Source organism: Bidens hawaiensis, unplaced genomic scaffold, assembly GCF_021521415.1.
Source record: "Bidens hawaiensis isolate Kalapana, Puna unplaced genomic scaffold, B.hawaiensis_p1.1 tig00043047_1, whole genome shotgun sequence".
In the NCBI taxonomy this organism is placed as follows: domain Eukaryota; kingdom Viridiplantae; phylum Streptophyta; class Magnoliopsida; order Asterales; family Asteraceae; genus Bidens; species Bidens hawaiensis.
Genome location: NW_027497650.1, coordinates 69,194 through 141,282, shown reverse-complemented (window position 1 = coordinate 141,282; position 72,089 = coordinate 69,194). Strand labels below are relative to the sequence as shown.

The window sequence follows — 72,089 nt, the reverse complement described above, 5'->3', positions numbered from 1 at the left end:
CTTAATGTGATCGGAATTCTATTCCGATACCCTTGGTGGACTTTAATCGACATTTGATTATCGTTTGCTGGGTTAATTATGTATTCATGCTCTCGGTGTTTATGTTTGGTTCGTTTAACTTCAGTATACCTAGGTTTTGAGTCTCAATCTCATCACCGTAGGCTTACGAGTGTGTTTGTGAATTTAACAAGCTCATTATCTTGATGATGCAACGATAGTTATGGCCTAATTGATGCTGGGTTTACACTGTTGACTATTGATGTTCATCCTAATTTTGACCTTGACTATGCGAGTCAAAGAACAAGTCTAATTTAATTGACCATTCGTTAGCCTTAGCGAATTGGGACTGTTTCGTGCCCAATTCGTTAAGGACTTATACGAACTAGCTAAGCGAATAATATAGTACACGAATCAGACGTGGATTCGTTTAAAATATAACGAACTAGATCTTTACTTCGTTTAAAATAATAATTCGCTATGTCTAATTCGTTAACTCATTTATTTGATAGCGAATCGCCTGATTCGTTACTGAATTTTAACGAATCAGAGTTATATTTAACGAATGACATTTAATATTAATTAAATTTAAAAGTCACGTAATTTAACTAAAGTATTTAAAATCGTCTAAACGCTTAAATAGATTAAATACACATATCTTTTATCATTGAATACATTCCATCTATAAAATAATCTGACATATTTTGATGTTTAATATATTTTACGTCTTCTCATATTCGTTTTTATGTATACAGTAATCATGGCTGATCAACAAGAGCAACCACCACAACAAGCACAACAAGACAATGTTATTCTACTCCCATTTGACAAGAAACACAATATCTGTGCTTATGTGAATCAAGATGTTACAGATGTGGCTGTGTTTGGGGATATGTTGGCCTTCTTACGATGTTCAAAGATACACTATGCCATAACCGCGAGACCTAAAGTGTATCTGAGTATTATCAGGCAATTTTGGAACACAGCTGAATATGTTGAAGAGGACAAAAACATTCGAGCAACAATCAATCAAACTCATATTACAATTGATGTTGAGGTCATTCGTCGTGTACTTCAATTTGACGATAATGATGATAACCCAAGTGAATTTGACAGGCCGTTGGTTAGAGGCTTATTCACACGCTTGAATTATGGTGGCGACATTCGTAAATCTATGTTGAATAAAAACGGGTTATGTCCACCATACAAGTATCTTATGCATGTTCTACTTCATTGTTTGAGTGGGCGTCATGGTGGGTTTGATGAATGTAGGCTTAGCTTGCTGTCAGCATTTGTTGCTTTGATTCCGAACAAGCCGTATAATTTTTCAGAATTAGTTTTCGACCATTTGAAGGAATAGGTTCAGCAAACACTTCAGTCAAAGAAGTTCTTGATGTATCCTCGCTTTCTGCAGTTGATTATTCAAGATTTAATTCCGAACTTGGCTATTGATCAGACATTGGTGAACGATGAACTTGATATGGAACACATGACAGCTGAAACTGTGCATCGTATGTTAACTTATAGAAAGGAGAGGCCACAAGATAAACGGATGATTGGTCATATAATCAGTCCTAATTATGTCTGTCCTCTTAATGAACGCTGGATCCATGATGATTCGGATTCCGAGCGTGATGGGGGAGAAGGTGGGAACGATGATGATGGGAATGAAGTTGGAAATGGTGGTGCTGGTGATGCCGCTCTTAAAGAACAACAAGATGCAGTTGATGCTGCATTAGCCACTACCATTAAGGCTCAATTAGAAAGAAAAAGAAAAGGGAAAGTTGTGGCAACTGGTGAGCCATCGAAGAAACGACGTGTGTCTGCTGGGGCTGGTGTCATTATTGCTGTGCCACCACCTCGTCAATTAACACCTCCACGCCCGGTAGTGCCAATTACGACTGATACTCCGGCAATGACCTTAACGATGATCATGGTATCACATGAGCAGTTGGACATGATACCTCAATCAGCATTAACTGAAATACCATTGCCAACTGCTACTGTGGCTACAACTCCTCCAACCATACCAATGAGGCCTCCTTTCCTCCTCCTCCTAGTGATCTCTCATTTACGAGAATTACAAGGCCTCAAGGTCCAATCCAACCAATTCATCCATCCTTGTATGCTTTGCCACCGCATCGTCAGACAGAAATGTTATTAAATCTTCTTCATTTGTATGAGAATCAGATGAATAATGATCGGTTAAATCAGGAACGTCTAATAGAGAATAAGAAGAAACTAGTCAGCTATGTTTCTTTCTGTCAAAAGGAAACAAAGACCCTACGTGAGATTGTTGAGTCTCAAGGGGTGAAGATTAAAGAGCAAGAGGATCTGATCCTTCAATTAACTTGCAAAGATGATGCTTTGAAAAAGATCAAGAATAATGAGGAAGATTCTGATGATGAGAATGGTGCTGGTGGTGAGACTAAACAAGCTCAAGACCCTGCGTCTGGTGCGGGTACGAGTTCTGTTGACGATTCAGAGAAACAGATTATTGTGTATTGTGATTATTCGGCTGCTAAACCAATAGAGATGATTGAAGCCGACACGGTAATATTTATGGATGGATCAGGGGTTATTAGAAGCATGGTGAATAAGGATGAGATAAAGGAAGGTGAGTTTGTGGAGAGATCTTTGACACGGGAGCAGATTTCTATACTGCTTGGGCTGAATGATGATCAATTAAATGCTTTGGAGACTGAGCCCGATGTTGAAGTGGTGAATGAAGAAGGTTTGGAAGATGATCCGTCTATTCAGATGAATATGGATTTTATTTATCAAGATGAGGATATCGAGGTGGAAGATGTTACTGCTCAGGAGTACCCTGACTTGTTTCAACACACTAATGTTGATCAAGGTGCTCCAGCATTAGATGAGCAAACATTTAAAGAAACCGAGGATGAACTGGAAAAGATCTTGAAGTGTAAGCGGACAGTTCACTCACTTGCAGAAATAACTGATGATGATATTGAGAGATGGTTCAATCGTCAGAAAGTGGGTAAAATTATTAGTGCGTATCGATATGTTGATCAAGAAAGGAAAGACACTGTTGCTGCATGGGTCAAAGCAAATCAAATGACCTCTTTCAATACGGTTTCCAAGTATTACGAAAAGATGATGGATGTTCTTACTTTTCCGCGGTGGAATGTCCGTACCCTCGCGAGACATCCGTTTATCAATCGTGGGGGTTACCGAATAGCTGAGTGGTTTCATCAACACTTACTATTCGAGGTTAATCATGGATTCAAGTTCTTCAAGCCCCAGGTCCCGAGACGTAAACGCATTGATGAGATTGATCCAAAGACCGGGTGGAAGAAACTTGTGCTTAAAGTTAAACCGTCGAACACGATAAAGAAAGTACCGGTGAAGACGATGCCCCAACAAATGCATCTCTCTTTCAACTGATGGTACTATGACAATCGTACAGGCGAGGCCGTCATTGTTCTTGGTCGAGGACTGGAGACTGAACTGATCAAGATAATCGACCCGATGTGGTTGGTTAATTTATCTGAAACAGACATTGACGTGCTATACAAGAAGCAGATTTTGATTGAGCGCCGTGAAGATTATGACCTGGCTATGCAATTCCAACGCGTTGTGCGTGTCTGTCATGAAAATGGAATTCATAGTTGCAGAGACTGGCGGTCCAAGCGCTTCAAATAACTTAAAGATAAAAAGCTCAAGACGAGGGGGTGTCTGTTAGTGCATGGTTTTGCGTCTTGAGTCTTTGTAATTATCGTTAACGTTTTGTTTATTATTTAATGTAATAATTAGTTAATTTATTATCTAGTTCGTTAAGATTAAGTCTAGTTCGCTAGGGGATGTTAACGAACTAAGACATTAATTTTATTCCCTCCTGATTCGTTAGGGGATGTTAACGAATCAGGGGGTGTTTCGTTAACTTAATGTATGTAACGAAGGAGAGTCTGGTTCGCTGGGGATGTTAGCGAACCAGATCCTCTTCTATATACAGTGAACCCCTGTTAACTATTTATTTAAGAATTGAGAGTTAAATATCGAACCTCTGTCCAATTGTTCTCTCTATCTTCAAGCTATTATTATACGAATTACACTAACACATATATTGATAATACATATACATATACAACACTTAATCTATAGTAATTATGAGCTAGATCTATAAACGTATTAATCGGTTATTCGCAGATCTGATATCTATTATAGTTATAGTTATTGGATTGATACGAATCGGGTTCCAACAATAAAAGATTAATATTTTCTTAAAAAACATTCCAGCAACTAAAACTTAAAAATATTTTATTATATAATTTAATTAATTAATTAAGTTAATTAATTAATTAATAACTAACGGAAAACCGAACTATGTGTACTCGTTTATGTGTTTATGTGCTTATGTGATTATGTGAATAAGACTTATAAATTGAAAAGGAGTTTTGTATAAAAACTAAAATCAAGTTTTTATTAACAAAACATGTTCTAATATAGGACACGGGATTTTCGGAAAGGCTACAAGACAGTGAGTTTCTCTATCGAACCCCCCCTCGATTTTTAACTGGAAATGTTTTCAAAACAATATTTAATTGTGTTTTGGGGAAAAGCATATTCTTTATTATATATTATTTTCGTTGATGTTTTATAAAGGCATTTTATTTTACAAATTGGTGGACAATGCGGGATAAGTCTAGTTGGGATAAGTAACAGTTAACCCTAGAAAGGGGCACAGAAATATTGGTAGATCTATTGGGATGACGCCCCACACTTCCATTCGTGTTAGGTTAAAAGTGGGAATATTTTGAGTATTGTATGTATCGGATTATCAACTATGATAGTCATACGTAATGTTGTATTCTTTGCTCGTCTACAACAACTCATTTTGTTTAAGAAATAAAATGCCTATTGTTTTGTGATGTAATGACGATAGATCATTACACACGGATTGGTGATATAATGGCGGTAGACCATTATACACTGGATATTATGGATATAATTCGGGGTGTATTGACGATTACACACGAATTGATATCGGATATAATGATGGAAGTTCATTATATGGATGTTGTTTTCGATTCATATATATATATATATATATATATATATGTATATATATATATGTATATATATATATATGTATATATATATATATGGACTATTTTGATATAAAGGGAAACTCACCAGCACATTGTGTTGACCGATATTTTAATATGCTATTCAGGTAATTTAATAAAAGTATGGAAGCTTCGCGAAGAGTGCGGGAAAATAGTGACGTGCGTTTGAATGGAAAATGTTGACCTTATGTTGAACTTGTAGTTTGAATAATAATCGTGTAATATGGCACGTGTAATAACTCTGATTGTCAAATAAAGTTCAACTTTCATTATAAACGTGTACTTAGTTATGATTGGCTGAAACGGCGTCTGTCACCACCCGAATGACTTGGTCAAAGTCTTCCGCTGTCTTAGTTAAGATTTTCGGGGTGTGTCAGAAGTTGGTATCAGAGCCAATGGTTATAGTGAATTTGAAATTTTCGGTAAAAATTTCTAAACTATAACCCGTATATTCAAACACACTATTTTCCCTTCTCGCGAAGCAAAGGTATAATCAATTAAATGATTATATATATATTTTTTAATAAAATTAAATAAATAAAGTTTTAAAGTTCAATGTTTAAAGTTTTATCTATATGAATATATAGATATATTTTGTTTACTAACGATTACTTATTACAAATTATGTAACATGTCACATTCACACACTATTATCAAGATTCGCAACATCAGTAGTAGGTCGAAGGACTGCCTCCAATAACCTCTGTTGTACCATTAATCGTGCGCTGCGCCAGTGCCTTTTCGGTGAATCTTAATATTCCTTTTAGAGAAATTATTCACACACACTCGTAGAGCTTAGTTCTCACTAACTTTAGGCTATGTTTCGTCTTTGTACACTAGATCGTTAGAAATCGTTGCTAATTAGAGGATGAGGATGCGAACCTATCTCTCATGATGCATAACTTCGTTATTGATATTGTTGTTGTTTTAATTCTTAGAACCTATTTAGGGAATACTTAGACTTCTAGTAACCCCCTCTTATTACTCTAGTTATATATCCTATAACTTAGATAATCTTGTATGGAAAATTTGAAAACTTGTGATTGGTGTTGATACGTAATCACACCTATTTAGTAGTTATTTTGGTAACTCTAAACAAGTACGATAATTTTTCATTATCATAATGATCTTTTGGTTGATTTATTGATTATTATGTGGTTTTGAATATTTCCTATATTTATTCATACGCCTTAAATAATTAATAAAGACCTTTGTCTATTTCTGCTATTCAAAAATAATAGAAATGACAATAAACCACCCAAATTAAGACAAACACCTGTCATTAGAAGATTTAAGTTATCGACCTTCTTTGAAAAATTAGTTCAATAAGTCACACAATACAAGCAACAAAAACATAGTGCAAATAAAGACACTAGCAATGGAGCTACTATTTGAAATCCACTAGGAAGAGTAAGATTGAAAATGTCTAAGATGATTCCAAGATTTATTATAACCCAATAGTATACATTAAGTTGAACATTAGGTAAACAAGAAATTCGATAGATAGCGATAAGCAAACCCAATGCTATACACGGAATTCAGTAGCTAGCACTAAGCAAACCCAATGTTGTTTTGATACATGAGCGACACACCCAAAAAGGATTGTTCCAAGTTCAAAAATTAGAATGCTAGAAGAAGATCAATGAAAACCCATAAGGATTCACTGAGTTATCACTGAATAACCATTGTCCCTATCAATACTAGAGCCAAGTTAAGTTTGACTTCTAAACGATTAGGTTATCTCTTTCTAGAAGACCAGTCGACTTAGATAAAAGGTAGTTATCAAGTTTACTTATGAAAATAAAAAACGCTATAGTCATTAGTGACTTTAATCTTTCGATAGAAACCCATAACCTTGGTAAAGATCTATATACCTATTAAACAAGACAACCTCGATATAGACATAGGCTAATTATCTGAAAATCATGGTGAGATCGTGGATTCAGAATGGCTAGTATGTTTACCACTCGCCAGTGGTGAAACTCTAGCAATCCATGGTGATCAATGTGATACCAAACTAATGATTGTTACCAAGACACACAAGCTATTGCATGAAGAATACCCTACACCCTGAGATATGCCTCTAATTCAAGTTTATGTAAAAGTTTTCCCCTTTGGATTTTCCTAGATAATTTCCATCAAGACACTTCAAGTTTAGACTAGATCTTGTACAAGATGACGCACCGATATTTAGATCTTCGTACAGATTGGCGTCATTAGAAAAAAATATATTCAAACAACTCCAGGAACTGGAACTGAACAAACTGACATTAGAATTCGGTGCCCATTATCGAGAATTGATGATCAGTTTAATTAGTTTCAAGGCGGACTTGATCTATACTCGAATACCGATCTACCAACTAGATATCAATAGAAGAAGACTTTCTAAAGGACATTTTAGAAACACAATTTGACCATTATAAGTTTGTAAGTCATACAGGTCAGATTGATAAATAAGTCGTAATGTTCTTGAATATCATGAATAAGATATGCAAATCCTACCTTGATGATATAAGCATCTTTACTCATGAACCAAGAAAATTCAGACAACACTTTAAACTGAATTGATGATAGTTGAATAATGAAAAATTGTATTCTCTAAGTATGATCCCTAGAATTAGGAAATTCATTGTGTCGGACACATAATCAGTAAGAAAGGTATACATGTAAAGATTGAAGCAATTGAGGATTTGGAGACACCAAGGTTTCCTACCGAAATGCGACAATTTTAGGCCCTACTGGGAATTATTGAGATGCATAGTCAAGATTAGGTTGACCTTTGACGATATTAACCCAAAAGGATAAGAAATATGTCTGAAACAATAAGATAAGAGGAACCTTCTCAATTACTGAGCCAAAATTTTGTAATGCACTATCTTTCCCCTCCCAGAAAGAGCACATAGATTTGTAGTGATTGTGATGTTCTACGCTTAGGTCTTGTATGTACGCTTAGGAAAAAAGACAAAAGATGATAGTCCATGCATCATGATAACTCAATGTTCATAAGAAGCATTATACAACTCAAATTTTGAGCTAGGAGTTGACGCTTTTACTCTTAAGACTTGAAGAAACCCCTCTTTTTATAGAACAAAGTATACACCAACTATGAGGGTTTTCTATGTGTTGTAGATCAAATGGAATTCAAAATGGGACAGCCCATTGAAGTAGAACTACTCAATAACTACAATTGCGATATTTGTTACCATGCAAGTAAAATGAATATTGTAGCCGAGGATTGAGTATAAAAGAAAATCCTTCACATATATGTACGTTTTGATTAACGTTACAAACAAGTCTTACAACTCGGATTGGAAAAGTACAAGGCAAAGCCTTGAAGAAATAGATATCTAAAACTGACTGAATAAAGTTTAGATGCCTAGATATGACAATTTATGTGAATTAGTATTAGACGAACGCATAAGTCTAAATGCTCAATTCATCATAGATTTCATAAATGAAGTCCCACAAACACCAAAGTAAGCACAACACTCTCTAGGTAATAGCAAAATGATTAGTTCATTCTCTAACCATTTGAAAAAAAAATATGATAGAGAAAATAATTGATTCCTAAAAGAAAGAATGTTAGAGTAATCTTGTAAGGTAAATTGACAATTATGGTCCGGAACATAATTGTGAATTTACAGGTGCATTTAAACTCTAATATGGCTTTCTATGTCAAGGATCGGATTAACTCTCCAAGAATCTATGAAATACTCGCCTACCATTAGCTTATTTTCTTTAAGTAATTATCTTCCAGTATTACAATTCCTCCATTGGGAGCCTTATACAAAAATAGAGTTTTTCAATTATCACATTACTAAGCTAAGCTAGAGGGAATTGAGTCTTCATTATATTGGACTCTTTCGAAATCTCTAATCAAGTTGGTCCAATTGTGTGTAGGCTAGAATTACCTCCGACAGCTAGTGTAATAAGTGACACATTCCATGTATTAAATTTAAGGAAATGTGTATCTGACAAATCGTAATCATTCCTATCAATAGGAGTCCATGTTGACATCATGATTCGATTCATAGAAGAACCTACATAAGTTATGAATAAGAATATTCATAAGCTTAGGCGAAATTTAATCAAGTTAGTCAAATACAAGTGAAATACAAGACTTGGTCCTGAGTTTACTTAAGAATGTATGCAGTAGATAAAAATAATATCTCTGGTAAAATCAGACTCGAGTACTACCTACTAAATTTTCGGGACGAAAATTCTTAAAGGAAGGGAGAATGTGACACCAAACTAAATATTAGCCTAAACCGCGACTAATATAATCTCGATTACCAATAAAATTTCGTCATTATGATAAAAGTATTCTTTATTAGTGATCTAGACGTTTCAAAGTCAACAAAAAGTGCAAAAATCGCCACGTAACGAGCCTGACGTGGAATAACCTCGGGTAACGAGTCAAAAAGTAAATAAATACTTAAAGAGGCTAAATGATCTCGAAAAATTAAAATACATATTAAAGTAGTCGAGACAATGTATATACTTAATTTTAGAAGGCTCGAATCATAAAAATTGCAAAATATGTAACCCGAGTATTAGTGGACGACCCGGTAAGGACCCAACGTCAACAATTTCCAAAAATTAATTTATGAGGCTTGTCAAGCATCCAATTTCGTTCAAAGTCTGACAAAAATTATCAGGATCGGGATTCGTTTGATTAGCTAAAATTCGTTAGACGTTAAAATGGAAACTTAAGATTATTGTATAAACACCTACTTACAAACCCAAAACCATGTGTCACCACCCATTGTTTTCTCAAAACAACACCCACACATGTCACTTGTAATGATTACCACAATCGTTACCATAACACTTGGAATGCTTCATTTGTTGACAACACACCCATCCAATGATTGCATCTTCTAGAAGCAATGTGTTGTAACATTTTCATCCACACACCTTTCACCCATGATGATTACCCTAATCATTACCCTTATGTGTTGGCATCCCCACCACCACTCATTTTTCAAACATACTTTTTCTTTCTTTCTCTCTATAAAACCCATGGCGCACACACACTTTTAAACACACCCAAATCAAATTAAAATCAAGATATAAACACACACATACACATAATCAAGAACATGGAGATTTAAGTTAAGATCAAGGAAAGGATTAAGCTATTAAGGAGCCATTAGGAAGGATTAAAGCTAGGAAACACACACTACTATCACTCACCATTTTCATCTTTTAACAATCTCAAGAAATCAAGTAAGTATTATATTATGGTTAATTGAGTAAAGATTATAGATATACAAGGATTATTGTTCTTGAGTTTGATTTGAAAGATTGTTAATATATTTGGTATATGTATATGTATGTGTGTCGTGAGTGTATTTATATATGTATGAGAGGATCAAAACTCATACATACATACATACATACATGCATACATACATACATACATACATACATACATACATACATACATCCTAAAGAATCTATATTGATTAATGGATTTGATATTAAGTATTATTGACATTTTGATTGTGTGAATGAACTTGATGTAGGAGTTGATATTAGAATTAATTTGGATTGGTTTTAATCATTAGCTTGATTAATATGAACTTGAATTATTGAGAAATTGTTGTTAGAGATAAACAAAACAAGAGTTTATTCATAATTGAAATTTGGGAATTTTTGGGTTTTGGATTAATTATGGATTTTGGATGGAATGATGAACCAAAAATGATATGGAATAACTTAATTGAAAGTAAGAGAGGTTGTATGCTAGAATTAATAGTTGGAACTTGAATATTAACAAAGATTGTTAAAATTATTAAATAAGGAAACTTTAATTTAAGAAAAGTTGAAATTTGGATTTTGATGTGAATACTTGTGATGAATGTGATCAATATGTGATTAATGGCAACTTGAAACTAAGATAGGATGCATGATTAAAGGATTGATTAGCTAACACAATAATTGAATATGCAAACGACATACCAAAATAGGAAACTTTGTTGCTTAGTTAATTAGAAGATCAAAATTGGATAGAACACTTAGGATGCATGGAACTCTATCAAACTAATTGAATGAATTAAACTTAGAATAGTACTTAATCAAAGTGGGAAGATTGAAGTAGATAGAATTATCAAAAATTAAAAGTTACTACAATAGGAAACTTTATTAGTTAAACACTTAGGTAATTCATGATTTGATTGGTTAATGAACTAATTGAACTTATACATAAATTATATGATGATTTTAACCTGGATATTTAAGTATTAATATGATATTTGTATATATATAATTAACAAGCTTAACTACTAACATTGTTAAGGTAATCTAAAATACGAACTAGGAACCGAAAAACTCGAATAAGGCATCTTATGAACATATATAGTCCAAACTGCAATTTATGATAACTTATATGTTATTATATGTGTGTTTAGTTCATAGGATTATTGATATAGACTTGTACAATTTATTTGACTCGTCGGTAACTTAAACGGTCGAAAAATCGGCTTTTTAAGCAAAACCGACACAACTATTAGGGATTGCTTTAGAACAGCCCCTAAAGTGGTCAAATACTCATATATAACATAATTTAATACATGAGAAAAGGACAAGATGATAAAACTTTGTCCTAAAACAGTTTATGTTGCGAAAACCGACACGAAAACGTTAAAAAGTTGCTATTTTAAGAAAATATTAACAAAAATGAAAATACTATATTTACACAAGTAAACTTATAAAACTTTATTAATATATATTCAACAAGTATTTTTCATAATTTATAAGTTACATTTTAAACGAAAAACTGAATTAACGCATTTTAATCACAAAACCGACAAAACAGACGAAACCGTCATATTTTGTGAAAAATAAAAGATTAATATTTTCTTAAACAAGATTCCATAAACTAAAACTTAAAAATATTTTATTATATTAATTAATTAATTAATTTAATTAATTAATTAATTAATAACTAACGAAAAACCGAACTATGTGTACTCGCTTATGTGTTTATGTGCTTATGTGATTATGTGAATAAGACTTATAAAATGAAAAGGAGTTTTGTATAAAAACTAAAATCAAGTTTTTATTAACAAAACATGTTCTAATATAGGACACGGGATTTTCGGAAAGGCTACATGACAGTGAGTTTCTCTATCGAACCCCCCCTCGATTTTTAACTGGAAATGTTTTTCAAAACAATATTTAATTGTGTTTTGGGGGAAAACATATTCTTTATTATATATTATTTCCGTTGATGTTTTATAAAGGCATTTTATTTTACAAATTGGTGGACAATGCGGGATGAGTCTAGTTGGGATAAGTAACAGTTAACCCTAGAAAAGGGCACATAAATATTGGTAGATCTATTGGGGTGACGCCCCCCACTTCCATTCGCGTTAGGTTAAAAGTGGGAATATTTTGAGTATTGTATGTATCGGGTTATCAACTATGATAGTCATACGTAATGTTGTATTCTTTGCTCGTCTACAACAACTCAATTTGTTTAAGAAATAAAATGCCTATTGTTTTGTGATGTAATGACGATAGATCATTACACACGGATTGGTGATATAATGGCGGTAGACCATTATACAATGGATATTATGGATATAATTCGGGGTGTAGTGACGATTACACACGAATTGATATCGGATATAATGACGGAAGTTCATTATATGGATGTTGTTTTCGATTCAAATATATATATATATATATATATATATATATATATATGGACTATTTTGATATAATGGGAAACTCACCAACACATTGTGTTGACCGATATTTTAATATGCTTTTCAGGTAATTTAATAGAAGTTTGGAAGCTTCGCGAAGAGTGCGGGAAAATAGTGACGTGTGTTTGAATGGAAAATTTTAACCTTATGTTGAACTTGTAGTATGAATAATAATCGTGTAATATGGCACGTGTAATAACTCTGATGGTCAAATAAAGTTCAACTTTCATTATAAATGTGTACTTAGTTATGATTGGCTGAAACGATGTCTGTCACCACCCGAACGACTTGGTCAAAGTCTTTCGCTGTCTTAATTAAGATTTTCGAGGTGTGACAGTATGGAAGACGTTATAGAACTCTGGTATGTTGGGGAGAGATTGGTCAAAAGGAGATGGGAAGTCTGGAAGTTGTTCAAGAAACTTCTTCAAAGTTTGATCAGATTAAGGCAAGGATGAAAGCTGCTCAAGACAGACAAAAGTCGTATGCTGATAAGCGGCGACGACCGATTGAGTTTTACATTGGTGACAATGTGATGCTCAAGGTCTCGCGTTGGAAAGGAATTATTCGTTTTAGGAAGAGAGGAAAACTGAGTCCGAGATACATTGGACCATTCAAGATTTTAGATCGAGTGGGTGAGGTGGCTTACAAGTTAGATTTTCCAGAGGAGTTAGAAGGAATTCACTCAACCTTCCATGTTTCTCATCTGAGAAAATGTCTTGCTGATGACACGTCGCACGTGCCATTAATAGACATTGAGGTTGATGAACAGCTGAACTACATTGAGCAACCAATCGAGATAGTTGACCACAAGGAGAAGCAGCTTCTTCGTAAAGTTATTGCATTAGTGAAGGTGATATGGAAGCATCGCAAAGGATCGGACACCACTTGGGAAACTAAGGATGAGATGCGCAAGTTTTACCCGAATTTGTTTATGTAATAGTTAGGTTTTTGGGACGAAACCTCTTTAAGGAGGGAAGACTTGTAACATCCTACTTTTGGTTATAATAATAAAATAAATTTCATCTATTTTATAGTGGGTCGTTATCGGTTTAAGTAAATAGAATATGAGTTGGGCTAGTGTTGGGTTAAATGGATATGGGTTATGGACTTGGGTTATGAGAGAAAGAAGGAAAGACCATGGGCTTAAGCCCATGATCCCATAAATATATAAACCATTATCACCACTTAATTCTTCATTTTCACATATTCCATACGCCTCCCAAAACACACACTTAAGCTCACTCTCTCTCTCTCTCTCTCTAGCCGAAAGATAGTAGAAGAACCGATTCCGACCTAAGGTAATGATAGTATGATATTATTTGAGCTTAAACCGTTTGATATAGTCACGAAACGACGAGCTGAAACCGTTAAACCGTTTAAGTCACGAGATCCGGGTGGATTTGTGTATAAATCGAACTTAAGATGAGCTTAGGGACCACCCTAGCTCAGATCTGGATCGAACGGGGCGAAAACGGTGAAAAACGAGTCAAAACTCGTTTTCCGGCGAAACCGCGTTTTTCCGGCGACGGCGCCGGAAAATATACGAGGTTAAGGGAATGTCAGAGAATGTTCTGACATTCTCTGACCTAACCCTAGTTCGTTAACAGAGGATTAACGAACTAGTGGCAATTCATCAGCTGATTCGTTAAGGAAGATTAACGAACTAGCTTTAGTTCGTATCCATTTCGTTAAGGGGAGAAAATAATGAATCACCTTGATTCGTTATAGCCAGTTCGTTAGAAGAGACAACGAATTAGAAAGACTAATTCGTTATATGGACTGGTTCGCTATGGACTGATTCGTTAAGAAGTCCAGTTCGTTAAAGGGGTCAATTAGCTATGAGAAGCAGTTCGTTATGATAACCAATTCGTTAAGAAAAAGTAACGAACTAGAAGTTTACCAAAATATCAGAATGGTCCCTGAACTTAGAAAAAGAATGATTAATTACAAGGAAGCCCTTGAACTTTTAAGTAAGCAATTTATTAATGATTCAAAATTCTAATGGAAAATGTGTTAAGACAGTTAATGGAAATAAAATTTTTCCAAGCTGACTTGACAGCTCGACCCCAGCCAGGAGCTCTGCCCCTTAAACCCTGCTAGGGGCTGCCACCCCTAGACCCCGCTGCCAGGGGCGTTGCCCCCTGGACCCCCGTTCGTTGAGGGTTATAATTAGACTAGAAACGTGAGATGAGTAGTGATAGTTAATTGATGCATGTAATTATTATACAGTTAGCCGTGCCCAACTGAAGAAAGGAATAACTATTATTGGTGAACGTAACCGACTTCAGGTGAGTCCTAGCCCCTTTCCGGTACAGAGGAAAGGGACTGAGCCCTAATAATACTCAAGGTAGACAGGGACCGGACCCTAATAATATCCAAGGCAGAAAAGGGACCGAGCCCTTTAAAAATCTCGAGGCCAAAAGGGATTGAGCCCTAATAATACTCAAGGCAGAAAGGGACCGGACCCTAATAATATCCGAGGCAGAATAGAACAATGTAAAGTAGAATTTAGAATAAAGTATGAAGGTATGTATGTATATTATCAACGAATTATGAAAGTATAAAGTACGTATGGAAGTACGTAGTTATAAATGTATTGAATGTTGTATGATTAACTAGAACTCACTCAGCGTAGCTGACTTTTAGTATGCACGCAGGCTAATCGACTGAGGCAGTTGGCTTGAGGAAGACACATGGCAGGATCCGAAGAGGCTGGCATCAGGAGATTTGTCGTGATGTTTGAAATACTATGTTTTTGAAAGACACGTTATGGATGTTTGTAATGAATGGTTGACTTTTATATTATTCCGCGAAAGTTTTTATTAACTCTGATATTTAGAACCGCGTTTATGAGTAAATCCAACGTCCAAATGTGAGGCACCGGTAACGGGGCCTTACACCCATTCGTTAAAGAACTGGCTAACAAATTAGAAGTTTAAAAGAATTACAGAACAGTCCCTGGACTTAGGGAAGAATGAATTAATTACAAAATAGCCCTTGAATTTTATTAATTTATAGAAGATACCTTAAAAGATTGAGAGGTTAACAATAAAATATTATCATGAAATCGTAATGGAAAATGTGTTAAGACAGTTAAAGAAAATAAAATTTTTCCAATGTAAGGCCCCGAACCCGGTAGCCCTACTTTAGCGTCGGATTTACTCATAAACACAGTTCTTACAAATCAGAGTTAATTAAAACTTTCGCAGAAACGTTAATCTTTAATCATTTGATACAATACATAAATCTTTTCTTTAAAACCATAACATAAAACATCATATTTAATACATCATTTCTTCCATCTTCAGATGCCAGCCTCCGTTCAATCCATGCCATGTGCCATCCTCATGCTAGCTTTTTAATCTGCTTACATGCGTGCATACTAAAAGTCAGCTACGCTGAGTGAGTTCTAGTTAATCAGGCAACTTACCATACAACCATTACATGCATTATATACGTATCCGAAGACACATAGTCCACTATCTAACCTGTTCACCTTACCACTTAACCACTTAACTGCCCCTAACCACTTAGCCACTTGTTTACGGAAGAACATAGAGACTTGCTCTCCCACGTACTCTTGTTATGCCACTTAATAGCGAAGGCACGCATAAGCTTATCCTACCACGCACTCACGTTATGCCACTTAATAACGAAGTCACGTATAGGCTTACCCTACCACGTACTATCGTCATGCCACTAACACCCTTACTAGACCCTTGCTACTTGTATCACACCCTACCTCTACTTATCTACTACACACTTTATATCATTACATCATTTACGTAATAACCAAGTTACATCACAACATTTACACACACTAATAACCACTTGGGGATAATTCTTGAATGATGGTACGCGCAATATCCGAAGATTGTTCGAACACCAACTAACGTTACCTTTCCTTGTCTACACGTGCAATATCCGAAGATCGTTCACGCACCAACATACATCCATTCGTAACATATATAAATATATCACATCAAACATTACATCATACACTTACCACTTAAGGTAAGTGTATTCACACTTCACATCGAGTATGCACACAGCCCCGAAAACATAACAAGGAAGTGGGGCTAGAAACTCACTTGAACTCGGTTACGTTCACTGCTAAAGGTTATTCCTTTCTTGAGCTGTGCACGGCTAACTGTATAATAATTATATGTATCAATTAACTATCACTACTCATCGTATTTCTAGTTGAATTATATACCTCAACGAACGGGGGTCCGGGGGCAGCGCCCCTGGCAGCGGGGTCTAGGGGCAGCGCCCCTGGCTGGGGTCGAGCTGCCATGTCTGCTTGGAACAATTTTATTTTCATTAACTGTCTTAACACATTTTCCATTAAGATTTTAAATTATTATTTTATTCACCATCACATTTTCTATAACGAATTAAGCCTAATTCGTTATCAGATCACATGCTAATTCGTTATCTAGCACATGATCTGATTCGTTATCTTTCCTTAGCTGATTCGTTATTCTAGTTCGTCATCATCATAACGAATTGGACCTTTATTACGAACAGTTCCTTTAACGAACTGAACCCTTAACGAACTGGGGGTTTATTCGTCAGTTCTTCCTTAACAAACTACTTAACGAATTGGAGTTAGTTCGTCATTTATTCCTTAACGAAAGGCTTAACGAATTGTGTCTGCTTCGTTATCTCCCCTTAACGGATGACATAACGATTTACCTTCTAATTCGCTAAGTCTCCGTTCACGAACTAGATTTAGGTCAGAGAATGTCAGAATATTCCCTGACATTCTCTTAACCTCGTACATCATTTCCGGTGCCGTCATCGCCGGAAAACGAGATCTCAGTTATTTTCCACCGCTTTTCACCGTTTTTCGTCCCGTTCGATCCAGATCTGAGCTAGGGTGACCCCTAAACTCATCTTATGATCAGTTTACACCCCATTTCACCCGGATCTCATGACTTTAACGGTTTAAGGGTGTCGGCTCGTCATTTCGTGACTAAGTCTAACGGGTTTGAGTTCATACAACATCATACTATCATCACCTCGGGTCAGAAATCGATTCTTCTTCTATGTTTGGGCTAGAGAGAGAGTAAGATGAGAGAGAGCTAAGTGTGTGTTTTGGGTGGTGTGTGGAATGGAATGGAAATGAATGGATTAAGGGTAAATTATAGTATTTATATTATGGGTCATGGGCTTGAGCCCATGGTCCATCTTCCTTCCTTTCTAATCCAAGTCTATTACCCATATTACTTAACCCAACACATGCCCGACTCATAATAACTTCTACTTTATTTTATTATATCTCCACTAACCCGAGTAAACTTTTTCACCAATATTGAATAATATAATTAATATTATTTTAGAAATTTCGTGATGTTACATCCAAGCTGACCTGGCAGCTTAACCACAGCCAGGGTCTCTGCCTCTTGGACCCCGCTAGGTGTTGCCGCTCCTAGAACCCCGCTGCCAGGGGCGCTGCCCCCGGACCCCCGTTCGTTAAAAGTTATAATTAGACTAGAAAAACGATATGGGTAGTGATAGTTAATTGATATGTGGAATTTTTATACAGTTAGTCGCGCACAGCTAAAGAAGGGAATAACTATTAACGGTGAACGTAACCGCATTCAGGTAAGTTTCTAGCCCCATTCCTTGTTATGTTTTCGGGGCTATGTGCATACCCGATGTGATTAGTTAATACACTTACCTTAAGTGGTAAGTATATGCCTTACATGATTATGTATAAATGAATGCTTGACGGTGCGTGAACGATCTTCGGATATTGCATGTACCGTTGGGTGATAGTTTGAAGATATGAATGATATGTATATAAAGTATGAATGATTGCTTGTTGGTACGTGAACGATCTTCAGATATTGCAAGTACTGTCAAGTTATAATGTTATGTATAATGTACGAATGATATGTACGTATGTTATGAATGAATGTAAGAGATAGTCAGGTAAAGAAGAAAGGAACTGAGCCCTAATAATACTCAAGGTAGACAGGGACCGGACCCTAATAATATACGAGGCAGAAAGGGACCGAGCCCTTATAAATCTCAAGGCAGAAAGAGACTGAGCCCTAATAATACTCAAGGCAGAAAAGGGACCAGGCCCTAAAAATATCCGAGACAGAAAAAGGGATCGGACCCTAATAATATCCGAGGCACAATAGAATAATGTAAAGTAGAGTTAAAAATAAAGTATGAAGGTTAGTATGTATATTATGAACGAATTATGAAAGTATGAAGTACATATGGAAGTACGTAGTTATGAATGTATTGTATGTTGTATGATTAACTAGAACTCACTCAGCGTAGCTGACTTTTAATATGCACGCAGGTTAATCGACTGAGACAGCTGGTTTGAGGAAGACACATGGCAGGATCCGAAGAGGCTGGCATCTGAAGATTTGTCGTGATGTTTGAAATACTATGTTTTATGTTATGTTTTTAAAAGACAAGTTATGAATGTTTGTAATGAATGTTTGACTTTTAAATTATTCCGCGAAAGTTTTAATTAACTCTGATATTTAGAACTGTGCTTATGAGTAAATACAACGTCTAATGTAGGGCACCGGTAATGGGGCCTTACACATACACCATGGTGTATAGGGTGGATAATACAAATAACACAAGGAGATAATCGATTACACGAAGGTCACACTTGAAACGTTCTTGCATCTTTATTTTTCTGTTTTGAATCATTATTTTTTTTGTTCAAAGGACCCCAAGGATTTTTGATGAAATAGTCTAATAAATATTTAATAATCATATCCAAAAAATTCAATTATTTTATTTCATCAAAATCCTTTTCGAAATCGTTAGAATATTGCTTTTAGCAATATTTCAGTTTTGACATTAGATATAGCCGTCAAAGAAAGAGGTATATCTTGTTTATAACAAACTGAAAAATTGCAACACCAAATTCTATGATATACTTCAATGAATACGGTTCTAAAAACTATTTTTACGTACTTTAATTCACTCCTATGAATTCTCAATAAATATTTTAAAAACAGTGCGCAGATTCGTACCCTCTGACTTACATGGATGTTTTGGCCTATTTAGGTTATGAATTCGCAAATCTTTTCTAAATGAAAGTTGTTCAAAGCATTCTAATTTAATAGACTGGAAAGTCTTGATTTATAATAAAATTGTTTGATATTTTAAATACCTTAATCATAACAGAACAGTTTGCTGTCCAAAAATTGATTTTGTATTCCATCTCCCTTTTTGATATTTTCCTTGTTTTTATCTTAATATTTAAACATTAGATTTAGTATTATTTAAACTTTCCAATCCCATTAGTTAGTCTTTAATTATTATATTTTGTTTATTTATAGTTCGTAAGGTTCGATCATTCATTTTCTTTAACGTGCTTTCGGTTGTCATTTCAAATTTGGCTTTAATCTCAAAGGTGAGTTTACATATCCCCCTTTTTCATATTTTAAATTTTGGGGTGGCATGTATACCCTATTTAAATTACTCATTTTTATTTACTTATCTATTCATAACACAATTCAATATATGTTTATGTGTGATTATTGTATGCTCTATCATAATGCTCTATGTGCTTAATTGTTTATTTTATGTTTGGTGGTGGGTATCTCATCCTCATCTATCCTCATCTAGTATGATCATACATTTACCCAAGTACTTTGATTTCGTATAAATAAGACGGGTCCACATCTATTTAATTGTTTACATTTTCATAGGAATTGTAATACTCATCATTTACATATGAATTGTGATTTATCTATATATATAAAACTAAAACTTATGCATTCTCACCAACATTCGTGTTGACATACTCTATTTTCATACATGTTATAGGTACAAGTAGTTATATTATTCAAGTTGGAAGACAATAGTTCGACCTTAGGATATTATTCAACATACAAGAATATGATGTAATTGTTATAATTATTGAATTTGTGTACGTGTTTAATGTTAATGAAATTAAATATTCATTGTCGCTTTAATTAGTGTCTTTTGGGATACTGTCCAATCAATACGTTATGCCCCGGCATGTTCCGCCGCCTTTGGTCGGGGTGTGACACATACTAACAAGTCCACTAAGCCCATTTTTAACATCAAGTTTGTATTTTTAAGGTATAACTACACCCGATTTGCCTTAGTACGAAGTCTTAGGGCAAACCGTTCCTAAAAACATAAACTTTATACGAAAGAAAGTACCTTTTTACGTTGTGAAGACACAATTAGCTTCGATGTGCAACAATAGGCTTGTGTCTTTCTTGTATAATCAACGATCTAGCACAAACTTTCCTTCTTTGGAATCGGGTATTAGCCGCCGAATCTAAGGAGGGTTTGTGTGTGTTCTTGAGTGTGTTATGGAGGCTAGTAGATAGGAAATAAGGGTTTTAGGGAGGTTTAAGGAGTATTTATACTCTCTTAAGCCCATGGATCTAAGGCCCATCATTATCCCTTATTCTGTCTTTCATTAACCAAGTCCATACTCTTATTTCATTTAACTTAATTAAATATTAACACACTTTTAAACAAACACGACTCTTTTTTATTTATTAATTGCAAAAGTAGGATGTTACAATAAAAAGCCTCCCCAAGTTTATTACTTGTAATCTGGTTCCGTTGCATAAACCGTTCTTCTGATAAATATTCCTTAGTATCATTATTGGCACACCAACTTTTAGAACCAATCTATGATTAGACATACCAGACATCTTTAAACCATTTAGAAAATCCGGTGAGTGTAATGCTGGATCGAAACCAGGTTCAACACTATCATACTTGTCTATACTATCAGAACTGAGATATTCAACTTCTACACCGGGAAACAAAGACAAAAATTTGTCATTAATATCTTGGAAAACCTCATTTAAAGGTGCAAGTATGGCCCTTTTTTGAAAATATGAAATATCATTAAAATTTTCCAATAATGTTGGATATACAAAATCAATCAGATCAGAAATAGAATCGGATGAATCACCAATTAAAAGATCATCTGGTATATCTATAATAGCGTTCATGTATTTATAAATAATAAAATGCAAATGTTGTATTTATAAATAAATGATAGTTTTACATTATAAGACATCATAACTTATTTGAAGCAAATACAAAAACATACAAAGGCTGACAAAGATAAATGAAAAAATAAAATATTTTATAACTTATATCATGGGTACAATAATAAGCAAACAAATAAATTATTCTCAAAATAAACAAAACAATTTTACAATTTTGATTCAACAAAACTTCTATATCAATGTTGATTCAAAAGTTGAACTTTATCTAAGACATTTATTACACATCACTAACCGTAATGCTTATTGTCACACCCCAACCTACGGCGGAAATGCCGGGGCGAACCGATTGCTTACAACTTTTCAAAGGTTACTATATGCAATATTAAAAGTGTCAATATCTATTAAATAATTTCAAATAAAGCAATTACTGTTAACTACATCAAGTATAACGAAATTACAACAATGATTAATTAAGTTTGTATCCTAAAATGCATCTCTACGTGATCTTCATCTTGCTAAACAACCAAGTTGATAACCTGCAAATGCGTATAAAATATATATTTTTATCAACAACACATGTTGAGTGAGTAAAACACCAGTTTAAGACACAATAGTAATAGTATATATAATATATAAAAAAAATATGCAAACTGTTCCTGTGAGATAAACAGTTAAACCATAGCACATACACAAACAATCAAACATAAAGAAAGGGCTAAACCGTTTCCATGCAAATGGGCATTGGTTACCAAAAATGAGGTGTCGTTGAAACCATTGTCAATGCGTCGGACGCCGGCCACTACGACGGTCGTATGATCATACTAGACTGAGAATATGTTGGACCTCTCCGAATGCGGTTCAAATAAAGCAAGTAAGCAAATAGCAAGTTAGGCATAAACTGATATACACACAAGGATTAAACAGTTTCGATTTTGAATACTAGATAATAGATAAATATGATACGATACGCATATGTCCCCAAAAAGGTTTAAAATAAGTAAAAAAGGGGACTGATTACTCACCTTAACGGATGAACGGAGGATCAAGTGATGATGAGAAAAATAGATGAACCCTTCGGGATATACCGTCTAGGATTCCTAATTAAATAATATAATATTATGAGTTAATTATAAACGATATAACAGGAATAATGAATTTATTATTTCAATGATGATTTGAGTTATGGTTTTGATTCGAACGTTATTGATTGAACGGTTAATTCCTTACGGTCATATTGCGATTTCAATATTTATTGTTATCATTTGCTTAAATGAATTATTACAAAATACCATCAATGTTATACTTGATAAGATAAACAATTAAACAAATTAACTAAGCAAATTATATAAATCAATAAATATGGTTTATAATATAATAAATATAAGTAAGTAAATCAATTATAATAATAATGTATAAAAAAATATATTTTGAATCGTTAACGAAACCTTAACGATAAAGTCATATTTAACGTGTTTAATATGTTTGTTATATTATCGTAAATCAAAATATAAGATATATATATATGACGAGTTTGTAAAGATATTTAACGACGAGAAAACGTGATTTAAAAGTGTCGGGTTTAAATAAGTTAAAGCTTATTACTAATATATATTCATAATACTTACTTATATATATAGATACACACACACATATATATATATATATACACACATGAAAACTTAGCGAGATTAATTGATAAACAACGTTACCTACTAGTTTCGGTTTATTAAAATAATGTTTATATAGTATTAATTATTAATTACAATAAAAAGCCATCAAAACCATTTAATAGATAAAAAGAATAAATATTTGCACAGCCGGGACTCGAACCCGCGACTGGTGTCTAATGCACACACCACACCACCAGCTGCGCTGGGTATCTGCTAGTAACCAAACACAAACAAATTTTTAAATACAGACACTACAAAAATCTCTAAGATGGTATAAACCCTAGATCTTAAATCCGTTAATCTGCTTAATGATCGATCAATCAGAGTTAGGGTTATTGTTATATGGGTTGAAACGTAACTACTGTATGATTTAATTACCTTAATATAGAGGAAAAGATGATGAATGATGAGATAAGGGCTGTGGCAAAAAACTCGATTATAAACGGCATCCGAAGACCATGAAAACACAATTAGATAAAGGGGTTTAGTAGGCGACGTTATGAGTATGATTTATGTTGCTTTGATTGAAATATAATGATCAATCTCTTGTATAACCAGAAACGGGTTATAGGTGGTTTGTTAATATAATCAATTCGTTTACTATTTGATTGTGGTTACCAAATTTACAGTGTCGGTAGGCCGATTAAGGCAATATAAATCATATAAAGGATCTAATTTCCATGTTCATTCCGTATTTTGTGGTCCAAGCTAAAGATTCGGGTAAACGGGTTTATTAACCGGGTCTTGGGTGTGGGTTTGGATCAGGGTATGGTTTTGGGTTTGGTTCATAATATAATAATAATTATGCAGAATTGTTATTTAGTCCCTTAACTTTGGGTGTGGATGCAAAGTGAGTTAAAACTTATGCTTAGGGGAGTAAAATGTAGTTAGCTCAAAGTTTAATAGTAAAGAAAAAGAAAAATAATGAAATGAAATAGTTTAGAGATTTTTTTTATTGATTAAAATTACTCGAAATGAAAACGGGTCGGGTATTATGTAAGTGAAAGACCCGAGTTGTTACACTTATTACTCTAAAATAGTGCTCGTGTTTATTTTCACATCAATTTAAATATTTGTTGCACATCAATGTTAAAAGATGAACACTATCTAAGACATTTCTTTTTATAAGTATATGTTAAATTTATGTTACAAAACCAACTGTTATGACAATCTAAAACCTAAATTTGGTTTTTCATAATACTATAATTAATTGATTTTCAAAATAAAGTCTTAATCAATATTCAATAACATATTAATTTTCATTCAAGTATAGTTGACATATAGTTGATTCATAATATATATCATTTAGGAAATTAGGCAAAGGTTTCTCATCCATTTTTTATAACTTCTCTATGGATAAATTATGTTAAATAATGATTGAATACATATAACAATAATCTAATATTTTTTTAATAGATTGTGCTCTTTAGCTTTTATGTTTCTTTCATTGTGTATCCGTTTAACCTGTTTTCTTTGTAGCTGTATTTTCGTTACCCATTTAGACAAATTTTCACCATATTTCGTACATGCTAATTTGGTGGTTATAAAAATAGAAATTTAATTTTGTTAAAACTTAAACATATAAATAATTAAAAGTTGTTTATTCATTATGGGAATAATTTGAATAAACTAAGAAAACATTCCGTGTTCACTAATGGTTATTTATGGAGAAAAATGTATAGATTAAAGAGAAAACATGTTTTATATTTAGTAACCACTATTTGTTTGACAATCATGTTAAAATCATTTTATGCATTATTTTTAGTTGTTTAAAAATTTAAGATTTAATGTAAATTAATGTTTGTCAACTTAAGAATTGATTTGAAGTCAAAACTTATATTATGTCAAAAAAATATTATCATTTTGTACAATAAAATAGTGATTAAAATACGAATTAAAACATAAATTAGTAGATGATGTATTTGAATATGGTTGATAACTATTAAAGAAACTTTATAATTAATTTTATTTATACGAATATAAGTTGAAAGTTACAAATAATTTGTATTTATAGTTAGGAATAAGGTATTGATATATTTTGACATCATATTTAAAAGTGTAACAATTACTAGTTAAATAATTAATTAATACGAATCAATTTTTTAAGTAATTGTATTTTTTTTTCGAACGGTGACTTTCATAGTTAAATTATCTCACTACGCGAACATGTCGCGCCCCACCACCCCATTCAGGCCAACTATGTTGACATGATCGGGATCCACGTTGGCATCCGATTTTGGCTTGGCGTTCCCGGTAAAACCCAGTTGGCTCACCCTGCCCGAAGGCATGACAGGTTTTAATGCTCAGGTAAAATCCGGTCGAAATCAGGATTCGAACCCAAGACATCCAGGTCATCCATCATATTCCTGGCCGTTGGGGCATGCCCCGCTGGTTAAGTAATTGTATTTAATATAACGATAATTTGGTAATACGATTATTATTGATATAAAATGAATATTGATTTTTGACTCTAACAATAATGGTTTTTTATTTTATAAAATACTGTGACAATAGAAAGTGAGTTAATTTTATAATAATGATGGAATAACAAAATTCTTAAGGTACAGAAATTTAGGAAGTCAATTGATGTTATTTTTAGGTATATGCATCTTGGCATTTAGACATAATTATAAAATTGTCAAATAAAAAAATTTAAACTTTTCTAAGATTGGAAAGTATCAAAATCTTTTAAATGTCAATGAGAATTAGTCAAATAATGTTTGCTGAGTTTGAGATACGACTACAAATAGATTATATTGCTAGAATTTGACAAATTATAATTGTGTTTGTTAATAAGATTTGGAATGAATAAAAAATACATGCTTTGTATATGAATAAAAACATATAATTATATTAAATATACAAATTTTTATATACAAATTTTTATAAACGAAATTTTATTTTAACTTTTGTATAAAAATATTCAATAACTTTTTTTGTTAGATCGATCTATTAAACCCAATGCTAGAGTTCACTTTTATGAATAAAAAACAATTATTAGTAAACTTCAAAAATATATTTAGTACAGTTGTATTTTAATAAATAAACTTAAAAACATATTTTTTTTATTTTTGTAATATTAAAATAGGGGTTTATTTTATACATTAATTTTGACATACAATTTGTAAAAGTTTGTATTTAATTTGTTAATTTCGTATTTAATTGGTTATAGAAAATATGGAGGTTTTACTAAATGTATGAATCTTGAAATTTAGATATAATTAAAAAATGGTCAAATATAAAAAATATAAATAAGGGTTTAAATATGTTATGAATATTAACCATAAATTCAAAGTATTATATAAAAACTAGATTAAATAAACGTACATTTTATTATATATTTTGTTTTTGATATTTAGGAATACATATATATTAATAGATTTAGTTGAAATTGACATTAAAATCATAATAACTTGAAATATTTAGAAATGGTTATTAAAAATAAAAAAAATTATTTAAGACATTAATATTAAAAATTTATGACATGGTCAAATTCGTTAAATTTCGGTTTTTGAATAGCTGGTGAAAGTCAAACTATATAACACATTTTTGTAAACTTCACATAAATAGTGAAAATCCAAATTTGAATGGGGAACATCGGTTTCTAAAATGTCATATTAAATGTGTATTATTTTAAAATGTTAAATACGATAATATGGGAAAGTATAATAATGTTTTAACTTGCGTTGACATTAGTGATTTACCTGGAATTTGAACAACAACAATATAAGATTGATTATCTTACTATAGCTAATTTAATGTATTATAGAATTATCAATTAAATTTCATTTCCGGAATATATAATAATCAATTAAATTACATGAATTGTGAAAAAAAAATACATGAATAATAAAAATAATATACATTAACATTAAACAAAAAATAAGACATCTTGTCAACAAATCCTCAATCCATTATATCAAGTTGGGGCAATAACCTGAAATGATAAAATTAAATATTAATATTAATATCACATAATAAATAAATAACAAATTATGGAAGATTTGAATTATGTGAACAAATGTAAACCTTACCGGAAAACAATATAACCTTACCAGAAAAACATATAAATATGTATTAGTACAAAATCGGTGAAAACCTAACCAATAAATATAAAAACATTCACCATCCAATAATTAGTAAAAAATTGTGTGAATAATATACTAAAATTAATGAATGTGTAATTTGGAATAAAAGTAAAAGTCTGGATTATGGTAAACTATTTATTTTTATGTAACAATATCATTTCGTCTTGCAAAATCATCTCTATCGACCAATCTTCTCCGGGCTTGTTATTGTCCTTGAGACGCCATAGTTTCAAAATATGAACCTTGAGGACACAATCGTTTTTAAGCACATCCAATTGGTTCAACATTGTAATGTTTGTTGGCTCCATCTTCTTGGTGGTGAAAAATTAAAACTAAACAAACTATTAATTTTAATTATACTTTGTACCGAAAAACTAAATAACAAATGAATTATATAAGCACGACCAAACTATATACCTTACAAAGAAACACATTCGTTTTTGCTAATTCCGGTGTGATGGTGTGAGAATTATTGTGTGAAGGTCAAAGTATTTATACATGAGTATTAGATGTTTTAATTTTTGGATAGGTGAATAAAGAAGGAAGGTATATATGTAATTAATTAAAAATCATAAAATTAAGGATTCTGAATTAGCTTGAAATATGAACGAAAATTAGGAGGTCTTTGATTACGAATTTTGAAATTTTGAAATATTTGAATTTAATGTTAATAAACTATATTATTATATTATAATTACAATATAAATAAAATTAATATGTTTAAATCTACATCATATTTCAACATACAACATAAAGATAGTAAAGTACAAAATTAATATGTTTAAATCTACTCATATGGTTGATTTGATGATTATGTTAAAATCATTCATACCACGCATATATCATAATTGATTATAATTTTGAAATTCCGTAATCAAAGTAATCCTTAATCATAAACAAAATATAAAATTTAAGCGCGATGCAGGGTGTTCAATAATCTGGTTTTCGGGTTTGCTACACCGATTATTATTATTATTTTTGTCAAACTGAAATATGGATTGAAACAAATTTAAAATGGTCAAAACTGAATATGAAGCACCCCTTAATACACGCGGTATAGTTGAAAGGGAGGAGACAAGAAATCTAAATATCCTCATGAGGCTTAATAAAGAGTTCAAAGAATAAGTGTGTATTTGGTATGGGGTAATGAAATGAGCGATGAAATGGAATGAACGAGGGAATGGAATTGATGAGGTAATGGAATGGATCATTACCATTCCATTGACATGTTTGGTTACCATGTGGGAATGACATTAATTATTAGTTTTTACATTTTGATAAGCTAGAAAAAGTCAAAATAAAATAAAATGGTAGTGAGTGACGGTGGGCGACGAGCAGTAATGGTGGTGGTGGCTGGTAGGCGGCGGGAGAAATTGTTGGTGGTGGTAGGTGGCAGTGATAGTGGGTGGTGGTGGCGGAGGCAATGGTGATGACAGGGAGTGATGGTTGGTGGTGGAGGTGGTGGGCGGCGATGGTAGGTGGTGGTGGGTGGTTGGTGGCGGCAGCGGAGGCGGGTAGTGGTGGCGGCGGGCGGTGGAGGTTGGTAATGTTGGTGGTGGCGATGGGCGATATAGGCGGGCGGGTGTTAATGGCGGCAGGCGGCAGAGGCGAGTGGTGGTGGCGGCGGGTGGTGGAGGCGGGTGGCGGCAGTGGAGGCGGTGGTGGTGGTGGTGAGAGGGCAGTGGGTAGTAGTGATGGGATGGTGGTGGTGGTGATATGGTGTGAAAGGGGGATGAAATGAAAAAAAAAAACAAGGGGGTGGATGGAAGGAATTTTGGGTGTTTTAGAGAGAATGAAATGAACATGGTAATAGATGATTCTATTCCATTGACAAACCAAACACATTTTTTATCATTCCATTATAATGGTCCATTCTATTTCACATCTCATTTATACATACCAAACGCTACCTAAGTATTTTGGGAGTTTGGGTTGGGAAAGACATTATTCATTGATAAAAAGAAGTTTTTCCTAAATGTTGGGGAAAGCCTAATCATTTATTTTTCTAAAAAGAAAATTAAAATTATTATTATTATTATTTAAATGACGAACGAAACTTTTATTTAAAAACACTAGCAAGATGCTAAAATCGTCACATACAACTACCGATGGCCGACTAAAAGGCTGAATAGCCCTAGCGCCCACCTAAAACAACCAAACAAGATTACAAAAAGCGCCTATTACAATAAAAAACTACAACAATCCTCCCAAAACAACCCAAACCTTTTGGGCTGATTTTTGATCCAAAGTAAACCAATCGTTTTAATTTATATCCACCAAGCTTCAAAGGTGAACCGGAGAGCCTTTGTGAACTAGTGCATTTCGTTTCTTCCATATGCACCAAATCGTGATCAAGCATATCGTGTGGAAGGCTTTCGCCTTGTCTTTTGGTAACATTGTGTACTTATACAAGTCAACCAAATCCCGAAAACTAAAAGCATAAATTGAATATACCTTGCACCATTGATATATTAAACACTACACCGTGAGCTAACCCGCACGAGATAAGAACATGGTCGGCATATTCATCCTCCCTATAACAAATTGGACAAGTGATTGAATTTATTGGAATGTTTATCTCTAGAGCTTTGAATATTGGCAACTTATAAATCACCGCTCTCCAAACTACAAGCCCCACCTTTATTGGAATCGAGCTATTCCAATCAAAGCCACTATTAGTGAGTTCTTTTTATGCATTGAACTTGTAAAAAGGAATAAAAGTTAATTAAGTTTTATAGCCGTTTTAGTTAAAGTTAATTATATTTAACAAGTTAAAAGAATAAATTATATTGGATACTAGTTTTTATCCCCCATATTACGGGGGTTGTTTTATATTATTTGTTCTAATATTTATTTATTTTTTGCATTTATATTTTTTTATTGTATGAAAGCTAATAATATACTTATGCATTGATGATAAATTGTTTGACAAATAAATGAGATATTATAACCCGATTTAAAAGCTATATGGTTTCAATGAGACCCAAGACCCGTTTATTTCTTTTACTATAAAATTGGTTTTTTAATTATAAATAATATTTATAAAAGTTAATAATGTACTTATGGTTTGATGAGACTCAAGAGCCGTTTATTTTTTTTACAATCAAATTGGTTTTTTAATTTAAATAATATATATATCTTTTTTAAAATAAATAATATATTAATTTTTAGTATATCCTATTTTATAGGATTTTTACATCAATAATTTGGTGAAAATAATTTTTAATTAAATGAGATGCTATAACCCGTTTAAGAAATATCTGGGTTTGGTAAGACTCATACCCATGAATTCGGGTCAAATGCATGAGAAGCCTCCATTTAAAAATCAAACAAATCTGGTGACTCCAAAAAAAGGGGGAGCGACCACATCGCGACACCTAGGATTTTTTGGTTTTCGTTTATATATATTATAGATAGTTAGTTTTAAAGTAAAAAAAATAACAAAATACTAAATTATTTTTAGACAAATTAAATTTTAGTAATATAAACTATTACACTCGTGTTAATCGTAATCCATAGTAATAATCAAACCAATGAGACTTCAAGGTTTACCTTTAGGGGGTGTTTGGTACAGAGAATGGAATTGTAGAGAAATGAAATAGAGAAATGGAATTGCAGAGAAAGGGAATTGGTCTGGAGAATGAGAATTGACTGTTCTGTTTGGTAGTACAGAGATTTCAGTAAGTAGAGAAATATAGCTGATAATCATTTCTCTTTTTTGGTACATAGAAAATAAACAGAGAATTATATCAACTTTATCATTAGCACAAGTATTTTTTTCATAACAAATATTTATTAAAAAATAAAATACATATAAAAAGATGCATAAATTCCAACCAAAATATGCATTGATCAAACCAATTCACATACAAAACATAGTGCACAATAGTTTGTTCAGTTAAAGTTAAACGAACATACAAAAACATGCTTTGTTCGTGTTCGTTTACATGCGTAGGCACATATCAAAATTCTAAAACAGACCACCTAATTCTTTAAACTCATCACTTCCTACCTGTTCAGATTGACCGTTACGCCCTCCAATTGTTGTCCTTATTACATGTCCAGCTTCAGTACTCGCCCCATGCACAATCTCTGGTTCACTATCCTGGAACAATAAACTTGATTTTTTGAATATATTTTTAACTCGTTTAACTGTTTATTAAAACGATTATACTTACACTCACTTTGTCATCGCCACGTTCCACTTTATCCCTAAGTCTCATCTCAAGCATTCCCCTTCCCAACCGATCAATTGCAGTAGAGGATTCATTAAATCCACCAACAGTTCTTGATGTACCGACTCCACCATGTCCTAGGCTGGAAGAGGCCATTTTAAGCCTGATGAGAACCAAATATTCTAATGAATGTCACCCTCCACAAACACTTTTGGGACCCTCAAAGTTATTTCACCAACAAACATGTGTTCCTGAAAAAATAATAATCAATGAGGTTTCACATAACACCTGCATAGGTATGCACTACAATAACAAAAATTAAAGAAGATGCACTACAAATACATTAACTTTTATCTTCATCCTTTTTGCACACAAGGTTGGGTAAAATTACCATGGTCACAAACAAGACACATCTAATTACTTTTCCTCTTTAGGCAAGAGTTAAGCATTAAAAAAGCAGTAATCAAGTCCCTAGATAGAGCACAATTCCCATGAACAAACATATTAACCACTGAAGAAAATATGCTTCTATCACAGAACTATTCCCAAAACCTCATTCAGTGTTAAACTAACTCGAACTTATATGCTAAAACAAGATGACGATGCACATAAATTACTAAATCAGTAAGATATATTCCTTCTAAGAACTGTAAATAGTAATAACAAAACCATACACTCCTTATTCCACCTTTGACTAATTATCTCCAACAAATAATTCACTAGTTTCAGTATGCAGTATGCTACAAGAGGCATTATTACATTATATGATGTATAATTTCAAAGTAAGCTACATCTAAAAACCAGAATATAACATTCAGCTGCCATTGAAGTTGCAATAATCACATTAATGTCACACATCCTTTAACAAACTCTTACTATAAAGCAACCTACATCATAAATAATTTAACAATCCACAATCAATTACGTTATCACACTCTAGATTTCACAAAACCACATCAAAATCCCCATAAGATCACTCATCGCACATCAATTAATCATCAAAACAACAATAAACCAGCACAACTAACAATTCACCATAACTCAGATCCACATCTACACAATCAATCACAACAACTAACAATCAATCACCAATCGAGACGGATCAAAGCGGAATTAGGTCATCGGAACAATAATCAGTTACAGAATCACTCACCGGAACGAGAATCGGTGTGAATTAGGAGCAAATTGTGAGCATTTGACAGTTGGTGAGAACTGGATGATCCGATTCGATTGGATTTAGGGCTTGGGGTTTGTTGTTTCTCTCTCCACCAGTTTCATGGAGATAGCGATGAGAGGGGATCTGTTAATCGGAAGAGAATGGAAGTAAGAAATGAAACCCTGAAGAAATGATTTCTCCGCTTTTTTTAGAGAAAAGAAATCAGGGAAATGGAAATGGTTTATTTCCATTTCTCACCTCTTTCTTTCGTAAACAAACAAGAGAATTGTTTCCATTTCCATTTCTCACCTCCCAATTCTCTGTACCAAACACCCCCTTATTGCTAAGGACTACACGGTGATGTAGATTTAAATTTTCACTGAATTTCAGTAACAAGAATGATTTTGAGAGAAATAAAAAGGCATACTTTTATTGTGAGCATAATCGAATGAAAGTTTAGCATAATTTATAATAAGTATATGAGTAGGATTTTCTTTAATAACAAAAGTGGAAATGGCTAATGTGATATTGTGAACAGATATTTTACAACTAACATCAATACACATAGTGATAGAATCTGATTAGTTTTTATTGATTTTGTTTGTGAATGATTGTAAAGAACAACCAAAAGTACTATAAGATAATGATTATTATAGAAAAGGGATGGGAAATCAGAAACTCGAAGTAGATATAAGAAGAACACACACAATTGTCATACTTTTCGTACCCCCATACATTCAATCTTTGATGCTTATAACAAGCCACAGTTAGCTCTTTGCGCCCGCTGGTCAATTCCGCTTGTTAGGCTTGTTGACTAGGCTAACTAAGATGGGTCTAATGCCATGGTTCATGACATGAGTATAATTTTGTAGGGTGATGATACTGTACAATAATTGCTTAACATACAATATGTACGTGAATCACGCTTAAAGGCAAAAACAAAATGCTAAAAGGAAAAAAAAAATAAACACTTAGCCAAAAATACTAAAACGCTCAAAACGGTTTTCGTGAAGAAAAGTAAAAAAAATTGACTGATTAACGATCCAAAATTGTTTATTTTGATGAACCAATGATTAATTAGATATTTATTGACGATTTCGAGATCTTGTAATGTAATCTGAATCGATTTCATGAATACAATAATTCTTGTATATAATATACATTAAACAATTATTACATTCTATCTTTTCTCTAATTTTGTAAACATTTTTCTAAAGTTTAATTGTTTGCTTTAAAATTTAAATTGCTATTTACTATTTTGAGCGGCTTCTTGCTACTTCTCTAGCGTGACACCACGTGTCAACAGGTGTCCGATCACCGACGTACCACCACATTAATCTCAAATCTCCTCGATCATTATCAACACAAACAACTCTTCATTCTCAACATCTTCAGTCCGGTACTAATGGCGTTACAATGGGTTGTTCTCGGCTACGCGGCCGCAGCCGAAGCCGTCATGGTCCTCTTACTAACCGTTCCCGGTCTTGGCGCCCTTCGAAAGAGCTTAGCCGCCGTTATCCGTAACATCCTCAAACCGTTTCTTTCGATCGTCCCGTTGTGCCTCTTCCTGTCCTTGGATATCTACTGGAAATACGAGAATCGGCCCACGTGCAACTCGGTTGATGCGTGTACCCCGACCGAACGCATGCGCCACCAGAAGTCCATGATGAGGAGCCAGCGTAACATGTTGTTGATTGTTGCGGCTTTGGTGTTTTATTGGCTGTTGTATTCGGTGACTCACATGGTAGTTAAGATCGATCAGTTGAATAGCCGGGTGGAGAAGGAGAAGGAGAAGGAGAAGTACTTAAAGAATCGGGATTGAGGTCTAGATTCTTTATGGGGTGGGATGGGTAGTTTAAGGTTTTACGAATATGGTAAATGGATAATACTAATTAGGAACTTGTTTTGTTAACTTCTATTTGGGACAGTTGCGTTTGTTTATTCCTCCTATGTTTGTGTTTCTTAGCCTAAAATGGTTTTCTAAATGAAGCCGATCCGATTGATGCTACATAATATATATTTCTTTTGTAGTTCTCTATGCACATAATATATTTTCTTTGAGCGGAAAATTTAACTAGTTGAAGGCTGTACTCGATAATATGTACCTTATCCCACGTACACCACATCTGACATCCCTTTAGCCTAATAATTGTTTTGAAAAATAAGTTACAAAATATCCAACTTGTAAGACTAATATGTTGGTTATTTTAGTGTTATTAGATTAACTTATCGATCGAGAAAATAACGTTAGAGATTAAACGAGTTAGGTGACGCGGGAGTGCGGGCTCGATTTAATTCTAATGTTATTTCGGCTTTATTACTGGATTTTATACTTGGGTTTAAGTAATTAATTTACTTGGAGTTAAGGCTAATATTAGATGGGATTATAATTATTTTGTTTGGGCTCATGTTGGAATCAATAAAAAACATATTGATCGAGATTTTCCCTGGGAGAATTTCAATAATCTCTCGAGACACACATACAGGAGAGAACAACGGTTACTGGGTTCTTCTCTGGATCTTCATCAAGAACAATAAAAATTCAATTCTATTACAGAAAAATTCTCTGTCTTATCTGATAAATCATTGTGTGTAACCCACAAATAGGTTTATCTGATAGTGATTACACGATTCAGAGAATAATCCAAGTTGCAAATTCTTCATCTACATCGCATACAAGATTACCGGGTTTGTTTATTCGTTTATTTGATTGATTTGGTTTATAGACTACACAAGATATACAACAAAGATAAACCTATTAGGGTTTATTTAGGTTGTTTGACGGTTTTGTGAAATCAGTTTTATAAAAAACTAGACAACAATCGGTTATGCCAAATATTATGAGGTATAGTCCAATCTCATGTGTTTCGTTATAATAAAACAATAGATGGAGAAAAGTGTTCTTTAAAAAAAAATCGTCTACTTTGAAATATGAAAATAATTGTGTTGGTATTTTGTGTTTGGAAATATGATTCTGTACACACTATTAATATTAGTTCAGTATGAAAATGATTTTGTTATGAATTCATAAATGAGAATTTATTTTATTGGATTTGATTTTAATTTAATTTTAATTAACGAATTCAAAATACTGAATAAAAAAGGGTTAAGTTAATTTTGGTGAAACTATGGGTTAAATTACTTTCGATGAAACTGCGATGAATTAATATGGATGAATTAATTTTCATATATTGAAGAGTGTGTTGAAATTTTAATATGTTGAATAAATTCTTGTTTTTATTAACATACATGGTTTGAGTATTAAATATGGGGAAACCTTCATATGGATATATTCATTCTAATACATATAGTTTAGTAAATTAAATGTATGCACAACATTGCCATTATATAGTAATTGGGCTACTTTTGGGAGTATATCAAAAACTGGAGATATGGTATACGCACGTATATCATTATGCTATCATTGTCCAGTTTAGTAATAGTAGTTATAACTGAGAGTTGTTTGATTTTGTTGTGCCAGACTGCCATTTTTAAATCACATACTTTGGTTAGGAAAGGTTGTCAATATATAACAGGTTTATTGTTTTGGTTAAATCAAGAAATCATATAAATATGTCCTGTCTCGATGTTACAAGTTTATTGTTTTGGATATTACAGCAATAGGGATAACATGTTTAGATTGAATGTGAATTATAGATTTGCTTCGGTAGAGGATTGTTTTTATATAACTTCAATTATATCTAAGTACCATGATATAATGCTATGACATGCATATTAAATATAATATGGTAAATATTATTAAAGTGGTTGTCAAGATGGTACACACATGGGGTTGATGGGTCATGACTCAAGTAACATAAGCCCATTAGAGGCATACAAGTCGGGAAAACCCATTGGGGTGTGAAATAAACGAAACTCGATCTTCGGGTTTGTTATTGGACTTAAAAGGTTCAATGGTTTCTTATATAATTCGGTTAAGAATTATGTATCGTTTATTTGTGAATCCTTTTATGTACAGGATTACATGGTCTTTGGACTTGGGTGATACGGGTCAAGTATGCAAGGATCTAGAATGGTTTAAAGAATTTGAGCCAGTTGAAGATGGATATGTATTTATGATGGGAAATGTAAAAGTTAGCTTGTATTTATCATGGAAAACATTTGTTTTAGATTATGTGTTGTATGCTTTAAGGATTATAAAGAATCTCTTGTCTGGATTGTTTTAAATAATTATAGTTTTAAAAATGCCAATGAGTCGGATAAGTTTATCATATCCCGACATTAAATTTTGTTGGATTTGAATATTTGGATCATGACATGTTTAAATTTAATATTAATGTTCCGATTGCTATTGAATTTGTTTGTATGATATTATCCCGAAGCATGGTATATTATGTTTATAAACTTGGCATGCTAGATTAGGTTATGTGAATTATTTAGAATGAAATATATGTCTAAGACGAATTTAATATCGTCTTTCGATATGCATCAAAATAAATTCATGCATGTGAATTAACTTATTCATTTAGACTTATGTGATTTTCATAGCATGCCTTCCTTAGATAACAAGAAATTGTTGTCTTCTAAATTTGAAATGGATATGGGGGAGGCATATGTAATCCTTGGTATAAGGATTAAAAGGAGTAACAATGGTAGAACCATGACACAATCTTATTATACTGAGAAATCTAATCATTTCAGTTGTCTATAAGTACTACCATAGATCCAAGTGTCAGGCTTATGGATTCTTGATGTATGCTATGATTAGCACAATGACTGACAAAGTTTATGTTGTAGGTAAATTGAGAATATTTTCTAGTAATTAATAGTGCTTAATAATGGGAAGTAGTAAACAAACTGCTTAACTATGTGAAAGATACCATGAATTATGGTTTGTGTTATTAAGGTTATCTTCAGTTTTAGAAAAGTATTCTGATGCAGATTGTATAACTAAGTGAATGTGTATTCTCTTTACAGAGGGAAGTTTCATTTCTTAGGCACTTAAGGAATGTATTTGCATCACTTGATAATGAAATGCGAGTTTCTAGCATTCGCAACAACTGATAAAAGTGGTTGAATGCATTTATGAAATTTCATTTCATTGTGGTTAAACTGATATCACCAAAATCTATCAAGTGGGATAGTGTTGACTAAGGGTAATAGTCAGGTGTACAATGGAAAGTCTAGACAATTATATATTATACATAGCATGATTCATGAGCTCATCATGCAAGGTGTGATGTCAGTTGAGTTTGTAATATATGAGTATAATTTGGCTGATGATCTAACTAAAGAGTTAGGAAGAGATTCGCGAACATATCAGTCATGGGGATGGTGGTAAAGTCCATACTTTAATATCCTATGTCAAGACACCCAATTCCCATCTAATACAACGTTAGACGTTGAATTCAATGCGGAAAGCTTGTCATAGAGATGTTGGAACACAATATCATTATAAACATCCCAAGGTTTGTGTTCAGACTGCAATATAAAGAAGGTTGAAGTGTAGCTTCTTAATAGCTCTTTGATAAATTGCAGTGCGGGTGCGAGAATAATGAACTACCTATAAAAATATGAAGTTTAGCCGCTTCAAGAAGCTTTGGACTTGAGCTTTGATATATTCTTTGAAGGATTAGGACACAGGCTAGTAAAATATAGTGTCAAGTGGAATTTGGATTTGGAAACGCATGTGTATTTACCTACAAGTATTAAAAATGGATAACTTGGGTTCAATCCATAGTGCACCCAAGATATTCTAATATTTGTAACGCGTAAATACTAAGATGAAAATTCAATCCATTGGACATTTTCATTTATGCATAGTGTTTGTGATTCTGTGAAGATGGTTAAGTTAATCATGGATATCACTAAAATTGGGGAGGATTGTTGGTTATTTTAATGTTATTGGATTAACTTGTCGATCGAGAAAATAACGTTAGAGATTAAACGAATTAGGTGACGCGGGAGTGCGGGCTCGATTTAATTCTAATGTTATTTGGGCTTTATTATTGGATTTTATACTTGGGTTTAAGTAATTAATTTACTTGGAGTTAAGGCTAATATTAGATGGGTTTATAATTATTTTGTTTAGGCTCATGTGGGAATCAATAAAAAACATATTGATCGAGATTTTCCTTGGGAGAATTCCAATAATCTCTCGAAACACACATACAGGAGAGAACAATGGTTACTGGGTTCTTCTCTAGATCTTCATCAAGAACAATAAAAATTCAATTCTATTACAGAAAAATTCTCTGTCTTATCCTATAAATCATTGTGTGTAACCCACAAATAGGTTTATTTGATAGTGATTACACGATTCAGAGAATAATCCAAGTTTTAACCCACAAACCGGATCTCGTGACTTAAACGGTTTAACGATGTTGGCTCGTCATTTCCTGACCATATCTAACTGGTTTAAGCTCATACAACATAATACTATCATACCTTGGGTCGGGATCGGTTTTCTCTTCTATTTTTCGGCTAGAGCGAGGATTAGAGAGAGAGAGAGAGCTTAAGTGTGTGTGTTTTGAATGGTGTATGGAATATGTGTAAATGAGGAATTAAGTGGTGTTTATGGTTTATATATTTATGGATCATGGGCTTAGCCCATGGTATTTTCTTCTTTCTTTCATACCCAAGTCCATAACTCATATCCATTAACCCAACACTAACCCAACTCACATTCTAGTTATCTAAACCGATAACAACCTACTATAAAATAGACAAAATTTATTTTATTATTATAACCAAAAGTAGGATGTTACAAGTCTTCCCTCCTTAAAGAGGTTTCGTCCCCGAAACCTAACTATTACCTAAACAAATTTGGATAAAATTTGTGCATCTCTTCTTCAACTTCCCATGTAGCATCAGATCCTTTGCGGTGCTTCCATATCACTTTCACTAAGGGTATAACCTTGTGTCGTAGTTGCTTTTCCATGCGGTCAACTATCTCGATTGGTTGTTCAATGTAGTTCAACTGTTCATCAACCTCAATGTCCATTAATGGCACGTGCGACGTGTCATCAGCTAGACATTTTCTCAGATGAGAAACATGGAAGGTTGAGTGAATCCCTTCTAACTCTTCTGGCAAATCTAACTTGTAAGCCACTTCACCTACTCGATCTAAAATCTTGAACGGTCCAATGTACCTCGGACTCAACTTTCCCCTCTTCCTAAAACGAATAATTCCTTTCCAAGGCGAGACCTTGAGCATCACATTGTCACCAACGTTAAACTCAATCGGCCGTCGCCGCTTGTCAGCATACGACTTCTGTCTGTCTTGAGCAGCTTTCATTCTTGCCTTAATCTGATCAAACTTTGAAGAAGTTTCTTGAACAACTTCCAAACTTCCCATCTCCCATTGGCCAATCTCTCCCCAACATACTGGATTTCTACAACGTCTTCCATATAACATCTCGAATGGTGGCATACCAATACTTGAATGGTAACTGTTGTTGTAGGAGAACTCTGCCAGATGCAGATGATCGTCCCAACTCCCTCCAAAGTCTAAAACACAAGCACGTAGCATATCCTAAAGGGTTTGGATCGTCCTTTCAGACTGTCCATCTGTTTAAGGATGATACGCCGTACTGATGTTCAATCTTGTTCCCATAGCTTCATGGAACTTCTTCCAAAACCTCGAAGTAAACCGAGTATCTCTATCATACACGATCAATAACGGCACTCCATGCTTAGATACAACCTCTTTAATGAACAAGATTGCTAACGTCTCTAACGAGATAGCCTCTCGTATAGGCAGAAAGTGATCACTCTTGGTCAAACGGTCCACAATCACCCAGATGGTATCATGATGCTTAGCTGTACGAGGTAGCTTAGTTATGAAATCCATGGTGATGCGTTCCCATTTCCACTCTGGTATCTCTAGCGGTTGCATCTTCCCATAAGGCTTCTGGTGCTCTGCCTTGACTTGTAAACAAGTTAAGCACTTACTAACATAATCTACTACATCGTTCTTCATTCCCGGCCACCAATAATCTCGTTTCAAATATTGTTACATCTTAGTAGTTCCTGGATTAATCGAATACCTTGACTTATGAGCTTCATCTAAGATTCGACCTCTGAGATCTCCATGGCGTGGAATCCACATACGGTCAAACCTAGTCTTAACACCGTGCGTGTTTTCCATCAACTCGTCTTGCTGACCAAAAATCCTTTCTTTCTTTACTAGCCCTTCATCTACCAGCACTTCTGCTTGCACTTTGACTATTTCTTCAAAAAGACTTGAATTCATAATCAATTGGTATGACTTCACTGTTGCAATGACTTCCTCATTCTTACGGTTAACGCATCGGCGACCACATTAGCTTTACCAGGGTAGTACTTAATATCACAGTCGTAATCCTTTATCAATTCTAACCATCTTCTCTGCCTCATGTTCAATTCTTTCTGCTCGAAGAAGTACTTTAAACTCTTATGATCTGTATAAATGGTACACTTAGTACCATACAGATAGTGTCTCCATATCTTGAGAGCATGCACTACTGCTGCTAGCTCCAAATCATGTGTCGGATACGTACTCTCATGGACTTTCAACTGTCTAGACGCGTAAGCTATCACCTTTCCTCGTTGCATCAACACGCATCCTAACCCACGATGCGAAACATCAGTACAAACAACCAAATTCTCGTCACCATCGAGTAAAGCAAGGATTGGAGCTTGTGTGAGTCTCTTCTTTAACTCCTGAAAAGCCTCTTCTTGAAACTTACCCCAACTGAATACTATCGACTTTCGGGTCATACCGGTCAACGGTGCGGCTATCTTGGAGAAACCTTCGATGAATCTCCTATAGTAGCCAGCTAACCCTAGGAAGCTTCGTATGTCAGTCGGATTATGAGGAGTTTTCCAATTAGTTATCGCTTCAATCTTAGCTGGGTCCACGGTAATCCCCTCAGGATTAATCACGTGACCTAGAAATTGCACTTCTCGCAACCAGAATGCGCATTTCGAAAACTTAGCATACAATTTCTCTTTCTTCAGAGTCTCCAACACCTCTCTCAGATGCTTAGCATGATCAGACTCGCTTATGGAATAAATCAATATGTCATCGATGAAGACGATAACTGACTTATCCAACATTGGCCGACACACCCTATTCATCATGTCCATAAATGTTGCGGGAGCATTCGTTAGACCGAATGACATTACAAGGAACTCGTAGTGTCCATACCGCGTACGAAACGCTGTTTTAGGGATGTCTGCCTCTTTCACTTTCAACTGATGATAGCCTGTTCTGAGATCCATTCGTGAGAACCAACTTGACCCTTGCAGTTGGTCAAACAGATCGTCAATCCTTGGCAAAGGATATCTATTCTTTACCGTAAGGTTGTTTAACTCGCGATAGTCTATGCACATTCTCATACTTCCATACTTCTTCTTCACGAACAACACTGGCGCGCCCCAAGGAGAAACACTTGGTCTTATGAAACCTTTTTCGAGGAGTTCTTGCAGTTGGGACATCAATTCATTCATCTCAGACGGCGCTAGACGGTAAGGCGCTTTCGCGACGGGCTGGGATCCTGGTATTAAATCTATCTGGAATTCTATCTCTCGCTCCGGTGGCAACCCCGGAAGATCCTCAGAAAATACTTCTGGGTAGTCGCACACGATAGGAACATCTTTCATTTCTTTCGTCTCGGCCGTAGCATTGACAAGATATGCCAGGTAGGGACCACACCCTCGTCTTAATAACCCTTAGGCTTTTATCATCGAAATGACGTTAAGCCCTGAACTTTCCTTATCACCATAAACCGTCACCGCACTGCCATCCAAGGACTTTAGCTTTATTATCCTACTCTTACATACTATCTGAGCTTCGTACTTGGACAAACAATCCATTCCCAAAACTACATCGAACCCTCCTAAGGTCATGACATACAAGGTAACGGGGAACTCATGTCCCTCTAATTCTATCTTACAGTCCTTAACAATTTTTGTTACTTTCACTGAGGTGTTACTAGCGGTTTCTACTATGAAGGTTTCAGACACTCGGTAACATTTCATTTTAGCTAGTTTACTAAATGTCGTAGCTACAAAACTTCTATTCGCACCCGAATCAAATAATACTGAAGCAGAAATACCGTTTACTAAGAACGTACCAGTCACAACATCAGGAATTTGCCTAGCTTGTTCCTGGGTCAGCATGTAGGCTCTAGTTCTTGGCCTCGCTTGATCAACATATTTCTTCTCACACTCTCCAGCTTCACCACTCGTACAAGTCCTCTCCAAGTGACCTGTCTGTCCGCACTTATAACATGTGGGCTTCGCATAGCAATCTTGAGCAAAGTGCCCCATCTTACCACATTTGTAGCAGGCATTTGACCCTGATCTACACTCCCCACCATGGGACTTTCCACACTTGCGGCACACCTCAGACCCAGTTCCCCACTTGCAATCTCCAGCGTGCATCTTTCCGCACATCCTACATGACCTTTTCTCCCACACTCTCGGTTGCTTGTTCTTGGGGTTCCACATCTGAGTACCAGGTCGTTTGGCAGACGCGACCCACTTCTTCTCCTTCTTCTCTTCCATAGCCACCTCATCTGTCAAGTCCTCATAAACCGCTTCCGCGAGCCCTACAGCAAAATCAAAAGTACCTGGTCTACCAGCCTTGACCAAGACGCGAACATTCTGTGGCAGTCCCCTAAGGTAGCATTTGATCCGCTTGGCCTCGGTGTTCACCATGTCTGGCACCAACCTTGACAGACGGTTGAATTCAGTGAGGTATTCGCGGTGCGTCATCTTACCCGCCTTCAGACTCAAGAACTTCATCTCAACCTTCTCTACCTCCGCATCAGCACCGAATCATTTAATCACTAACTCTTTCAGATCGTCCCATCTCAAGGCTTGATCTCTTCTCGACTCTTCCTCTGCTTAACTGTCTCCCACCAGTACATCGCCTCCTCACCGAATGACAGGGTAGCATAGCCCACAACTTGGTTGTGACGACATTCGCTAATTCGGATAATTTTATCCATCTCGGTTATCCATTGGAGAGTAGCGATTGCGTCTCCCAAGCCAGTTAGCTTTGGTGGATCACAGCCTTTGAAAGACTTATAGTTGCATCCACCACGACCCCTTTTCCTATCATCAACCTTTACTGACTTAACCACACTTGATTCCTCCTTCTCCTCCTCATCATCCTTCTCATTCTTTTCCCCCGACTTCTCAGCAGACTTTTTAGGGTTCCAGTTCTTCGCAGCAGTTGCTACCGCCTGAGCAATGGCAACTTGAACGGAAGGGTCAAGGTGATACCCTTCGTGGTTACTCGGATTTCCACCGGCTACACTTCCTTCGCATTCATTGTTAGTGGCTGCCTCTACTGACGGTTCTCGGGCAACACGTGGCCTACCATGGCGTCCTGTACGCCCTCCTTTTCCAGCAGCTTTCTTAGCTCCAGCCATTCGTATTCTATAAGGAAACACAAACGTCATCACTTAAGGAACTATTTAGTACGAGGATAGTAAGGCTAACAGGTAATAACAGTAGCCAGCTGTGATTAGCTGCTCACGTTACTTTCCGTGTCCTATACACTTCCTCTTATGAGTCTATTTGTGCTAATTCTACTTTTAGCAGTCAGACAATCAAATAGTTCATATCATCACATACTCCTATCCCTAGCAATTAAGCTAGCATTCATACATTCTTTATTTGCCAATTACGCAAACATCCATTCATCATTCTACCTTACATGTGAATTAAATCACATACTTTACCTTTACTTAGCTTGCTTGAGTGACACATAGCATTCTCGTACTGGCATCTTCTTTCTTTTCTTACTTTAATCCCATTCTCTGTTCGAGTCTAAGCATGCAGGATGCTTAAATCTCTCGAACTTTGCTCTAATACCAACTTGTAAGGCCCCGTTACCGGTAACCCTACTTTAGTGTTGGATTTACTCATAAACACATTTCTAAATATCAGAGTTAATTAAAACTTTTGCGGAAATAATAAACTTCAACCAATATATTACATATCCATCATTCTTGTCTTTAACGAACATTCAAATCATTTAAACTTTAAGACATTGTCTTTTAAAAGCATCATAACATAACACTTCATTGAGATGCCAGTGTCTTCAAATCAATGCCATGTGCTTCCCCTCAAGCAAGTTGCCCCATTCTACTCACCTGTGTGCATACTAAAAGTCAGCTACACTGAGTGAGTTCTAGTTAATCAGGCGACAAACAATACATTCACATACTAGCATATGCACCCGGAGGTACATACCTTCATATTTGCTTACACACTTACTTACATACGTGCTTTCATTCTTTCTTGCGTACTTACATACATACTTTCATTCATACATATACGTTTTAAAGAGCATTCCACCCTATAACCTTCGCCGATATTATTAGGGTCGGTTCCCTACGTTCGCCGATATTATTAGGGTCCGTTCCCTACATTCGCCGATACTATTAGGGCCAGTTTTCTTCATTTGCCGATACTATTAGGTTCGGTTCCCTTCATTCGCCGATATTATTAGGTTCGGTTCCCTACATTCATGCCACTATAACATACCTGTCATTTACATACTTTCCTGACAATATGTGCAATCTCCTAAGAGCTTTAACGTACCATCAACATTTCATACATTCATTGTTCATACATCGTACATATTCATACATACGTCATTCATACATCATACATATCAATCATACCTTTAACTAACACTTGACGGCACATGCAATATCCAAAGATCGTTCACGCACCGTCAAGAAATTGTCATACATAAATCATACAAGGCATACACTTACCACTTAAGGTAAGTGTATTGACTATCACATCGAGTATGCACACATAGGCCCAAAAACATAACAAGGAAGTGGGGATAGAAACTCACCTGAACTCGTTTACGTTCACCGTTAATAGTTATTCCCTTCTTTAGCTGTGCATGACTAACTGTATAACAAGTATACGTATCAATTGACTATCAGTACTCATATCACGTTTCTAGTCTAATTATAACCCTCAACGAACGGGGGTCCGGGGGCAGCGCCCTTGGCAACGGGGTCTAGGGGCGGCAGCCCCTAGCAGGGTCCAAGGGGCTCTCAGAGCCCCTGGCTAGGGTCGAATCATTAGCATTTTGAATCATTAATTAATTTGCTACTTAAAAGTCCAAGGGCTTCTTTGTAATTAAATCATTCTTCTTTAAGTCCAGGGACCATTCTGTAATTCTGTTAAACTTCTAGTTCGTCACTTATCATTAACGAATTGACTTGTCATAACGAACTTGTTCTTATAACGAATTGAACCCTCTAACAAACTGGACCCTTAACGAATCAGTCCATAGCGAACCAGTCTATGTAACGAGTTGGACCTTCCAATTCGTTATCTTTTAACTATAGCGAATCAAGGGTAATTCGCTATCTTTTCCCTTAACGAACTGAAGCTAGTTCGTTATATTTCCTTAGACGAATTAGCTAGCGAATTACTTCTAATTCGTTAGTTACCCCTTAGCGAACTAGGGTTAGGTCAGGGAATGTCAGAACATTCCCTGACATTTATACCTCGTATTAACTTTTCCGGCGCCGCCGCCGGAAAGCCACTGGAAAACCGCGGATTCGCAGGAAGAACGAGTTTTAACTCGTTTTTCACCATTTTTTGTCCCGTTCGATCCAGATATGTGCTAGGGTGACCCCTGAGCTCATATTAGGTTTGGTTTATACCCGATTCCACCCGGATCTCGTGACTTAAACGGTTTAAAGATGTCGGCACGTAGTTTCGTGACCATATCTAACGGGTTTAAGCTCATACAACATAATACTATCATACCTTGGGTCGGGATTGGTTTTCTCTTCTTTTTTTCGGCTTGAGAGAGGATTAGAGAGAAAGAGAGCTTAAGTGTGTGTGTTTTGAATGGTGTATGGAATATGTGTAAATGATGAATTAAGTAGTGTTTATGGTTTATATATTTATGGATCATGGGCTTAGCCCATGGTCTTTCCTTCTTTCTTTCATACCCAAGTCCAAAACCCATATTCATTAACCCAACACTAGCCTAAGTCACATTCTAGTTATCTAAACCGATAACGACCCACTATAAAATAGACGAAATTTATTTTATTATTATAACCAAAAGTAGGATGTTACAACATATTACATATTTAAAAAACAAATACATAAAAAATTAAATTAATTAAATTTATACATTATCATGTTTTAATACTTTCCAAAAAGTTTCATTTGTGTTAAAAAGCTAAATATTTAGAGCAACATTTATTTATTTAAAAAGGTTATTATATTTTTGTTTGATCCTGTTATGATGTGTTGTTATTTTTTAAATTCTAAATGTTCCTGAATAATTTAATTTTTAATGAATTAAGAATTTGATTACAATTTTTAAGTATGCAATCTTTCGAATTTCCCAAAACTTTGAATAGTGTTTTAGGGTTAATCCTTTTATGATTTATGGTTATTTTTGAAGTTCTAAAGGTTTCTGAAAAGTTATATTCACCTTACATAAAATTAGTTCCTACAATTTCGTAACAATTCCGAATTTGATTACAATTTTTTTGTATTCACTCTTTCCCCTAAATTTTAGTTTTCTACCTTTTTTTATACTCTAAAGTATGTTCTTATTTTGCCATATATGTTTTTCATTTCATTGTTTATAATTCATAATTAAAGATTTACATATCACATATTTATAAAATTATACCTTTCATTTTGAGGATTACTAAACTTTTAAATGTTAAAGTGTTCAGTATTTTTATAAAATTGTCATAATTATTTAGAAAGCTTAATACATTACGTTTGTTTTCTTTTTTATATATGGTTTTCTTTCAACTTTAAAAAAAAGGTACAAAGCTAAACTGTAACTTTACCTAAATATGTTCATCAAGTTTTTATTTCAATCTATAACCAATCCATATATGTCAACCTTAAGGACAAATAAAAGTTTTTAAAATTGTGAGCATGTGTTGGACTACTACATAGATTAAAATTGAAAGAAAACATATAAATATTTTAGCCAATATGAAAAAACACTATGATGTTGAGGTATTACTGACATATTTTCAAATTCCACTTTAGATTGAGACTAATTAAATATGAGTATACATTTTCCACTTTCCTTTAAAAGTATATATTTGTTGTTATTAATTGACCTTCAAAGATTTACATATCACATATTTTAAAAATACAAACTTTTAAATTTGAAAAAAATATGTAAACTATTACTTTCAAAAGAGTCCACTATTTCCAAAAAACTATTTATATTCTTTGGAAATCTTAATACAATCTTTTTGTTTCCCTTCTAAAACTATAAGTTTGTTGTTATTATAATCTTTAATGAAAGATTTACATATCATATATTTTAAAAATACAAACTATATTTTAGACAAAATTTATCTTTTAAAGTGTTTACTCTTTTCAAAAAACCGTCAATATTATTTACAAATCTGAATACAATCTTTTTGTTTCCTTTTTGATGTATTGTTTTATCTCAACTTTTAAAAAGGTGTATCTACTTTTGATCAACTTTTTATTTCAAACTAAAATATATTAAAAAAATACAACTTTTAAAAAGGTAGATCTACTTTTGATCAACTTTCATTTCAAACTAAAATATATTACAAAAATAAAAACTTTAATTTTGAGAAAAAAATAAACTTTCATGTTCAGGTTTTTAGTCTTTCCAAAAAAATCTAAATATTTTTTTTAAAGCTTAGTACATTCTGTTTGTTTCGTTTTTTATGTATTGTTATCTTTCAACTTTAAAAACACTTACAAACGTAATATTTGAGTTTACCTAAATATGGTGATCAAGTTATAAACAATTTCCATATTTTGTCAATTACTAAATATTTTTTCAAACCTTAGTACAATATGTTTGTTTTGTTATTTATGTATTGTTATCTTTCAACTTTAAAAACATTTACAAACCTAATATTTCACTTTACCTAAATATGTTTATCAAGTTATAAACAATTTCCATATTTTGTCAACTATAAGGACAAGTTAACCATTTCAAGATCGTGAGAATTTGTTGGACTACATGTATAGGTTATAGATGAAAGAAAACATAAATATATTTTTGGGTATATGAAAATAAAACCATGATATTGAACAACATTTACACTAATTAAATTGTCATATACAATGTGCATTTTCGTTTAAAAGTATATATATTTGGTGTTATTAATTTGCAAGCAAATATTTACAATAATTCAATTTTAAAACATACTAATTTAAGATTTAGATTTTTAAGTAAACTTTTACTTTTAAAGTGTTTACTCTTTCCAAAAAATTGTAAATATTCTTTGGATATGTTAATGCATTACTTTTTTCCCTTTTTTATGTATTGTTTTATTTTAACTTTAAAATAACTTAGAAAGGTAATCTTAACCTTACTTAAATATGTTGATCAACCTTTCATTCCAATCTATAAACACTATTACAAGATATCTTTTTTCAAAAATGGTTCCCAATTTAGTTACCAATTTATGTAACCAAGAAAGAATATTTTTCTGAGATTTTTCATATAGCCTAAAATAGATTATTGGTGAAAGAATATTCAAACTTTAAAAATTGTGAGCATGTGTTGGACTATTTGTAGAGATTATAGGTGAAAGAAAAGAAAAAAAACTTTCAAAATATATGAAACTAAACTACCATATTGAATCAGATTGACACATTTTCAAATTCCAATTTAGATTGAGACTAACTAAATATGAGTATGCATTTAACATTTTCCATTAAAAGTATATATTTGTTGTTATTAATATACATTTTCCTTCTATAATATCAAATTAACATTTAAAAATGTTGGTACATGATGTCAGTAGTTCAGTGTCTAGTGTCTGTAATCGAGTTAGTAATGAATTGTATTTGTATTAAGCGAAGTTAGCCAACAAGTTCGCTGATATGGGCGAACTTGTTAGATAAGCGAAGTTAGTGACAACTTCGCCTGAACATGCTAGGCGAAGTTGTCGTCTTATATATCGGCTAGGTTACGGCTGAGTTGTTAAGGATAGTTAATCAGTTATTCATTGTATCGAGTTGTCCAGTGTTTGTGATTGATATCACGTGTTTCCAGTTGCAATACAACGTGTCTTTGTTTATTGTAACGTGTGTTTAATCGTGTTAGCTCGTATCGTCTTCTACACTCGTAATGTCTTACGTAGGGATTCCGCACCTACATAGAACAAGATATTCCGTGTAGATCCGGCTAGGAACCTACAATTGGTATCAGAGCTTTTGCTCGTGATTGTGTGGTTCGGGATTATCACGCGGGTGTAGAAATCGTTCCGTTCGACTATTCGCGGGACGAGTTTACCGAGTTTTTGTGTCCTACTCACCTCCCACCATCATAAACAACCCATTACACCTTCACATACCTCGTAAAATCCAGAAATCAAACCTGCAAAATCATCGTGTTCATCAGGCGAAGTTGCCGTCACTGTTTGTAGGGTTTAGGCGAAGATATAAGGTTAAGCGAAGTTATTCACAACTTCGCCTACCTCTCAAGTTCGCTTATCTCAAGCGAAGTTATCCAGAACTTCGCCTACTTCACAAGTTCGCTTATCTCAAGCGAAGTTATCTACAACTTCGCCGAATCAGGCGAATTTAAAAAGGGGAGCGAAGTTAAGAATCAGCGAAGTTAAGACTTAAGCGAAGTTATCCACAACTTCGCCTACAGTACTGTTAAGAATAAAATTTTTATTTTTCGAGTTTCTTTGTGTTTCGTGAAAGATGACTTCAATAAATATTACGGAACTGGTGAAGATGGAAGTGGAAGCGGGTTCAGCTACTAAGGCACCGAAGATGCTCAAGGTAACCGATTTTGTGGCGTGGAAAGATCGGTTTGAGCAGTATGTTAAATATCAAGACGCTAAGATGTGGGTGTGCATTCAAGATGGATACATTCCACCAACTGCCTTGAATGAGGGTCGTGAACAGATAAAGAAATACAATAAGATGGAAGAAGAAGAAGAAAAGAAAATGTATGAGGCTGAAAGCAAAGCTCATGCACCGATAACAATGGCTCTTCCACAAGAGATTCTTCACACCTTCAGGAAGTATAAAACTGCTAGAGAACTTTGGGAAGCGCTTGAAAGCAGATTTGATGGTAATGTGGGGATTCGTGCATCAAAGATTAAACTACTTAAAACCCAATTCTCGGTGTTCAAGTACTTGAAGAATGAATCACTTGATGATATCATCACTAGATATTATCATCTGATGACAGAAATAAGAAATTATTCCATTGCTTACAAAGAAGATGAGATCGTGGAAAAGCTTCTTGATGCTCTCCCACCGAAATGGGAGATGTACACTGTCTTGATGAGAGAAAACAAAGAGTTTGCCGACTATGACTTGGAAACAGCAGTCAACAAATTACGAACTTTTGAACTTAACATGGTTCGAAAAGAGACACCTACTGATCAGGTTCAGGATTCGGGAATGTATGGTGCAAAAGTTAATGCAAGTTCAAGTTCGAAGTCTGAATCATCTGCTTACTACTCAAAGGGAGAGTCGGGCGCTAACTCAACACATGAAGGACATGTATCTCTCAACATGAATGGTGATTTGTGTTTTGTAGCTGGTGGATCAAATACTTCTAAACCTCAAGCGACCAAGGGTAGTTTTTCCCCAAGTGTTTCGAACAACAACTACTCGAAGATGCCCATGAGTGTTAAATCTGCTGAACAGCAGTTTGCCCTCTATACATCTTTCATTGCTTCGTATGAAAATTACACTAAGGGTAAGATTGTTGATCCTGCAACTTTGGACGAAGACTATGATCAGATCGATGCTGATGATCTGGAAGAGATGGATCTGCAGTGGCAGATGGCGATGATTGTGAGAAGGGTTAAACGGTTTATGAAGAAGACTGGTAGAAAGTTTGTTGGTGAAAGACCAGGGTTTGATAAGTCGAAGGTTAGGTGTTACAACTGTCAACAGAATGGCCATTTTGCGAAGGAGTGCACAAATGAACGTTTAGAACGTAGTCAAAACAGGTCTACACAACAGAGTGGGGGTGGTAATGAGAATAGAGCCATGATATCCAGACAGAATGAAGAATACAACTGGAATCTGCATGTTGAGGAAGTGTTCGAACAGGCCAATTTGGCGAACATCGAAACTGCAGGAAGTGAGAAAGTGATTGGAGAAAATGAAGCTTACATGGCAGAAGTGACAGACCAGCTCACCGAGGTAAGTACTAAACTCCCTTGTACTAAATGTGAAAATCTGTCTGAACAATTGACAACTATAACTGATCAGTTTGTTAGTTTGGATGCTCAATTTAAAACCTTAAAAGAAGATCATCATTTCACTAAAGCTAGAGAAAATAGTTACAAGGTAAAAATAAAAGCTAGTGAGAAAGATATCAGAAGTCTTAAAGCAAGTCTAGCTGAAAAAATACAAGTAATTGATCTTAGCTATGAAGTGTTGAAGAGAAAACCAAACTAATAGCTGAAAGGGATAAACAGATAGCTGATCACTAGGTGAAAGTGGTGGAACTTAACAGAAAACTTGAGCAATTCAGAAATTCCTCTGCTATACTTGATCACCTCGTTAGTGATCAAGGTTCCCCAGTTAAAAGGGGAGGAATTGGATATCATGAAGTTCCACCACCTTACAATCATAATTATACTTATGATCCTAGTAATCAGAAATCTGTTGATGTTGATTTTGGTCAGACAGTTCCGGTTAAGGTTACTATTAAAGAACCAGAAGTTAGTAAAGGCGAAACAAGTAAGCCTGTTTCGAGTGTTAAGATTTCTGCTCCTAGTCCTGTCTCATCAAATTCGGACAAGTCATCCGAGTCTAGTGAGACAAATCAAGAGGCAGTGTTACCAAAATGTGGAGAGAAAAATAAAACAACTGAAAAGAATTCTCCACTAAACCCGTATGTCCCACCATATGTGAGACAAACGGGCAGTAATGCAGCCTCAACATCTAAAACAACTATCGAGAAGAAAGTTGAACACAGGAGTTGTTTCAGATGTAATCAATTAGGACACCTAATTGCTGATTGCCCTCTGAAGCAGAGATTCAGAGGTATGAGGTCTTCAAAAACTGAGAATATAACTAACAGTAATCACTATAATGGTAAAAATGAATAACTCATCAAAGTTCAGAAATTGGACTAATCCAGGTTTTCAAAGAAAACGATCTCAGTTTTTCACTGCTAACAACCAAACCATAAGTAATAATTCATTTAATTCACGAAGGTTTGGATGGCCTCATAGTCAATCTACAAGAAGGTATCCTTTTAGGACTTACAGAAATTATTCTGATACTAACTTTGGACAGCCAAAGTACGGGATGTATCGACCCAAGACCAATAGGTCTTGGGTCCCCAGATTTTAATCCTCTGCTTTAAGCGTGCAGGAACAGTTGAACAGGGCTGCAAACAATCTATGGGTTGTGGATAGCGGCTGTTCCCGGCACATGACGGGTAACAAGAGTTTGTTACACGAATGGAAACCTGTTCAAGGAGGAAGAGTGAGTTTTGCTGGAGAGAGCGGTGGAAGGATTACTGGAATTGGGACGGTGACTAATGGAAAAATGACTTTAGAGAAAGTGAATTTCGTTGAAGAACTGAAGCATAATCTGCTGAGTGTATCGCAGATCTGTGACAAAGATTACACTGTGCACTTTACCAAGAATGAAGCGATCGTGCTGTATCCTGGTTTCAAGATACCAGAGGATTGGATAGTAATGAAGGCTCCAAGGGAAAAGAATACGTGTGTTATGGATATGAGGTCGACTGAGATGGCAACAGAAGAATCTTGTCTTCTGTCAGATGCAATCAGAATCGGCAGTCAACAACAGGTGGATGTCAGTTTCTTGGAGGCAGATTAGTGTCATGGCAGTGCAAGAAGCAGACCTCAGTCGCCATTTCAACCTGTGAAGCAGAATACATGGCAGCATCAAACTGCTGCTCCCAGGTTCTTTGGATACAACAGCAATTGCGCGATTATGGTCTGAATTTCACTCATACTCCTATTTGCATTGATAACACTGCTGCTATCTCAGTAACTAACAATCCCGTAAAGCATAGCAAAACTAAACATATTGACACCCGTCATCATTTTTTACGGGATTGTGCTGAGAAGAAACTGATTGTGCTCAAAAAGGTTGATACGTTAGATAATTTCGCTGACTTGTTTACTAAAGCGTTTGACAAAAATCGTTTTCAAAACCTTGTTGAGCTGAATGGGATGATCAATCCCGAGTAACCGTGTTTTGTGTTTTTGTTTAAAAAAAAAAAAAAAAAAAACATCACTATCGCTTAGAATTATTTCGGTTGCCTCAGTTTGAATGACATATCTTCGGATATGTTTGGTCCTCATTTCTACGTGTAGACTATGAGGATAGCCATTAACCAGATGACTGAAAGTGACCGGGGCGGTTTATGATGTGTTTTTATTCTTTCGCTGAAAATTAGTCGATCATACTTAGTTAGAAGGACACATACTTGTATGTGGTCGGTCCAGCTGATCCATTGGATCTTCAGGATAGCCGTTTACCTGAAAACTTCAATTTGATCGGGGCGATAGAACTTAAAATTTTTTTTATGGGAGATGAAATTATTTTTCAAGTCTACTACTTTGTAAGAAGTTCCTTTACTATGTTTAATAGAAAATTGATCCAACCTTGGAAAGTGATAGATATACTGATTCTGTGTGCTTAACTAGTGAAGTTATTAGGCCTAAAAGACTTTATAACAGTCATTGTATGTCATGGTAGCTTTTTTATGGTGCGTAAAAGTAGAAGTGATACTAACTAAATCTACTCGAATTTACGTGGAAACTCCTTAAGAGTTGTGTATGTATCCATATATATCTTTCCGAATGATAGGCAGAAAAGCGATTACCCAGTCATACACGAGCCCGTGAGTGTTCTGATTCCCGTGAAGATAGCGTGTCAAGAAACTGCAGTGATCCAGATTCGGGACTTGCAGTTGCTTACTACTCTGAAGTTGTGTAAATACTTAAAAAAAAAATAATAATGTGTTATTGAGACATTCTAGAGTCATTATGATAAGACTTCTCAATCAAGATGCAAGATAGAGAACGGGAAGAAGAGTCTGAAGATCGAAGAGTAATTACTATTTAATCAGACACTACGGGTCGAGGTCAACTCGGGGTGACTTGGGGAAAGCCAAATACGCTTTGAGAATAGATAGGAGGCATCATAATCTCTGAGTTGTTGCCCACTTAAGTTTTGAGCTTAATTGAACCTAACCCGTATCACAGAAACGATGAAAACCATTCTAAGTTATTTACCTGCTTACAACCTGTTTCTTTATGTCATAATACAGCAGAACACGGATCTGTGTGACAGTCACTTAATTAATATGATTCCTGTTCGGATCTTTGCTAAAACATAGTGGTCCCTGTCGAGACTGAAATTTGATCCCGTGTACTTTAATTTTTAAAAGTTCTTTTTTTCTACTTATGTAGTTGTATGATTTTATACCAGGTTACTTGGTCTTGATCGTATCATTTAACTTTTTAAAGGATGTTTTAAAACTTAATTGCAAGTTATTCAAATTATAGGGGTTTGTTTTGTAAAGTTTAATATCGGCGAACTTGTGCATAACTTCGCCTGCAATAGGCGAAGTTATCCATAACTTCGCCGGTATAACTCTGACCCTATATAAAGAAGTTTTAAGGTCAAACTGTTCATTATTTTCATAAATCGGCGAACTTATCTTCTGAAATCCTAAGCGAACTTATATCTCGACTATTGCAGTCGTCCCTGCTGATAGAACATGGCAAAATCGTTGATGCTTTGAAGGAGTTCTTGGCATCTCAGGGGGAGACGAGCTGTAAGGGCAATGAGCTGAGGACTAAACAACGAAATGATCGAGACGATGATCCCAATGCATCGAAAGGTGCAGGTGGAGAGTTGCCAAGAACTGAACAAACTCTTGGGACTTCCACATCTCATGGGGAGTCAACAAGTGCGGCTGAAGGTACAGGTGATGATGTGGTGGTAGTGGACGTTGAGGAGATGGGTGATGAGTTTATAGGTGATGAGGATGTATTACCAGTTGAAGAGATAGAGAAGATTGGTGCAGAGATTGTTATTGATAATGATATTGAAGAGGGAGAGATAGTAGAGGAGAATGTGGAGCATGAGATTCCGGATGTTGATAAGACAGATATGAGTAAAGATATGGGAAATGATGAGACGGAATGGGAAGAGCAGCCTAGATGGAAAGAAGGCTACGCTCAATGGTTTGTAAAAACGAAGAAACCGGCGGTCCCTACTATGTTTAAGAAGAGTTACAACATTAGAGGTTATGCTGAATCGAGAAAGGGGATTATTTGCTGGATATATGATGAGCAGTTGAGGCTCTTTGTGATTAAAAGGTATGATGGTGTTCAGTACTTCAAAAGGCTGTTGAGATCGTTGAATACATTGCCTGAATGTGAAGTGAAGGACTTAGCCAGATTGGGATTTATAAACAGGAGTGATGATAACATGGCTAGAGTCATTGGGAAGATTGTTTGGAAGGAAAGTATAAAAGAAAAGAAGTTCGAGTTGTTGAAACCACAAAAGGGAAAAATTATTGAAGACAATGATAGAGGATTGAGAGCAGATGGCAAGCCTTGGATGATCATGAAGTATAAGCCGATCCGATGTTTAAAAGAAGTGCCGATAAAACAAATGCCCAAGGATGTGCTCAAAGATCTGAAGTGGTGGTATGTAGATTATGAAACAGCTGAGGCAGTAATGGAGGATGAAGATGAACAAGAGCTGCTGAGAGTTTATGATCCGATGCATCTAGTGAACTTGTCTCAAGCTGATCTGCAGGTGCTGAATGAGAAGAAGATATTTTATATTCCTGCTTGGAAAGAAGAAGCGAGGAAATATCAAAGAGTTGTTTCGGTTTATGTACGCGAAGGAGTTCATGCTTGAAGATGAAAGACGCAAGATTGTTGAAGATTACGAGACACGTGTTTGAAGATAAAGATATGAAGCTACTGCCAAGGGGGGAGTCTGTTGGTACATGATGTCAGTAGTTCAGTGTCTAGTGTCTGTAATCGAGTTAGTAATGAATTGTATTTGTATTATGCGAAGTTAGCCAACAAGTTCGCTGATATGGGCGAACTTGTTAGATAAGCGAAGTTAGTGACAACTTCACCTGAACATGCTAGGCGAAGTTGTCGTCTTATATATCGGCTAGGTTACGGCTGAGTTGTTAAGGATAGTTAATCAGTTATTCATTGTATCGAGTTGTCCAGTGTTTGTGATTGATATCACGTGTTTCCAGTTGCAATACAACGTGTCTTTGTTTATTGTAACGTGTGTTTAATCGTGTTAGCTCGTATCGTCTTCTACACTCGTAACGTCTTACGTAGGGATTCCGCACCTACGTAAAACGAGATATTCCGTGTAGATCCGGCTGGGAACCTACAAAAAAATTATAACAAAATACTAAATATATATTTCAACTACTTATACAGATTAAATAGGAATGTAAACAAAAAAATATTTTAGGCTGTAAGAAGTAAAACAAAAATTTGATCAACATTGACACCGTTTAAAATTCCAATCAAGAATCGGCTAATTAAAATTTCATATTCATTTTCCATTTTCGTTTAAAAGTAAATATTTGTTGTTATTAATTTACAATAAAATATTTACAAATAATGGAATTTTATAAAATACAAACCATAATATAAATTTTGAAGTAAACTTTTACTTTTAAAGTGTTCACTATTTCTAAGATATTGTAAATATTCTTTGGATATTTTTATGCATTCTGTTTTTTTGTTTTCCTTTTTTATGTATTGTTTTATTTCAACTTAAAAAAAAGTAGAAAGTTAATATTGACCTTACTTAATTATGTTGATAAACTTTTCAAATATAATGAAGATCAAATTCACATTTTCAAAATTGTAACAAAATACTAAATATATATTTCAACTATTTATAGAGATTAAATAGCAATGAAAACAAAAATATATTTTAGGCTATATGAAATAAAACAGAAATTTGATCAACATTGACACTGTTTAAAATTCCAATCAAGAATCGGGCGAATTAAATTGTCATATACATTTGTTCATTTTCGTTTAAAAGTATATATTTGTTGTTATTAATTTACATTCACAGATTTACAATAATGAAAATTTAAAAAATACAAACCATAATTTATATTTTTAAGTTTACTTTTACCTTTAAAGTGTTTAGTCTTTTCAAAATATTGTAAATATTCTTTGGATATTTTGTTGCATTATGTTTTTATCCGTTTTTATCCCTTCTTTGGATATCCTTTTCAAAGAAGTTTCCGAATTGACCTACCAGTTTCTCTAACCAAGAAAGAATATTTTTCTTCTACTTTTCATATAGCCTAAAATATATTGTTTTTTTCTTCTATAAGTACTCTCCCACATGCTCACAATTTTGCACGCTCACATTCACTTTGTCTTACTTTCTGTATTTAATCTTTCTTGTGAAGTCATGGAGCATGGGTATATTCTAACACTTTATGTTGTAATACATTATTTATTTAAAGCATCTTATATTTATTGAATTTTTTGTGACACGTGCATCATATTTTGTTACAGAAACATTACATATTTGAAGGATTTGGATTTGGCTCGTCGTGATTACACTGTCAAAGTTCGTGTAATCCTTTATGGAAGCAACCTTTGTATAATAATCCAGATCAGTTTTACTCAATTGAAATGATTGTTGTGGATGAATAGGTATATCTTCATCCATTAAATTTATATATTTTGTTTTAAATTATTTTTTATTTTTCATATCTTTTTGACTTATACATTTCACTTACAGGGAACCACAATGCAAGCTAATGTTCTTAGAAGATGGTTTCCTAAATTTGAAAGTCTTCTTAATGCATCAGGTTATTTTTACTATTATCTTATTTTTATAGTCAACAATATTACTTATAGTTTGCATAATTGATATCATATGTTAATTTCTTATTTGTTATTATATTACATTTGAATTTATATTATAAATTTTTAGTAAATATTGTTAACATTTACTATATTTGTCTTGATTGTTTATACAATTTTTTTAATAGTTGTTTACACTGTATTTTGTCTTTATTGTATTTGTATTATATTTGAACATATGTAATAAAATTAGTATGTAAAATTAACTATTTTTAGGAATATTTGGCAAATTGTACTTGAATTATAATTATTTGTATATTGTAGATTTCCATTTTTAGTGAATAGAGTATAACCTATTTTAATTTTTACTAATTTTTTAAGTTATGGCACGCTCGCCGACCATCTTATGATAATGGATCAGCTTATTTGTAATATTATATTATTTTTTTACTCAATATTACTTTTTACTTTGCACAATTGATATCACATGTTGATTTCTTATTTGTTTTTAGATTATATTTGAAGTTTTATTAAAATCATAAAATAATTGTTTGATTAAATCTTATGTACACTTCTTTAATTTTACTTTTGTAGACTGCTATTTCATTGTGAGGCCTACAATTGGTTTGAATGACTCAAAGTAATCACATGTTGATTTCTTATTTGTTTTTAGATTATGTTTGAAGTTTTATTAAAATCATAAAATAATTGTTTGATTAAATCTTATGTACACTTCTTTAATTTTACTTTTGTAGACTGCTATTTCATTGTGAGGCCTACAATTATTTGTATATTGTAGATTTTCATTTTTAGTGAATAGAGTATAACCTGTTTTAATTTTTACTAATTTTTTAAGTTATGGCATGCTCGCCGACCATCTTACTGATAATGGATCAGCTTATTTGTAATATTATATTATTTTTTTACTCAATATTACTTTTTACTTTGCACAATTGATATCACATGTTGATTTCTTATTTGTTTTTAGATTATGTTTGAAGTTTTATTAAAATCATAAAATAATTGTTTGATTAAATCATATGTACACTTCTTTAATTTTACTTTTGTAGACTGCTATTTCATTGTGAGGCCTACAATTGGTTTGAATGACTCAAAGTACAAATATGTGAACAACCAAAACAAGCTGGGGATTTTTCTTGACAGTGATGTGTTCCCATGTTTTGATTTCTCTGGTCTAGTATATGGATTCTGTTTCACAGATTTTAAGGATATCATTGAAAAAACTGTTCCTGATAATCAAACTTTAGGTAAAGAGATTTTATATTGTACATGTATTATTTTTCTATGTACTTTAACTTTGTATGTATTAATTTACAATTTGTTTTTTAAGATGTTATTGGTTTTGTTGATGATGTTAAAGATCTGAAGAAATTCAAGACATCAAAGGGTAAAGACACAAAGAAAGTCAATGTCATTCTTCAAGATCTTGAGTATGTATTTACTCTTAATATTTTATAATTTTAAATTTAGTTTGTAACCACTTATCTTGAAATCTTTTATTTAATTCTGTTTTGCAAGGATGAACTCAATTTACCTGTCTTTGTGGGATTCTTATGCTGATTCTGTTTTAGAACACTGGCAAAACAGAAATGAAACTGGTGTTATTGTTGTTGTACTCCAGTTTGACACATTGAAGTACTTTGGACGTTTCGGTTATGTGAACAACTGTTTTAATGTTTCAAAGCTATTTGTGAATTCTGACATTGCTGAAATTACTTCATTTCGAAACAGGTTTTATACTTTCATTATTAAAGATTGATATTACAATATATTATTTTTCAGCAAAGGTTTTATTTTATTCGCTACTTTTTTCATCTTTTAATCAGCCTTCTTCGATACTATGCTGGTTCATCATGTTCCACCCAATCTTCTAGGTTATCTGGAATGTTTTTATCCCTCTATGATGAATATGTCATAAGGAGCGAATTTGTCAACATAGCTGAGTTAACTCTGAATGAGGTAAACTTTATTTGTGTTTTTTTAATGTTTAATATTTTTCTTATGTTATAATAGAGTTAACATAAATATAGGTGAAATCTGTTGTTATTGTTGGTACTGTTCGGATGATACAAGAAGAATTGCCATGGTATTATTTTGCTTGTAAAACTTGTCACAAGAAGGTTACAAAAAGGAGTGATAGTGATGAACCTACTATTAGTGTTTTGGTTGATCAAGAAGATGTTTTTGAATGTAAAACAGTGACTTGCAATAATACTTTGATTGAAGTTGTTGAAAGGTTTTATTATATTTAAATTTTTTCATCATCATTTTTCTTATAAACATAGTAGCTTACATGATTCATTATTTATGCAGGCTGAAAGTCCCATTGGTGGTTTAGGATTCCACTGGAAGTGTGTCTTTGACGGTTTTTGACAGAGAAGCTTCGAAACTTCTCAACACTACTGCTAAAGCTTTAGTTGCGAAACATGCTGCTGTAAGATATCATTGTGACTTTGTAAATATTCTGCCTAATTTTTATAATTTTAAATAACTATTTGATGTTAATATGTTTGTAAAATGTTACTTACAACAGGGTGGAGATAAAGGTTTGTATACTGATGAGTTGGAGGTTCTTGTGGGGAAAACGTTTGCTGTAACATCCTAAAATTTTCTAATATTAAATAAAGAAAATCGCGTTTAGTTATCCGGAGTTAATAATTAATTGATATTAAATAAAGAAAATGTCATGGACTTGGATTAATTAAGATGGATTAAAGGGTAATGACCCTTAGATCCATGGGCTTTAAGGGATATAAATACCCCCTTAAACCATCCTAAAACCCTAAATCCTCATTTCCATCTTCCATAATCTCTACATACTCAAAAACACACACATATCACCATATAAACATACGGTCGAGAGAGAAAGGTGAGATCCAAGACAAACAAGCATCGATTCTTGATAGGTTCTCGTAATACAAGATAGATTCAAGACCTAAAGTTCGTAACCAAGCTAAACCGTAACCTCAAAACGCCTAAAGGTATGTTCTTGACCCTTTAAAGTTTACGTTTTTATAAGCGTTTAGCCTTGAAACTTAGAACGAGAATAGATCGGGTATAAACGAAACGTAAAGTTGTAAATTTGATGCTAAAACAAAGCTAATGAACCCAAAAACCTGTGCGGCTCGATTAAATAAACCCTTAAACCTCGTATAGAACGCTTTTAAGCTTAAAGGTCCAAGCTTTATAATATGTACGGGTTATATTTGAACGAAAACGGTTAAGAAACGAAAGTGGGTGATGTCGAGTGTAACATCCCGTTTTTCGGGTTCCGGTTAATAAACGAAGTTATGAGTTAGTATGAGTTGGGTTAGTGTTGGGCTAAATTGAATTGGGTTGTGGACTTGGGTTATGAAGAAAAGAGGAAAAGATCATGGGCTTAAGCCCATGATCCATAATTATATAAACCATTAATACCCTTTTAATTTCATTTCACACATATTCCATACACCTCCCAAAACACACACTTAAGCTCTCTCTCTCTAGCATCTCTCTCTAGCCGAAATCACCAAGGAAACCGATCCCGATCCAAGGTAATGATAGTATGATATTGTATAAGCTTAAACCCGTTAGATATAAATACGAAACGACGAGCCGACACCATTAAACCGTTTAAGTCACGAGATCCGGGTGGATTCGGGTATAAACCAAACCTAAGATGAGCTTAGGGATCACCCTAGCTCAGATCTGGATCGAACGGGGCGAAAAACGATGAAAAACGAGTCTAAACTTGTCTTTCCGGGGCTGCCGCCCCTAGACCCCGCTGCCAGGGGTTACCCCTGGACCCCCGTTCGTTGAGGGTTATAATTGGACTAGAAATACGTTATGGATAGTGATAGAAATTATTATGCGTAATTGTTATACAGTTAGTCGTGCACAGCTAAAGAAGGGAATAACCGTAAACGGTGAACGCAACCGCATTGAGGTGAGTTTCTAGCCCCACTTCCTTGTTATGTTTTCGGGGCTGTGTGCATACTCGATGTGATAGTTAATACACTTACCTTAAGTGGTGAGTGTATGCCTTGTATGATGATTGCTTGACGGTGCGTGAACGATCTTCGGATATTGCATGTACCGTTAGGTGGTAGTTTAAAGATATGATTGATATGTATGATGTAAGATATGATGTATGTATGAATATATATGATGTATGCATAATGTATGTATGATATGTTGATGGTACATTAACGCTCTTCGGAGATTCCACGTATTGTCAAGGAAAGTATGTAAGAACAGGTATGGTACAGTTGCATGAAACAAAGGGACCAGACCCTAATAATATCTATGACGGTAGGGACCAGACCCTAACAATATCTGTGACGGTAGGGACCAGACCCTAATAATATATGTGATGTTAGGGACCAGACCCTTTATAGTTACTGTGATGTTAGAGACCAGACCCTTATAATAACTGTGAGGTTATAGGGCGGAAGGCTCTTTAAATAGGATGGATTGTTATATATAAAGAGTAAGTATGATTAATGCACACCCCTTCGGGCACGTGTGCAAGTATGAGAACAGATTGTATGTTGTAAGATTAACTAGAACTCACTCAGCGTAGCTGACTTTTAGTATGCACGCAGGTGAGTAGATTGAGGCAGCTTGCATAAGAGGAAGCACATGGCATGGACTTGAAGAAGCTGGCATCTCAAGGAAATGTTATGTCATTTTAAAGACGATGTTTTATGTTTGGAATGATCATTAAGACAAGAAATATGGTTATGTAATGAAATGGTTGAATGTTTTTAATATTCCGCGAATGTTTTTATTAACTCTGATATTTAGAATTGTGTTTATAAGTAAATCCAACGTCCAAAGTAGGGCACCTGTAACGGGGCCTTACAAGTTGGTATCAGAGTAATGTTCGAGAGATTTATGCATCCTACATGCTTAAACTCGAACAGAGAATGGGATAAAAGTAAGAAAAGAAAGAAGATGCCAGTACGAGAATGTCGTGTGTCACTCAAGCAAGCTAAATGAAGGTAAAGTATGTGAAGTAGAATAATGTATGAATGCTAGCTTAATTGCTAGGGATAGGAGTATACGATGATGTGAACTGCTTGACTGTCTAACTGTTAGAAGTAGAACCAGCACAAATAGACTCATGAAGGGAAGTGTATAGGACACGGAAAGTAACGTGATCAGCTAATCACAGCTGGCCACTGTTATTACCTGTTAGCCTTACTATCCTTGTACTAAATGGTTCCTTAAGTGATGATGTTTGTGTTTCCGTATAGAATAAAAATGGCTGGAGCTAAGAAAGCTGCTTGAAAAGGAGGACGTACGTGACGTCGTGGCAGGCCACGCGTTGTCCAAGAACCCTCAGTGGAAGCAGCTACTAACAATGAGGGAGAAGAAAGTGCAGCTGGTCGAAATCCAAGTAACAACAAGGGGTATCAACTTGACCCTGCTGTTCAAGCTGCCATTGCTCAAGCGGTAGCAGCTGCTGTGAAGGACATGAATCCTGAAAGGCCTGCTGGAGGCCGTGAAAGAACCGCTGAAAGGGTGGAAGGAGATGGTAAGAAAAATGATGAAGAGGAGGGGGAAGAATCAAGCGTGGTTAAGTCAGTGAAGGTGGATGACAAGAAAAGGGGCCGAGGTGGGTGCAACTATAAGTCCTTGAAGGGTTGTGACCCGCTAGAGCTAACTGGCTTGGGAGACGCAATCGCTACTCTTTAATGGATAACCGCCATGGATAAAATTATCCGAATTAGCGAATGCCGTCCCGACCAAGCTGTGGGTATGCTACCCAATCATTCGGTGAGGAGGCGATGTACTGGTGGGAGACAGTTGAGCAGAGGAAGAGTCGAGAAGAGATCAAGGCCTTGAGGTGGGACGATCTAAAGGAGTTAGTGATGAAGCGATTTTGTGCTGATGCAGAGGTAGAGAAGGTTGAGATGAAGTTCTTGAGTTTGAAGGCGGGTAAGATGACACACCGCGAATACCTCACTGAATTCAACCGTCTGTCAAGGTTGGTGCCAGATATGGTGAACACCGAGGCCAAGCGGATCAAATGCTACCTTAGGGGGCTGCCACAGAATATTCGCGTCTTGGTCAAGGCTGGTAGACCAGGTACTTTTGATTCTGCTGTGGGGCTCGCTGAAACGGTTTATGAGGACTTGACAGATGATGGGGTTATGGAAGAGAAGAAGGAGAAGAAGTGGGTCGCGTCTGCCAAACGACCTGGTACTCAGTTATGGAACCCCAAAAACAAGCAGCCAAGAGTTTGGGAAAAGAGGTCGTGTAAGACCTGTGGAAAGACTCATGGTGGAGAATGTAGGATGGGGTCTAATGCGTGTTACAAGTGTTGGAAGGTAGGGCATTATGCCAATGAGTGCAGTGCGAAGCCAGCATGTTACAAAAGTGGCAAGACAGGCCATATGGCAAGGGAGTGCACTGATGGTGAGGCTGGAGGTAGTGGGAAGAAGGATACTGATAAAGCGAGGCCAAGGACTAGAGCCTACATGCTGACCCAGGAACAAGCTAGGCAGATCCCTGATGTTGTGACCGGTACGTTCTTAGTAAATGGTATTTCTGCTTTAGTATTATTTGATTCGGGAGCGAATAGAAGTTTTGTAGCTATGACATTTAGTAAATTAACTAAAATGAAATGTTTCCGAGTGTCTGAAACCTTCATAGTAGAAACCGCTAGTGACACCTCGGTGAAAGTAATGAAAATGGTTAAGAATTGTAAGATAGAATTAGAGGGACATGAGTTCTCTGTTACTTTGTATGTTATGACCTTAGGAGGGTTCGATGTAGTTTTGGGAATGGATTGGTTGTCCAAATATGAAGCTCAGATAGTGTGTAAGAGTAGGATAATAAAGCTAAAGTCATTGGACGGTAGTGCGGTGACGGTTTATGGCGATAAGGAAAGTTCAAGGCTTAACATCATTTCGATGATAAAGGCGAAAGGGTTGTTACGAAGAGGGTGTGGTGCCTACCTGGCGTATGTTGTCAACGCTACGGCCGAGATGAAAGAAATGAAAGATGTTCTTATCGTGTGCGACTACCCAGAAGTATTCCTTGAGGATCTTCCGGGGTTGCCACCGGAGCGTGAGATAGAATTCCAGATAGACTTAGTACCAGGAGCCCAGCTCGTTGCGAAAGCGCCTTACCGTCTAGCGTCGTCCGAGATGAGAGAATTGATGTCCCATTTGCAAGAACTCCTCAACAAGGGTTTTATTTGACCAAGTTTTTCTCCTTGGGGCGCGCCAGTGTTGTTCGTGAAGAAGAAAGATGGAAGTATGAGAATGTGCATAGAGTATCGTGAGTTGAACAACCTTACAGTGAAGAATAGATACCCTTTGCCTAGGATTGATGATATGTTTGACCAACTGCAAGGGTCAAGTTGTTTCTCACGAATAGATCTCAGATCAGGCTATCATCAGCTGAAAGTGAAAGAGGCAGACATCCCTAAACAGCATTTTGGACGCGGTATGGACACTACGAGTTCCTCGTGATGTCATTCGGTCTAACAAATGCTCCTGCAACATTTATGGACATGATGAATAGGGTGTGTCAGCCAATGTTGGATAAGTCAGTTATTGTCTTCATCGACGATACATTGATTTATTCAAAGAGCGAGTCGGATCATGCTGAGCATCTGAAAGAGGTATTGGAGACTTTGAAGAAAGAGAAGTTGTATGCTAAGTTTTCGAAATGCGCGTTCTGGTTACGAGAAGTGCAATTTCTAGGTCAGGTGATTAATCCTGAAAGGATTACCGTGGACCCAGCTAAGATTGAAGCGATAACAAATTGGAAGACTCCACATAATCCGACTGATATACGAAGCTTCTTAGGGTTAGCTGGCTACTATAGGAGATTCATCGAAGGTTTCTCCAAGATAGCCGCACCGTTGACCGGCATGACCCGAAAGTCGATAGTATTCAGTTGGGGTAAGTTTCAAGAAGAAGCTTTTCAGGAGTTAAAGAAGAGACTCACGCAAGCTCCAATCCTTGCTTTACCCGATGGTGACGAGGATTTGGTTGTTTGCACTGATGCTTCGCATCGCGGTTTACGTTGCGTGTTGATGCAACGAGGAAAGGTGATAGCTTACGCGTCTAGACAGTTGAAAGTCCATGAGAGTACTTACTCGACACATGATTTAGAGCTAGCGGCAGTGGTGCACGCTCTTAAGATATGTAGGCATTACCTGTATGGTACTAAGTGTACCATTTACACAGAGTTTAAAGTACTTCTTCGTACAGAAAGAATTGAACATGAGACAGAGAAGATGGTTGGAGTTGATAAAGGATTACGACTGTGATATTAAGTACTACCCTGGTAAAGCTAACGTGGTCGCTGATGCGCTAAGCTGTAAGAATGAGGAAGTCATTGCGACAGTAAAATCATATCAGCTAATTATGAACTCAAGTTTATTTGAAGAAATCATCAAGGTGCAGTCAAAAGTGCTGGTAGAAGAAAGGCTAGTGAAGAAAGAAAGAATTTTCGGTCAACAAGATGAATTGATGGTAACACGCATGGTGTTAAGACTAGGTTTGATCGTATGTGGATTCCACGTCATGGAGATCTTAGAGGTCGAATCTTAGATGACGCTCATAAGTCAAGATATTTGATTCATCCAGGAGCTACTAAGATGTACCAAGACTTGAAAAGAGATTATTGGTGGTCGGGTATGAAGAATGACGTGGTAGATTATGTTTTAAATGCTTAACTTGTTTACAAGTCATGGCAGAGCATCAGAAGCCTTATGGAAAGATGCAACCTTTGGAGATACCAGAATGGAAATGGGAACACACCACCATAGATTTCATAACTAAGCAACCCCGTACAGCTAAGCATCATGATACCATCTGGGTGATTGTGGAACGTTTGACCAAGAGTGCTCACTTTCTGCCTATACGAGAGGCTATCTCGTCAGAGACGTTAGCAAGCTTGTTCATTAAAGAGGTTGTATCTAAGCATGGAGTGCCATTATCGATCGTGTCTGATAGAGATACTCGTTTTACTTCGAGGTTTTGGAAGAAGTTCCATGAAGCCATGGGAATGAGATTGATCATCTGTACGGCGTATCATCCTCAAATGGATGGACAGTCTGAAAGGACGATCCAAACCCTTGAGGATATGCTACATGCTTGTGTTTTAGACTTTGGTGGAAGTTGGGATGATCATCTACATCTGGCAGAGTTCTCTTATAACAACAGCTACCATTCAAGTATTGGTATGCCACCATTCGAGATGTTGTATGGAAGACGTTGTAGAACTCCGGTATGTTGGGGAGAGATTGGTCAAAAGCATATGGGAAGTTTGGAAGTTGTTCAAGAAACTTCTTCAAAGTTTGATCAGATTAAGGCAAGGTTGAAAGCTGCTCAAGACAGACAAAAGTCGTATGCTGATAAGCGGCGACGACCGATTGAGTTTAACGTTGGTGGCAATGTGATGCTCAAGGTCTCGCCTTGGAAAGGAATTATTCGTTTTAGGAAGAGAGGAAAACTGAGTCCGAGGTACATTGGACCGTTCAAGATTTTAGATCGAGTAGGTGAAGTGGCTTATAAGCTAGATTTTCCCGAAGAGTTAGAAGGAATTCGTTCGACCTTCCATGTTTCTCATCTGAGGAAATGTCTGGCTGATGACACGTCGCACGTACCATTAATGGACGTTGAGGTTGATGAACAATTGAATTACATTGAGCAACCAATCAAGATAGTTGATCGCAAGGAAAAGCAACTCCGAAACAAGGTTATACCTCTAGTGAAAGTGAAATGGAAGCATCGCAAGGGATCGGACGCTACATGGGAAGTCGAGGAAGAGATGCACAAGTTTTATCCAGATTTGTTTATGTAATAGTTAGGTTTCGGGGACGAAACCTCTTTATGGAGGGAAGACTTGTAACATCCCGTTTTTCGGGTTCCGGTTAATAAACGAAGGTATGAGTGAGTATAAGTTGGGCTAGTGTTGGGGTAAATGGAATTAGGTTATGGACTTTGGTTATGAAGGAAAGAGGAAAAGATCATGGGCTTAAGCCCATGATCCATAATTATATAAACCATTAATACCCTTTTAATTTCATTTCACACATATTCCATATACCTCCCAAAACACACACTTAAGCTCTCTCTCTCTAGCCGAAATCACCAAGGAAACCGATCCCGATCCAAGGTAATGATAGTGTGATATTGTATGAGCTTAAACCCGTTAGATATAAACACGAAACGACGAGCCGACACCGTTAAACCGTTTAAGTCACGAGATCCGGGTGGATTCGGGTATAAACCGAACCTAAGATGATCTTAGGGATCACCCTAGCTCATATCTGGATCGAACGGGGCGAAAAACGAGTCTAAACTCGTTTTTCCGGCGAATCCGCGGTTTTCCGGCGGCGGCGCCGGAAAAGTATGTATGAGGTTAAGGGATGTCAGGGAATGTTATGACATTCCCTGGCCTAACACTAATTCGTTAACGGGAATCTAACGAATTAGCCTTGATTCGTTATCTAATTCGTAAAGGAAAATAATGACGAACTAGTCCAATTCGTTAAGGTCTAGTTCGTATAAGGATCAGTTCATTAAGGTCCAATTCGCTATAAGGACCAGTTCGTTAAGATGCTTGATTCGTTACAATGGCAGATTCGTTATAATAGTTAATTCGTTGTGAATTCCCATTCGTTAAGGACTGAATGACGAATTAGAACTTTGAAAGAATGACAGAACAGTCCCTGGACTTAGAAAAGAATGATTTAATTACAAAGAAGCCCCCGAACTTTTAAGTAGCAAATTAACTAACGATTCAAAATGTTAATGGAAAATGTGATAAGACAGTTAATAGAAATAAAATTTTTCCAAGCTGACCTGGAAGCTCGACCCCAGCCAGGTGCTTTGCCCCTTAGACCTTGCTAGGGGCTGCCGCCCCTAGACCCCGCTGCCAGGGGCGCTGCCCCCGAACCCCGTTCGTTGAGGGTTATAATTGGACTAGAAATACGTTATGGATAGTGATAGATATTAATATGCGTAATTGTTATACAGTTAGTCGTGCACAGCTAAAAAAGGGAATAACCATAAACGGTGAACGCAACCGCATTGAGGTGAGTTTCTAGCCCCACTTCCTTGTTATGTTTTAGGGGCTGTGTGCATACTCGATGTGATAGTTAATACACTTACCTTAAGTGGTGAGTGTATGCCTTGTATGATTTATGTATGATGATTGCTTGACGGTGCGTGAACGATCTTCGGATATTGCATGTACCGTTAGGTGGTAGTTAAAGATATGATTGATATGTATGATGTAAGATATGATGTATGTATGAATATATATGATGTATGCATAATGTATGTATGATATGTTGATGGTACATGAACGCTCTTCGGAGATTCCACGTATTTTCAAGGAAAGTATGTAAGAACATGTATGGTACAGTTGCATGAAACAAAGGGACCAGACCCTAATAATATCTCTGACGGTAGGGACCAGATCCTAACAATATCTGTGACGGTAGGGACCAGACCCTAATAATATCTGTGATGTTGGGGACCAAACCCTTATAATATCTGTGAGGTTATAAGGCGAAAGGCTCTTTAAATAGGATGGATAGTTATATATAAAGAGTAAGTATGATTAATGCACACCCCTTCGGGAACGTGTGCAAGTATGAGAACAGATTGTATGTTGTAAGATTAACTAGAACTCACTCAATGTAGCTTAATTTTAGTATGCACGCAGGTGAGTAGATTGAGGCAGCTTGCATAAGAGGAAGCACATGGCATGGACTTGAAGAAGCTGGCACTTCAAGGAAATGTTATGTCAATTTAAAGACAATGTTTTATGTTAAATAGTTTGGAATGATCGTTAAGACAAGAAATATGGTTATGTAATGAAATGGTTGAATGTTTTTACTATTCCGCGAATGTTTTTATTAACTCTGATATTTAGAACCGTGTTTATGAGTAAATCCAACGTCCAAATTAGGGAACCGGTAACGGGGCCTTACATCGAGCCATAACAAGGGTATTAAAAATCGCAAGATGCTTGTTAAGATTGATGAAAATCATCCCGTCACTGGACAACTTCGCTGTAAGCAAGTTCGTTGCAGCTAAGTTCGCATGCTGTTAACTTCGCTACATGCAATTTCGCCTATGTTTAGCTTCGCTACAAGCAAGTTCGCCTATTGATCAACTTCGCTGAATGTTAAGTTCGCTGAACGTTAAGTTCGCTGAAGTTAAGTTCGCTTAACATGTATGTTGTCTTATATTTATGCCTGCTCATAAATACAAGGTAACGAATCGGATAGCGAATCAGACTTAATTCGTAATGAAGAATGAGTTAACAAATTAGAAAATAAATTAAAATCCTAATGGAAAATGTGTTAAGACAGTTAATGGAAATAAAATTTTTCCAAGCTAACCTGGCAGCTTAACCCTAGCCAGGGGCTCTGCCCCTTGGACCCTGCTTGGGGCTGCCGCCCCTAGAACCCCGCTGCCCCCGGACCCCGTTCGTTGTGGGTTATATAGAGATAGAAATACGATATGAGTAGTAATAGTTAATTGGTACATGTAAAAATTATACAGTTAGCCGTGCACAGCTCAAGAAAGGGATTATGATTAACGGTGAACGTAACCGCATTCAGGTGAGTTTCTAGCTCCATTTCCTTTTTATGTTTTCGGGGCTGTGTGCATACTCGATGTGATAGTTTATACACTTACCTTGAATGGTAAGTGTATGCCATGTATGATTTATGTGATAGATATTATGCTATGATTGTGAATGAAAGCTTGTCAGTACGTGAACGATCTTCGGATATTTCACGAATTGACAAGGGAGTTATTTATATGAAAGATGAATGTGTATGATATATATATATATGTGTGTATGTGTGTGTGTGTGTACAACATATGAGTATGTATGAATGATTAAAGAAAGTATATGTATGTTACGGGTATGCAAAGACAGAATGTACGAAGATGAAGAAGTAAGGGATCAGACCCTAATAATATCTGATATAGAGAAGAAAAGGATCAGACCCTAATAATATCTGAGATAGAATGGACGGTAAACATAAAGTATGAAAGTAATAAAGTATGAATGTATGTATGTATGTAAGTAAATTAGTAAAGTAAATATTATGTATCTTCGGATGCATGATTGAAGGTAAGTGTATGTAATGTATGATGTATGATTAACTAGAACTCACTCAGCGTAGCTGACTTTTAGTATGCACGCAGGTGAGTAGAATGAGACGGTTGGCTTGAGCGGGGACACATGGCAGAAGAATAAGAGTCTGGCATCTGAAGACCTGTTATGTTTTATAAGTTATGTTTTGATTTTGAAAGACAAGAAGAATGTTTTTAGACATGTTTATGATTTGATATGTAATGTTTTATGAAAGTTTTATATTTTGCATAAAGTTTTAATTA

The 72,089-nt window shown here is 35.1% G+C and overlaps 2 protein-coding genes and 1 pseudogene across 3 annotated transcripts; 2 read left to right on the top strand and 1 right to left on the bottom strand.

Moving 5' to 3' along the window:
- Nucleotides 1-31,477: 31,477 nt before the first annotated feature.
- On the bottom strand, nucleotides 31,478-33,028 carry LOC143594077 (shaggy-related protein kinase kappa-like). 2 transcript variants are annotated; one of them, XM_077073481.1, is made up of 3 exons: nucleotides 32,879-33,028; nucleotides 31,729-31,976; nucleotides 31,478-31,655 (listed from the first exon to the last, which is right to left on the bottom strand). In XM_077073481.1, exons 2-3 carry the CDS (start codon nucleotides 31,879-31,881, stop codon nucleotides 31,521-31,523), a joined length of 288 nt encoding a protein of 95 aa, XP_076929596.1. In that variant the 5' UTR covers nucleotides 31,882-31,976; nucleotides 32,879-33,028; the 3' UTR covers nucleotides 31,478-31,520. The 2 variants fall into 2 exon arrangements, with proteins under 2 accessions (XP_076929596.1, XP_076929597.1); XM_077073482.1 differs by having other exon boundaries at nucleotides 31,735-31,976.
- Nucleotides 33,029-34,279: 1,251 nt separating this feature from the next.
- Nucleotides 34,280-34,718, top strand: LOC143594076 (uncharacterized). Its single transcript, XM_077073480.1, has one exon. The coding sequence runs from the start codon at nucleotides 34,287-34,289 to the stop codon at nucleotides 34,701-34,703; it is 417 nt and encodes a 138-aa protein (XP_076929595.1). The 5' UTR covers nucleotides 34,280-34,286; the 3' UTR covers nucleotides 34,704-34,718.
- Nucleotides 34,719-58,297: 23,579 nt separating this feature from the next.
- The window catches only part of LOC143594075 (replication protein A 70 kDa DNA-binding subunit B-like), a 15,315-nt pseudogene continuing 1,523 nt past the window's right edge, over nucleotides 58,298-72,089 (top strand).

Bases quoted from the DNA above. Each gene is read 5' to 3' on its own strand.
- LOC143594077 (XM_077073481.1), bottom strand. From the start codon at position 31,881: ATGGCCTCTTCCAGCCTAGGACATGGTGGAGTCGGTACATCAAGAACT. The intron at 31,656-31,728 runs GTAAGTATAATC...TTATTGTTCCAG, and splicing joins GTGGCGATGACAAAGTGAGT to GATAGTGAACCAGAGATTGT.
- LOC143594076 (XM_077073480.1), top strand. From the start codon at position 34,287: ATGGCGTTACAATGGGTTGTTCTCGGCTACGCGGCCGCAGCCGAAGCC.